Genomic DNA, 69,855 nt, shown 5'->3' with positions numbered 1-69,855 from the left:
AGCCAATATCTACTAACAATGTTTGCATTTCCCGAATGTTCCGGTCACAGTTATGCATCTCGCTAACCACTAAACTTATCAATTCTCCGATTGATAACGCCAAGCCTGACCAGACTCCTAGCCAGTCAATTTTGGAGCAAAGTTTTTGGTGGAATGATGCCTAGGTGCGGCATTGGCTAGCATCATTGTGATGTATGACAGGCATAAACGACCATCAATATAATGGCATGCATTGGTTGGTTAAACATAGATATCAAGCCATCTTTCGAAATTGTATTACAACAATGCTATATATTTCCAGCAGCGTTAGAAACATCGTGTGGCTTATTGCCTTGCTTTCATTTCCTGGTTTCACGCGACGAGGAGAAAACTCCACGCCAAGACGTGCTCCAAAGGCAACAGAAGGGTGCAACAGCGTTCTACACATTTAAATCCAAAATATCAGCTGATCAGCCCCGGGACCTTAGGGAGATGTCAGTAAACTGTAGTCGAGGCCAAAACTTTCGATTATACCGTCATTCAAAACCCGATTCAATAACTCATTTCAAGTTTTAGTCGTGATCCCACGATCTTTTTTGAAATGACAAAGCATTGAAATTTAGAAGCAGTTTATACCTATTCACAGCTATTTTTGCAGCGTCGTACCTAGTGTCGGGACTGCTCGGAGGCTGCTATGATCAGCCGGCGTGCCAGTAGGGTTGAGGCCCTGCTCATGCGGTGGTCGGCTGGCCAGCGGAGGTCATGTGGTCCGAAGGTAAGGTCGGCCGAAGGTTCCAGAACAAAAGATCACGTCGGATCGGGCGACTACCACGCAGTCATGACCTGGGAGCCGAGCGAGGTGGCTGGTGACAGTGCGGCGGACCGTGCGTCTGGAGTCTGTGTAGCGTCATGCTTGCATCGTTTCTAATGGGTACCATTGTTCAGGTGGCTAATATGATGTTAATGCGGGCTGTTTTTTTAGAAGAAGCTGTAGCTGAACTGTGGAAGACGCTACAATTTCGAAACCATTGCACGTGCTGGTTGGTGTTCTCTTCCCATGCATATGCACAGACTGATTGGTGTCTCAGACTAATTTGATGGCCAAGGGTTGTGCATAGGCCATGGCATTGATTGTGTGGTATCAGCCACCTGTTAATGCATCTGGACATGCTGACAGAGCTATTTTTGCGACGTTGTTGAAATACACTTATCATTTGATAAATGCACAGTAGCTAGTGAATCACAATGGCTTTGGTTCGTACCACAGGTCCCGCAACAACTTGAATAAAAATATATAATTCTCGCTTAGTTTTCCATTACAAGATGCTGGAGATGGTTCCTATCCTATCCTCGCTTTCCTTAGCATATTCCACCAGCACATCCAGCGGGATACAAAGGCCTTTAACGCACGCACCATATTAAACCGTTCGGACAGCTTCCGCTAGTTGTACAACTCCTGCGGCCCTGCCGCCACCACGGACAACACTGGAATAAGTGTGGAAAAGTCGTTATTTTCCAAGGCCTCTCATATTACATCGGCTTCCTTCTCAGCCGGTAATGAAGCCCTCAGAGCTGACGTAAGCACATAAAGCTCCTCACCGAACACCCGTCAACTGAGCTCGCCCCCCGCGGTGTTGCACTGATCCGCCGGATGTCCGCTGAGGCGAGCCCCGGCTTCCTTCCCCTCCAGATGTGAAGGCCCGCCGAGCACCCCTGCGCGTACCTCATCTCAAACCACTCCCACACACCCGTGTCCGCGTCAGGGGTGCACCCAAATATACCTGCCGCGCTGCGTGGCCACATGCGGCGGCCAAGGCCACTGAACCGGGCGGCCGGGCGGCGGTCGGCGACGCCCTCGGGGCTAGCCGGCACGTGCCACCCCTCTCTACATGACATCTCCCGTCCCGGCGGTGATGAATGAAACATCCTGCGGCCGCGGCCCCTCCGTGTCCGCCGCCGGTGCGTGGCTGCTCCAGCAGCCCCGCAGACGTATTTTTAGAGCGGGCGCGCTCCGTCGCCGCGAGCCCCTTCCGCCGCGTCAGTTGGTGAGGTCCCGCCGTCGGTGCCGCACTGAGAGGTTCGCCGACCGACGCGTCGGCGCCGCAGCCCGTCGCCTCCGACGCAGCGCGGGCCGGCGCGCGCCGACCACGCCTGCCGCCGCGCGCGCCCGGGGAACCCCGGCCGGGCGCCGATCATGACGCATCAAGTCTACGCGGCCACCGGGCTGACGGCCGCCTGTCCGATGTTCGGAGGTAGGTGGAGATGTTCGCCAGATAACGGCCAGGTGTCAGAGGGGCGTTGGGAGGAGGACAGAGCTGATCCCTCAGGAGGTACTGGACAGGAGTCAAGCTGGTGTTGGGAAGTGGTTGGGGCTGCTTCCTTAGAATGTACTGATCAGGTGATGGGATGGTGTTGGGAAATGGTTAAAGCTGCTCCGCAGGGCAAGAGGTGCTGGTCACGTGACAGGACGATGACTGACGTGAAGTCGCGGATCTTGTCGCCTCCTTAGCTCGACAAACAATCGGTCCTTTGTGCAGAATGTGTTGTCACTTTGATTAGCAGTGTGATGTGTATGTACCACGTGCGATAAGTGACATGTTGCTCCTCTGGATTGCGGACGAAACCGTAGCTAATTGCAAAGCATACGAATTAACTTTGCAAACTGACCGGAATGATAGAAACCACTTCCACGAGCACTCCATATGTCAAGCGCTTTGCATGCTTAAATATTCCTGAAAAACAGGCACAAGGGCGTGTGGACCGAAGCTAGAGCAGATTAAAGCATCGGACAACTGCCATTTTCCACCTCAACTTGCAGAAAACCTAGCGATAGCTCTGTGGCATTGTATGGCATAACATGGATTCAAAACGACCTCCTCCCTTTCCCCACCGCCGATCTCTCTGGAGTTTTCGTGATCGGCACACATAGCCGTACTCCAGGTTGAATAAGTGTATTATGGCTCCTTGCAAACCACTTGCCTGATAAAAACGTGCTGTTTGGACAGGATTGCGGAAAATTTCCGGCTATGTCTATCTGTCTATCAATCATTATATGCATATATATATATATATATATATATATATATATATATATATATATATATATATATATATATATATGTGTGTGTGTGTGTGTGTGTGTGTGTGTGTGTGTGTGCGTGTGTATGTGCTTGTGTGTGTGTGTGCGTGTGTGCTTATGTGTGTGGGTGTGGGTGTGTGTACACTTCATAGACTGAATTCAAAATCAATGAACGTAGAATACCGTCGTTAGAACCAGTAAGACACCCGTCTTTCATGTCTGGTGTTCGATGGAGGTAAGCACCTTATTATTTGGGCCCACACTATAGACGACTTGCCCAAACTACCGGTCGGGGTACGCAGCGTCCGCGGGCTGGTTATTTATCTCGAGGCGCGCCGGAAAACACATTGGAATCCAGCCCACGTCAACAGAGGCAGGTGGTGTCCGTTGCTAGGCCGAGAGGCGCGGCACGTCTCAGAAGACGCTTGGGTGGATCAACTGCCCTAACGAACGCCGGCGCAGCTGGCTCTGAAACGTGATGTCGCAATCGTAGATGATAATGGTGGTGATTTGGAGTTTAGGGTGCGTTGACGGCAAATGGACATGCGGCACCCTGTCGCGGTCAAAGGTTTATCCAAGCATTTCATGCTGACGTATTAAGCCGTTTCGTCCGGCACAAATGTCGACCACCTTCCAGGATGTAAATGCGCTACATTTGTGTTAGTTCCATATCACTAGCCGTAGCTGAAGCATGTGGCGTTTAATTCGTGACTTATTGATTTCTACCTCGGCCATTGCTTTGGTCCGGCTTTGACTCAGTTTTGATCTGCACACGCTCCGCCCCCTGCAGATTCCTTTTAACGACCTCTAACTTACTCTCTTAATACTACCAATTATCACCATTCGCAACAACTAGTTACCAAAAGCAGAACATGAGGACGAACGGCAACCGTACCGTATAGCAATTGTAAGATCAGAACGGGTATTATAAAACCTGCCCTAAAATCAGCCTCGTCGTCCTAAAACGACCTTGGTTTTAAGAGCGATGCGATATGAACTAGTAATACCTGTGGGCAAGAAGGCATTGCAGGTACACTACCGTTTGGCCTTGGCATTTATCAAATCGACCCAGCTCTCTAAATGCTGCTTTTGACGAGTCTCATTTCTCGTAGCCAAACGGCGATATAAGAAAATACCCATCGATCGTGGCAACGATGCCATTTCACCATCCCATGGGATGGTGGCAGTAAGCGCCCCCCCCCCCCCAAGAAAACTACCAGATGGGGTCGAACGAAAGGCTTTAGGGCGTGCGTGGTGATTTGTATATATTTGATGGGGCCTTGAAGTTCACCAGTGTTCGACCGGTCCCTCGATATGAGAATTGAATCGCCCAACGTTAAGTACAAACGGCTAAAAAGGACGGCAATAGAATATATGCATGCTAAGGAAATATTATCTACGTTCCTCTTCCCTTACTCTCCCTCCAAAATAAGCTTGGTGAAGTTTTACTTTTCCTTCGGTGGGTACAAACAGTAAGCATAAAGCTATCCTGGTGCCCAATTTAATGACCACATGTAATCAAGCACTGCTCGTAATTTAGCACCACTCTCAATTAGGCACCTACCGCAAAAACCACCTATAACAAATATAATAAAACACAGTTCTTCACAAATAGCTGCTCCTTCGCACTGCGACTCACAGTTTTGACATGATCAGGATCGGTATCTCAGCGCCACTTGTGGGTGATCAACCCCCAATAGGGTTACCACCATAAGCATCTCATCCTATTCACACAAATAGGCCACTACAGGTAGGCTCATCATTTTCTATAGTGTGAGGGCGAGATACTTGAGTACTGAGAACTCCTCTCGTAGTACTTATGCGTTCAAGAGCGGTTCTCAACCGATTGAGAAGCGTTGGGATGCGATCTGGCCACAGCCTGAACAGGAAACCCTTGGTACTGGACAGTACAAGGCGTGGAGACACAAAAATATTTGTATAATCGTCTTTCCATAAGCTTCGCCCAGTCTTCAGTGTCATTCTCCGCACCTTTCCTCGCACACGCTATCTTCCTGACTAATAGCATGCCGTCTCGGTGTATCTATCAATCTTGACACAAACAATCAGGTCCGGACAGTGAGCGGTCGGAGCTCCGTAGGCGCGCGGCCCAGCGCGGCCGACAGCGGGGAGGGCCCGGGCCGAGGCCACCCGCTCGCTCCGCCCAAATGTGTTTCGTCTACGATGAAGGCGGGGCGCAAAACAGCGCCGCCGGAAAAACCCCGCCCAGGTGGCGGCGCGCGGACAAATAGGCGGCCGCCACAGAGCCCCATTTACGCGCGCGCGCGCTTTTTCCGGCGTGGCCGCGTCACGACAGCTGTGTTTCGACAAAGGGACAGGTAGATCGCCGCGACAAAACGCCGCCGCGCCGAGCCAAAACGCGAGCACAATGGCTGGACGCCGGCGACAGACACCGATGATAAACATTCTTACCTGGCGGCGGCGGCAAAAAGCGGCGCAAGCGCGCACGCGCCAGAGCCGGCCGCGCGGGAAAAACGGCCGCCGGCGGAGGTGCCCCGCCGAAAGGGGCTAATGGTGCCAGCGGCAGTCCCGGCTAATGGCGTCAGTCAGTGTGCGGACGGAGCCACTGAAGGCGCCGTTTTTGCCGACGCCCTGGAGGTGGCTGGAAGCGGAGAAGGCGGCTGGATGTTACACAGGCGGACGGGCTGAGGCGATTGCGGCTGACGCGAACAGCACCCGAGAGGCAAAACAGCCGCCATTATCTGCGGAGCTTTGCCAGTAGGCAGCGCAGGCGGCCGACCTCCGGACGACGCCGCAGAGGCAATGCAGATGCTGTTGTCCGCCTTGCTGCTGTCGGCTTTCATCAGAGGCGCGTCGCCTCCTGCGCGCCGCCCAGTAGGCCGGCGGGGCTGCCTGCTTGGCTCATGGGCGAGAGATTCCGGCGGTTTCGTTCGCGCTCGCGATGCATGAATCAACGGCGGATCAGTTTCAGGGGAGTGGGATGTGTGGAATGCGAGCAGGTGATGGGTATCCTACTGTCTCTTCCCGCATGCACCTGTCCCAAAGGCGTTCTTAGATTTCCCCTGCTTAAACTTGCATACCCTCAAGCCTGCCTACATCTAATGCCTCAAACCAACGGCGTGTTTCATTTTAAACCAATTTCAGTAGACGGCATGGCTTGACTTTGGCAACCATAAACAGCCAAATGCGACCATTTTATCTCCTGACGCGCACCTCTCCGTATCAAAGCCTCGTGGCTCGAGCCGCCCTCATCCGAATCCAGCGTCGTATCTCAGCGTCCCCGGCCGCCGTTTTCCGGCGCTCGCACCTGGCGCTGGTGAGTGACGCCATCGTCCCGCCGCCGGCGAGCGATACCCGCTCTTGACACTGGCCTTGTCGGGCTGGCGGCGTCGGCGGCGGCGGCGGCGGCGGCGCCCCATCTGGCTGGGATCTCCGGTGCCGTCGCCGCCGCCGTCGCTCTGCCACTTGTTTTATGACGGCTTCCGGCGCCACCAGGTGTGGGTAAACAGCCGGCTGGCACCACCACGGTCGCACCGTCCCGGCGCCGCGGCCGTGCGCGTATAAATAGCGGGCCGCTTCCTCCGCCGAACACGGCCGGAAACGAAGCTGAGGCACCCCTGGGGAGAATATCCGCGCTGGTGAGGGGTCTCGACGCACCGAGCCACCCCGGGGGAGATACCTGCGCTGGTGAGGGGTCTCGACGCACCGAGCCGCCCCCGGGGGAGATACCTGCGCTGGTGAGGGGTCTCGAGGCACCGAGCCACCCCCGGGGGAGATACCTGCGCTGGTGAGGGGTCTCGAGGCACCGAGCCACCCCCTGGGGAGAATACCTGCGCTGGTGAGGGGTCTCGAGGCACCGACCTACCCCCGCGGAGAATACCTGCGCTGGTGCGGGGTCTCGAGGCACCGACCTACCCCCGCGGAGAATACCTGCGCTGGTGCGGGGTCTCGAGACACCGACCCACCCCTGGGGAGAATACCTGCGCTGGTGCGGGATCTCGAGGCACCGAGCCACTCCGCAGCGTTTGTACTGTAGCTAACTATTCGACAGGATATTTGGTTGTAGATATTTGGATGCTCTATTCCGTCAAGAGTATTTGCAAACATTGCCGACTTTCTACTGATCTTATGTTGGGGTACCCGTGACATATCAACACAATTGCGCCGCAGATTGGGAAAATGTTATGTCGAAGATAGATGTGAGCGAAATATGAGCAAAGGATATCCCTATTTTTGCGCAACAGATGTAAGTAAGACGGCTTAAATACTCTGGGCCAATCATAACTGGCCACTGATTGTCCAAAAACCGAGAGTGAATGTCTAAATTATGACATGTTTTTCCATCTCACCTTTTTTATTTATGTCTCCGACATTCCAATACTCATTTCAACATCCGCGTGTTTGCAGAATCGAAGCCGCATGGTATCCATGTGGCATTCCCTTGGGTTTACCAATCTGCATGCGCGTACATTTTTCCGTAACGAAGCCCTAAAGCAGCCGTCGTCGCCGCCTTAACTGAGTGCATACCATGCTTTTACTTCTGGGGCTATAAACTTGGGCCATATGCAAGTACTACAAGCGCGTGATATGGGTATGGCCGACCAAACGGTTGTGTTGCTTTATTATTCGGGCAGAACGTTTTAGTACAAATATTATAGGGCAGTAGCACAGGCTCATGCTCTTATGCTCTTCGACTTAGCATTTACAAGCCTTTTTGCCAAGCCAAGTTTGAAGCCAAATGCAACAGACCTCCATGTAGGACTACACGTAGTTCTAGCCCAAGAACGTTTTCCGTGAGTCATTTCGAGTCCTCAGTTCATGACGAACGTGGCGTCAAATCGGAAACACTGATGTCGCTCGCACGCCTCTCCATCTTTTATATCTGCGTTTATTAAGCAATGAATATGAGGCGTGGGATGTATTGCCGTGCGGTTAAAACCAGGACATTCTGGAGTGCGTTGAGAAACCCTCGGCGTAACCCCGTAACACTTCTGACTTAACCTCAAGCACTTTCCGTCCAATAGTACCATTTTCATGGCATTACCTTAAAATGATTCGTAACAACATTAATGCAGTAATGGAAGGGTCAGGTGGACCAGCTGAAGCACGTTAGCATAAGTGTTTAACGCACAAATTTACCGTTTTAACGGCTAATGGTATCTGGTGACGACTCTCCTGCTGACGGGACAGGGCGGGAGAAAGTCAATACGCCACTGGGTGCTGGTGCCAATTATTGATCTCAAAAATCGTCGAGTATGTCACGACTTATTTCATCTACAGTCCACTGCAAACTAACGAATACTTGCACAGGCTTGGAACATTTGGTTTTCGTCATGTATATAGACGGGGAGCATAAGTAGGGCTCACGAAGCCCTTTCGCCAATGCAGGTCAAGGTCAGGCATGCGACCCACCCTCTGCTCAGTTAACTGCTCGGTCCCAGACGGACGATCGGTGTCCCGTGGTACGGCACCAGCATTCCTTGTTAGCTGGACGGCATTCACTATCATCTGCCGACCTGTCATGACATCATGCATCACCCAATATCGCGCTGTTTATCCCGCAAGAACTGTACGGGCCCCAAGCCCATAGGCACACCAAGTCCCTGCGCTGTGATGTCATGTTTAGTCTCAGGATAACGTTGGAATGAGTTTGGCTACACACATGCTCCTCTCTGACTCCAAGTAGAGATAAGGTCGGAACTGTTCAACGGTTAGGTCACCCCGACGCGTGGCAGCTAAATCGTCGAATCGCTGCGAAATGCGGTATGCTGGGTTGGCGTCAGTGTGTCAAAATTCGAGAATTTCGGTGCAAAATGACACTTTTTTGCGAACTATTCCGGGTTTTCGGCTTTGGACGTAACTCTTGTTTCCATTTGTGAGGTGGTGGAACTTCCCGCTGATTTCGATCTCCTTCGGGGTTTCCGCGGAGATAGTTCCGTCTCCATGGCACATTTTGCTGAGACGTTTTTGGCACTGGTTCACATGGCACCCAACATTCATGGCGTTCGCCCGGGTGCCCATACAGTTGACTTTAAACCCAACTGTCGTGCGAACCCTTAGAAAACGACGGCTGATTTAGTTTGTATGCCTGCCTGAACGGCGGCATACTCGCAGTTTGAAGCAAGATGGCGTCGGCTGCCCCGACGTCCTGTTTAACCCGCAGTTCCCCTGCGCGTAAAGCAGCGCTACAAGTCTGCCCACGCACACAGGCGTATACCCTGCGCCAGGTGAGTGTATACGCCAAGAGCCAAAGAGCTGCAGCGGCGGATCCGGCGCACCCCGTCCAGTAGGAGGCTAGAGATCAGAAACGGATACAGGGACGTCTGCTTCTACGCTTATAACTCTGCATCACTTTAGAGAGGCCCTTCCTCCTACCCGGGTCTTTACTGGGCCTATCAATATTTGATCCAAATCACCGAAAGTCTTCACACAAAAACATTAAGAGCGGCGGAATTCGGTCTTTAGCCCCAGCCTATGGCCGGGAAGATCCACTTATGTCTTCTTCGCCTTCCTTCTTGTACGCGGTGGAGCTTGGGAACCAGTTCCTGGGACAACGAATCCAATTGCTGCGTGCGTTGCATGGCTTTCAAAGAAGTCTCGGTGTTCCCTGCTGCATGCTTGAATAATGCCATGATTTGCGCAGCGAGCAGTTTTGTTCACAAGGTTTCACATAATCCAAACTTGGGGTATATTTAAATTTTGGGCTACTTTAACACCCGCCATCATTTTTTCACTCGTGTCCAAAATTTGCCATTTGTAAATTGCATGCCACTGTTTCTATATTGGGAAAAACACCATGAAAAATATGCAATGGCAGGGTCAACTTAATAGCGTGAAAAGATGCCTGAAACGTGTTTTCTGGTAAATCTTCTGGATTCCGTGCGTCCATAAATTGTTACGACTTGGTTCGTTGACACCATTTATGAGTGGATCTGTGAACTGGTCAAACAAATAAACCAAACAATCATGGTCAAACAATGCTGACTACGGTCATAGCAAATCGCTGATGATGACATCATGACCATGAATTTTGTTTTATTGCTTTTGGACCTTTAAACGCAGCAACAAATGTACCCATGTTACAATACCCCTCGCCATGGAAGAAAGCGTCAAAGGTTCCGAAGGTTTTTTGGGGGGGAAACAACTTCTTAACTGAAAACTGGCCCTTAATAGTTCTAATTTGGGTACGGTCCTGAAATTTGGTGTAGCTGAGTCAACATAAGTTCTACACCTATGAATATGTGAGGGCTCTTACCTTGGTGGTTCATGGTATGTGACCTCTTTCTTTGGGTCATGTCGTTGGTATCTAGCCCAGCAGTGACAAAGGACACTAAGTTATCGCAGAGATTGCATTCGAAAGAATTCTTATAGGCTGCTGTTCTTATCCTTATCACTTTGCAATGCGTTAGAATCCTGTGGCTGTCTTTGCAACGTCATGTTAAGCCGAGGTAAACTTGGTCAAAATTTGACCTTTTGACCTTTTTGATTTGTGAACAAATGTGGCCATTTCATCTCTGTGCAGATATTTTACCATTTAAAATGTATGCCATTTAACCCATAATGGCACGCATCTTACAGCGTTGAAAGGTTTTCCTAACGCTGTTTTCCTCCATCGATGTGACCTTTTCTTAAAAAATCCGTATGTGCCAGTGCAACAAGAGCCTTCATTGCTTTGACAGAGAATGACATGTCATGGGTCACACAAGTCGATGTTTTTTGGTTCCCGCATAATTTTTCCAAGATATATTCAAACCCGTCTTCCACTTTGTCATGGTATGCACAGTTCATGCAATAACAATCGGCGACAATTAACTAACTCACGAAATTACTCATTTAACCACTATAACCTGATATGGCGTGCAAAGTTCACATTCAACATTGTTCAGTCACACCTTTCTGATGCAGTCGAGGGCCTTTATTCTACATTGCCCGTGATCATAGCTTGCTTAGTTTTCGATATATTAGGGGGCCTCTGATGTCCCCTTGTAGGGCGAAGGAGAAAAAGAAAACTCACTGAACGTGATAGTCAGCTGGTACCATTGGCGATAACTGAAAGCTAATGCATGATAGATACACGCGTTACATAAGTTCACAAAAACTTGAAATGAACAGTTAAGTTCGCAAATTGAGCCACAGCCGCATGAGCAATTCGCCTTAATTCTGAACGGAGCATCTACCACTGCCATTTCATACACTGTATACGTTTCAGGTGACGGATACAAAATTACGAATGGTATGTCACATCCGAGTAATTGACACCTTTTCTCCGCGTGGTAATTGTTGCCCATTCATCGCATTGATTCATCGCATATCCATCCACATACGCATTTATGCGGAATCATCAAATCCACCATGCCTACAATGCAAGCCCGTAAGATATGCCAATACCCCAGCCTCAGCCGTGTCGGAATCACAGGCTGCCTGTCAGCAGTGCGGTGTAGGTGCCGATGTGAGCTGTCGGCCTGGCATGTCTGCAGCGTGTCCGGTCCGGCCCGAGGGGCGAACACCCTGCGCAGTGGCAGTGCTGATGGACGAGCGCGCTGTGGGATAGGGCTGATGGATGACGTCGCTGCGGGGTAAGGCTGATGTGCCGGGCCAGCCCCGGGCCGCCATCGACCGGCCGGCCTAATGACCGCTTGCTAGTTTATTTTTCTGCAACCTTCGTGAGTGGCAGTTATCTGTCACAGGCGTGCCATGACCACTTCCGGAGGCGCTGGTAGGCCCATACGTCGTCATTATGCCGGCGAACAGTGGGCACGACTGGAGTCTACACACGTGGGCTATGAGGGCTGCTACCGTTGCGTTAGCTCTACAGACGCGATGCGACCTATTTAAGCCGCTGCCAGGAACGTGATATGTGTTGATTACAATGTTTGCTATCTGTCATCAGGGTGATTTGTTTTAGTTTTGTATTTCTGCGGTATAGGTAAGATGGTGGCTTAATTCAGAGGATGAACGTCAAGTGATTTAGTACAGGCTTTGCGAATGCCAGCCAAAAGCTTTACAGGAACGTTGGTGTTTGGGATGTCGTTGCAATCAATTTGGCACAACAAACTCAAACTAGTCAAATATATAGAAATACAATCAAACAATTCAAATTATCACATAGCTATAATATTCAAGCAATTTAGCATCACCCGTCAGCTACAGTTGAAACATACATTACAAAACACCCTTATTGTATGCATGCATCATACACATCGTTATTTATGACAATGCCAATGGACATAAGAACGAAAAGTCAATATTGACAAGAAAACGACTTAATGGTACGTAATGGTTGGATTTGAAAAGGCTTAGCTTTGCCTTCAGGCCTTGCCAGATGGTGCTATTCACAAGAACCTGCGGCCCAAGCTCGTTAAGTGGAAATAGCGGAAATGGTACATCATGACATCAACACCACATGAAACGGAAAGCCGCCCACGGGGCATTCGGTCGAAATCGAGTCATCGTGCGGAAATGCCGTGCGTGATTTATGAACTCCTAAGTTATCATTAGCAAAATACTTACCGACAAGAGGACCACAGATCGGGAGCCAGCAGTGTTGGTCTGCGAACGCATATACTGAGTACTGCTTGCCCCGGCGACAAATAAGCCCCAGGTGCGGCGAGAATATTCGGCGTGTGGAAATGAACACCACATGACTGGTACTGGGACTTGAGCTGATGTTGCGAAGTGCTCTGGAGACGCTAGCGATAATGGACCTGGTTCGCAAGAGGCTGGATTAAGTGCATCGACTGGTTGTTAGCCCACCAAACCGAAGGGCTGTGCTAGAGAGAGAGAGAGAGAGAGAGAGAGAGAGAGAGAGAGAGAGAGAGAGAGAGAGAGAGAGAGAGAGAGAGAGAGAGAGAGAGAGAGAGAGAGAGAGAGAGAGAGAGAGAGAGAGAGAGAGAGAGAGAGAGAGAGAGAGAGAGAGAGAGAGAGAGAGAGAGAGAGAGAGAGCACGTTTTCCCCTGCTCGGCCCATACGCGATCCGTCACTTTCCCAGGACTAGGCCTTTCAGTGTCATGTCCGAAACACAACAGGGAGCAAGAAACCCATCTCAACAGAGGAATCGCTTCACTTGCTCACAGCCACGCCACAGCACCGGAGTCTGGCCAGCTGTCAGTCCCGCCGTTTGCGAACACTCCACAGCATCACCCGCGTAACGCGACGCCGGATGCTCTTAAGTCGTCATCCACCGGCACACACGATCACATGTCTATGCTACTGACATGGTCCACCATCCATCATCCACCAGGTGGTTATGGTGCGCATGTTGGTATGTCATCACGACAGTTATCTTCAGTGTGGCAGTGCTCATCGTGATGTCTGCATCATAGCTCTCGCACGTCGCGGTTGGTGGATGAACATCAACAATGCAGTTGATTACAGTCTAGGTTCAACTGTATGCTGCTCTAATCGTTCCAAGAGTGGTTAATTTTGATCGCAGCGTGCAAAAATTGACACAAGCAGATATGATGCATTCCGGCTCATCCACAACAACGGTGGCTGTGATCACCTATCTCTCTCTAGTGACATCTGTTGCATGTGATCATTGCCCGTTGACACCTCTGCAGGCAGTGTGACGGTGAAGTTGCAGGGTGTTTGCAGCGAGGAGGGCTGGAGCGGTAAAGCAAGTCACTTTCTGACACCGACACATTAACAACAGCCATGCATGTGAACGTCGGAAAAGAGCATGACAACGTGCATGTCACCATGGCGTTCTTGGAAAAAATTAATTGTTCGGAATGCTTGTGTCCCCAGGGCTTACGATCAGCAATGTGTCAGGCTAGGCATAGGCTCAGCCACAAGAATGGGGAGGGGCAGTGACGCAGTGGTCTCCCTGTGAAAGAATTCAGCCCTTGTGCCTGATAATGAATAAGGAGTTTGTTCTAAAGATAAACCCATGAAAAAAGGATCATGTTGACACACTTTCATGGCGCATCATGGCGACCGAGCATACGCGCTTAGTGGCACCGATCCCTCTGCCTTTTTAGCTACAAATACGCCCCTTATGAAACGCTACCAAGCTACGACATAGCTTCAGCAGTTTTATAACTAACTGGACCTTCACCAGGAGCTCCCCCGCTCTCGCGCACCATCTGGCTGTTCGGCCTGGGCGGATGGCCGCCTGCCGGAGGCTGGCGGGCGGCGGCGGCGGCGGCGGCGGCCGGCGGGCGCCACGACTGGCGTCAGAGGCAGATAGGCGAGCGGTCGCGGCGCCGTCGGCCTCACCGGTCCTGAGTCACCGCCGCCCTGGCCGGCCCGCCTCACCCGCTGACGTCAGTGTTTAAGCAGCCCGCCCACGGGGTCCAGCCGGCACCCTGGGGACCCGCCCCGACGCCGGGCCGCGTGCCGCCCACACTGAGCCGCGTCGGCCCGACCCAAACCTCGAGCCGCAGAGGAACACGGCGTCCATCGGGGCCGCACCGCCGACTAGGAGCCATGCCTCGGCTCGGCGCGCGCGCGCACGCCCTCGGATGCGGCGGTGTTCGGCTTCCACGTCTGACTGCGAGGAGGCGAGCGGTGTCCGCTTTTCGTCAGTGTGTTCGGAATAGTCAGTCCGTTTCGTTCCCAGGAGGGACAGGTGGTGGGTTTAATAGGTGGACTCAGTGAGCCTGCGGTCCGAAAATATACGGGACCTTATTTGGCTCAAGCCTTGATCTCCGCGAAGAAAAGAGGAGAGAAACACCAGGTGACTCCGAAACTATCGCTGAAATGTGGGAGTAGAAGACTGCTGAAAGATATTTCGCAATCAGTGGAGGTAGACTTCGAGCTACTTGATATGACTTATTTTCGTCTGTCAAATTTTCTCGAGGGCCGAGGCCCGCTGGAAGTAACTCACAACGAGAAATAGTTGTGCGACAAACAGTGACATGCCAGCAAGTGTATGAAATACGAGCTCGCTTCATTCTTGACACTGAACATATACTTAATCTGAGTACAGTTGGTATAACCTTAGCAACCATGCGAGGTACCTGCTCCATGGAAATGCAGACTGCTTCCCAGATGTCTAGAGTGACCTGGGTAAGGCGAACGCTGGCGGACATGCTAGACCGTGCCGTAAACTTTTCAGCTACGCGGAACCCCTGACCTGCAAACTTGAAACTTCACACTATCATTGGACGCAGCATGCCAAACGCAGCGATCCATGCAGTGTGGCGCCAGGCTGAAACCTGGACGACCAAGACTGGCATAAACAGCTGCAGAACCTGTGTGCTACCGGAAGTCGACACTTTTATGTATATGGCTATGACGTTATATTTATATATGGCATAAGAAATCACGAACAGATGCACTGTGAACAGATAACACCACTTCCGAACATGCCGGCGCCTTGAAGTTCGCTTTGTACACACGCAGAACACTCGCAATGTGTCGCGTGGTACATAGAATGCGAGATAAAGGTCGTTCTTCTATAGCTAATAGTGTCAAAACATTCGACGTCATACACATGCATTGCGAGCTACCAAAATGCATGAATGCCTAACTTCTGCTCATCGATATGTTTGCACGACGTGGCTGAATCAACCAGAGAAAAATGTGATGTTTTGAAGAAGCAAAACTCAAAGCAAGAATGCGTCAACAAAGTTATCAATTATCATTCCGTAAATACCGCGAATTCCTAACTAGAAATGCAAATGTCATCAGAGTAGAATCAGTCTGAAACAACACACCAAGAATGTACGAAACCAGGAGCTACAGCAGAACTAAAAAACGACCTGTGTGTCTTGTTATCTCCCACTGACAGCTGATCGTTTGACCTCAGGATCTCAGCCCATGAACCGTCCTTACAGATGTCCCTTCTGTATCCGATAACCTCAGTAAGAAGTATACAAGTCCTTATAAGAGTCAAGTCAAGCCAAGATAACCTCGGGTAACAAGTATACAAGCCTGTAAAAACAGCGGTAACCATGACAACAGTCTGTCACAAACAATCGAGCAGGTTCATGTCAATCTGCAACATGTGACTCCCGCCGCGAACTGCTGACTATCGGCATGCCCGTGCTTCAGATTCGGCGCGTCTGTGGCGATCGCCGGCTGACCAGACCGAGCCGTTCACGCCCGGCCGGCCCTGGCCGCCCGCCTACACGGCCGCCGAGCAGGCGCTCGACCTGCGCGTGCACCGCCGCCGCCGCCCGTCCAGCCCCGAGCGCACGCCCTCTCCGCCGGCCCGGGTGGCGCGCGGTGCCGGCTCGCCGCCGCCGCCGCCGCGCGCCTGCGTGTCCAGCTCTCCGCTGGCGCTCACCTACGTCTTCACCGCGCCGCCCGTCTGCAGCTCGGTCTGCAGCTCGCCGCCGCAGCTCAGCTCCGTCTGTAGCTCGCCGCCACAGCTCAGCTCCGTCTGCAGCTCGCCGCCACAGCTCAGCTCAGTCTGCAGCTCGCCGGCGTCGCCCGGTTCGCCGGAGCAGACGCCGCTGGCAAGACAGACGTCGGTGATCCGGCGCCTGGTGCTGGAGCCGCGGCCTGAGCCCGAGCCGGCGCAGCACCCGTGCGACGACTGCGGTCGCAAGTACAGCACCGCCTCCAACCTGGCGCGCCACCGCCAGCTTCACTGCCTGCCCGCAGACAAGAAGGTGAGTGGACGAGGCACGAGCATGGCACAGGGCATAGTGTGCCAGTAGAAGTCACGAGAAGCGTAGCGTGGCGAGAAGCGTAAGCGTAGTCTGTAGAGAATAAAATGATGTCACTACTTCTGAGGCTAGCCGTATGGCCGCTCTCTTCTGTCAAGACCTAGTGTCAGGTTCTCTTGCATTCTGTCGTGCGCTCTTGCCTTATTGCGGCGTCGTCTCGAGCTCCTTCCCTGTCACCACGTCACTTTCGCGGCCAGGCAGGAATTACCCCTGCTGCTTTGCCCTTGCTGCCACTTCTCCTCTTCCCCGCAACCCCGCCTGATGTCTACTCGCACTTACTGCTCTCAGAAGCAACGCGCAGAGACGTCACTCGTCCGATGCCAACCTCACACATTAACACCGGCCCCCTTTCACCAGGCACGCAAGTGTCCCGAGTGCGACAAGGTCTACGTCTCGATGCCGGCCTACTCGATGCACGTCCGCACGCACACGCAGGGATGCCGCTGCCCGTACTGCGGCAAGACCTTCTCGCGCCCCTGGCTACTGCAGGGCCACGTGCGCACGCACACGGGCGAGCGGCCGTTCCGCTGCTCCGTCTGCGCCAAGGCGTTCGCCGACAAGTCCAACCTGCGGGCGCACGTGCAGACCCACTCGAACGTCAAGCCGCACGTGTGCCAGCGGTGCGGCAAGGCCTTCGCGCTCAAGAGCTACCTGTACAAACACGAGGAGTCGAGCTGCATGAAGGAGCGGCGGCCGGGCCGCGCCGGCTTCAAGTCGTCGCCGGCCGCCGGTGGCGAGCCGGCCACCGATGCCAAAACCCAGGTTGTGAGTGCGGTGTGAGGACACGTTTGGCCACCATGCGTTTTCTCGAGGTCTTTTGTACATATTTTTATACGTGTTTTGAGCGCGATGACCAGCTGAGCTATGCCAATGTTCATGTGGTTGGCGCACGAGAGCACGAACAATTCGGAAAGGCTCAACAGGAATAGCTGCCCAGCCAAATCATCGAGGCTGTGTTTATTAGCTCATCAAATGAAAACCTCAAGCATCGGGACAAGCTGCGGCATGATCGATACGGCGGCCGACCACCTGAGGATCGGGTGGGCTTCGAGCCGTGATTTGGGCGGGTCGGAAAGCTTCTCACATCTCATGCGGTCACCGCAACTTGAGGCAGCTGATTCAACCGTGACAATCACGGACACTCGCATCGTACGCCAAGTGTTATCGCTAATGTGCTGGTTGGGACCAAATAATTCCTCAACGATCATAACGCACCCCGAGAGAGATCAAAGATGAGACAAAGCGCGTGAGCCGAGTGACTGTATTTTTGTAACGACGCAAATGAAATATTTTCTGACGGGCATTTATTCTCTCGATGTTTGCTGAGTACTCTAGTATCTGTACTGGCTGTGGAATAATTCCTTATATGCTCAGAATGCTCATTTCTAGTGCGTTTGTCTCGACAGACCACAGACCCGGCTCAACTAGCCAATGTATCGTGACAGGATGCAGCCGCGCCGGCTGTCCACTTTTTAGATACTTTTACAGGGCAAGTTTGCATGCATGTGCGTTGACTGTAGTTAGTTCATCGAGTTCCTTGTATTGAATTACGTTTGTATAGAGTGCGTTTGACGTTCATACGTATTTTCTATTTATGTGTTGTCACATTCACCGATGGATGCCAGGTATCAAGATCAAGATGTCCTCTACTAGCCGCATCCCCCTCGCCCTGCGTTTTTATGTTAGCCTCGAAGAGCACAAAGCTTTATTTTTGTTTTACTAGCTTTACGTAACTCTAGTCGAGTTTTGCCTAGTCATATTTCAAAGCCAACAAACGCTGGCATCCGCGCGCATCCACTCTGACGGAGTGCGGCGAGCCCTGTAATCTTTTCAAAGCTGAGGTCGTCGTGTACTTAGACGCTTCTTAAGCACCCTAGCGGAGTTCCTTCCTAGTCTCCACTTGTCCCACCGGACGTGTTTTCCTGCTGGTAAACACGTCAAAGGTTATTGCTATGCGAGCCTAGCGCAACGCGAGCCGCGGCACGCCAGCCTCTTGCGCGGCAGCTTTTCAATATTGCGCGTGGCAGCGTTGTTGCAGTTTTATGTCGGTCAGTACTGAGAGAAGAGGAGGGAATGTTGAACAAAAATAAGTCACCGCGTTTCAGTGCGGATGGTACCGTCTGAACGTTTGAGCGATACAGGTCACAGTTGTTATCGAAACAGCGTGTAGTTCGTTTAATGCAGACGGCGGAGAGATATTGCTTTCACGTCTTTATCGCCCCACCACATTTAACAAAGACGGCGTTCAAGTTTCGTCTTACTGAAATGCTATGCGCTTAACATCTTGCGTCTTGCAAAGACAATCGCCTCTGTTCGTTATTTACGTGCAAGGGCATGCTGTTGCTGACGTTGCGTTGACAGGCTACCGTTATGATGCGGGGATTTTGTACAGATAGCCGTCTTGATGACTATGGCATGATCTTACCTTTCACGAGTGTACCCTGTTCTCTGCATGAGCTTGCGATTTAGGTAGACGCAGTGATAGTTATTTGAGCCCTTGAAAGGCAGCTATGGAAAGAAGCCAAATACGAGGACGGTAATGATACTTGTTCACGCATGGTCGTGTCCCAGCCGAAACCTTCCAAAATCGTGTCACCAGCGCCAGTGGCTTCCACATTCTGATTACCACCACGCTTAGGACATAAATTATGACAGGTAGCGTGCATGTAAACGTTAAAAATACGAAACTTAAGCGGAAACTGGGCCCGGGCATTCGCCAGGTGTGGAGGCTCATCTACCCCAGCCTCCTTGTCAGGACGGAGCGCCTGGTACACGTGTGACGTCATGCGACCTTAACGTTGGTGGCGGTGCCTTGGCAGAGCCTGAAGCGGCGGGATCTTCAGCGCCGAATCTTAGTCAGTCATAGTACTTCTCGTTCGGAACAAGCGAGAAATGTCAATACTGTAGTTGTGGCCCTTCCACCATTTACAGCATTGTTTTGATACCAGTGTGGATTGAGCTACGCGTGCGACACGTGTCTGATCATGGAGTCTTTTGTAAATAAACTCGAAAATAATTACACGCATCGTTTCCAATACTGATCACTCGCGAGTGGCCCTGGTTCGTCGAAGCTGATCATAGCCAGCAACAGCATAAGGCGGTGATCATCTGTTGGCGTGGAGGTACCCCGCAGCAGTACGCTGTCGCCGGTCGGCTCCGGTAAGCTGGGCGGTGATGGCAAATCATAGCGTTATGGGCACCCGTAAGGCGAAAAGACGGGTCTTAGGCGTGGCTAAGTAAGATATCGAGTGGCGTGTTAACTAGTTTTTATATCAGTGAAAATTGTTTCGACATTGTGGGTTTTAGAACCCACAATGGGCGTTAAGACAGGCGTTTTTTCAGAGTGCCGGACACACGTGCATGGGCCCCATGATAGGCAGCATAGGACGTGTATCAGCTAACGTTAAACGTTACCACACCTTACATTACCATACCATAACTAACGCTATCACTGTCACTATCACTGCGACTACCAATGCCATGCCTACCAACACCTGTGTAAACAAACCATTACGGCGAATGCTGAAAGTAACCAGACTTCAATGTACTGGGAGGTACTGCCAACAAGAAGATAACGGGAAAGCAGTGGGATTTACTGTCACAATGCCCCCAGCACTCCATGTTTCAACGTAGTGCTCATGGTAACCATTGAATAAGGCTAAGCAAAATTGAAGCTTCAAAGACCTTAGGCGGTCGATTCAGGAAGCGTTTGAGCCCGTGCAGCACCTGCCAATAAAAGAGATCAGTATAACGCATCTTCCAGGCTCCTACATCCTTCCGCCCAATGCGCATTTCTAGGGTAAGGGTTATGCAAAACAAAGACGGCTATGTCGACAGGCTTCGTAAGGTCGCGCAGTGTTCGACGTTCTAATAATATATTTCAGTGATTGTTTCAGATTGACATTTCGTTTAACCAGTACCCCAGCTTTAACGCAAGTCAACTATTTTGCTCATAAACCTCATATAACCCACCATGCCGAAAAAACAAGAATTTGAGGCTTCTTTTGCTCATGGCAAGGATATGTTAAGAGCAAGCACACAAATCCTTTCTGACAGTTTCCTTAACACCTTTTGCAGACACTTATGAAAGCGCACCACAATTGACAATATTGTCATTCATGATCACCGCAGTAACCTACCTCCCCCACCCGCCTAAACCCCAAATGCTCTGGATGAATAACACGCGACTTCGCAGCGGTGCTAGCCCACCCCGAGCGTACAACACCCCAGACAACACAAGTCCTTCTTGTTGGCTGGCGATGTCTCTTAGGTAAAAGTGGCTCCGTGTTCAGGCACAGCCCGGAGGCTTGTTTAGGCGTCGGGCGCCAGCATCGGCGTGATTCAGCAGCGGAGCGTTGGCGGCAGCCTGACCGCGGAGGGGGGCTGCTCGGGACCGGCGCCTGTCCAGGCGTCCATCCTGCAGTTCCTTATTCGGCACGAAGCGAACCACCAGCCTTTGGCTCTGGCGCGCAGATACACAGACAGCTTCAGGTTACACCAAATCCTGGACGCCGCCGACAGTCTCCCAGTCGGTGGCTGAGAGCGGAGGCCCGCAACAGAGCCGCCCAAAACAAAAACGTCGATGGCTTATGAGCAGCCGTTCTAAAAGATTACCATAGCGCATACCTCAGGCGAGGCAATCGACCATGGCCTCAATACCATACCAGCATTAGTTTCTGCTCGATTTATTGCGCTTATTCATAGCTCCCTGCAAGCATCTGGCCATTTTTTGGTCTGGAAGGCAAAGCAAATCAAGCCAGTGTAAAAACACAATAAATGAACATACAAAACACTTCATATACGCACCACGTACGACAAATTACGTAAGTCATGTTTCATGTTGCTTGCATCTTTCACACCTGTCTACTTAATTGTACTTCCCATCAGCGTGATTCCAGGCATCAGTTCAACCAAGACAAACGAACAAACGTCATAATAACTTCCGCCGGTTTCAACAGGTAAGACACATTTGGCAAATGCAATTTCACATTTTGATTCCCATCTCCAGTACAAAACATTCCTCGGTAGCCTACAAGGGCAGTCGCACACAAGAGACCTCATCACGAATAAGCGCGTACGATGCACACGAGATTTCTTCGCCAAAACGTTCGTAATCGGCACCGACAGCAAGAAGTACCACATTCAAAACGTCTGCAATATTTCGGAACCGACCGACGCTTCAATCGACCAACACACGTCACATCCCTCAACGCCCGTTAAGTAGTTAACTCGCACCAAGTGCGATGCTAACTACGCTGATCCCACGGCTTGCACTATCTACAGCTGCTAGTCTACGCTCCAGCAAAAATAGATGGCCTCATATTTTCATCAAAGTGGAGTGGGAGCAATACCCCGTCGAAACGTGCAGTTTCCTCTCTGGCATGTTAGTCGTTACGAGAAAGCTGGGCTGCTGCACGTCAACAGCGAAGCAGACCGGCACCGGGCCTGCGGGCGGACACAGCGCGTTCGCAGCTCCGAACTTGGCGCCGCTATCCGAAACCGAAACAAGCCCGGCGGGACACACAGCGGCACTCGGGGGACGCGGTCCAGGCGACGCCACCAGGGGCCACGCCGACGCGCGGGGCTGACGGCTCACGCGCCGGCGCAGCGGCACGCACAGAGCGGCCAGACGGACCGCGAGCGTAACAAAGCCGGGCCCGGAGGACATTACGGCGGAACAAACACACATGCAGGGCCAGAGACCGACAGATCGGGTACGGAGGACCGGCAGCAGAGCAAGCCGACCACATCACATTTCAGCGCAACCGAACGGAACGTGCAGACTCCCGCTGGGAGAACGCGGCACGTGGAGCAAGGCGGTGACGTCACCTGTTCAAGGCATGCGATTGGTCTCGTGCGTATCGTGCTCGTGGCACCTACCAACGGTACGTGTACGGTCGCCGACACCTCACAGACAGCGGCTGACGGATCAGAAGCGTGGTTTTGCACTCTTGGTAGCAGTGTGCCTGTCACACGGCAAGAATGCATCGCACCAACGGCATATTCTAATGGTGCATGCGGCTCGACCCACAAAACCATACGCCTGCATACAGCGCTAATAGCAAGGAAGCAAACAAACCACGCGACGTACGCGGCGGCTAATGTCCAGTCTACGACTATAGCGCACAACTAAAACGGCTATCAGGGAGACTTTCACGTATGGCACAATGTGTGAAGCCACAGTGACCAACAAGGCGCCGCGAGAAACGCCATGGATCTCACACCTTCGTACGGCCCGAACATGCAACGTGCCTACGGCACAGTGGCATCGACACATTCGACACGAGACACTAGCAACTACCTGGCTGCTACGGTGGTTTGTAAGGGGTGTAGGCATCAGCGTACAGCGGCAGCCGGCGGCTGGAGATCCAGCGGGATGGGCCCGCCTGGGGCCCGACGCTACGCCGAGAGGACACCGTTTGAGGAGCAGTTCCGGGTCCTGGTGGTCCTCAGAACAGCGCGGTTCGAAGCTCGTTGAGACTCATGGCTGAGGTCGGCGGCTTCAGTGACTGGAGCAGCGTTCATGCGCGGCGGACTCAGATGTGCCGAACCATCTGGCACCTCGCCGCCACAAGGCACCGATTTCTTCGGAGTCGCATGGGAGCGCACTGTCCTGGTCCCGCCACCACAGTGGCGACCGCAGCAACCCCGCCGCCACCTGCGGCGGGCCGCAGCCCGAGGCCGGCGCGCCGTGGCCGGCATCTGACGGCCCCCGCCAGGCACCCGAGCCGCCGCACGAAACCCCGAGCACGCTCAGCGCCCTCCGCACCTCGGCACTGCGACCGACTCCAGCAGAGCGCGGGTGGGGCCACCACACGCCAGCCTCGCGAAGGGACCGGCACCCGCGGCCGGCGCCGTCTCACAAGCGGCACGCTCCAATGGCGCGCATACTTACAAAGCTTCACTTGCGCGCTTGTCCACTTACAAAACCGGCGAAGTCTCACCAACGGCTCGCGCGCGGTAAGGCACATGTACAAAAATCGGCATATTCACACGTTACGTAGACATGCAGCGGACGCACAGCCCGTCCATCGGTAAACGTGCCCACAGCCAGCCCGCCAGAGGAGCAGCGGGCCGACGGCGGCCAGCGAGCCTGCTGGCGCCGTCCGGCACCAGATGGCAGCATCTCCCGGTACCTCTGCGCTGATGACACGGCGACGCGCGCCGTCCGCCGCCAGAGGGCAGCCTCTTCGCTACTTCCGCGCCGGAGCCTCGGCGGCGGCGCGTCGGCGCGGCCGCTACAGGTCCACCTTGTTGTTGGCCGGCTTGATGGCGCCCTCTAGGCGAACGAGGGACTTCTTAAGCCGCAGCGCCGTCAGCCGCACCATGGCGCTGTGGTGCCAGCACTCCTTCATCAGCTTGGCCATGCCGACCAGAGTCTGCCGGCGGGCCGCGGCCAGCGACAGTCAGGTCACGGGCCCAGCACGGCGTCAGGTCAGGCCGACCAGCGGGCGGAGGAGCGGGTCACGGGTCAAGAACACTCGCGGTGTGGGGTCAGGGCCGAGCCGCGGCGAGCAACGGTCAGGGTCACGAGACACGGCCCGCTGAGGTCAAGTCGACGTTCAGGGTAAGAAGATGCCCACGATGTCAGGTCAAGCGGACCACGCCAGACTGCGGTCTAGATCAAGTGACACGCACGCTATCGGGTTGAGAGGACGCAACACACTCGACAGGACCGCAGTACACACTGCAGGGGTCGCACAGCCGTGTCGGGGTATCTCTGTTACCAGCATATATAACTGGCTGCACCCAGTCCTTAGTATCGCAACTGCCTCTGTCAGCTGTGCTGAGGGTTATGATTGATAAATGGCTAGGAATACATACAGCTGCCATGAAGACAATTAATGATTAATGACTAGGAATACATCCAAATGTGATGGGGGTCACGATCGATCAATAGCTGATCATCATTCAGCTGTGATGAGGGTCACGATTGATCAATGGCTAGGAATACATACAGCTGTGATGAGGGTCATGATTGACTAATGGCTAGGAATACATACAGCTGTGATGAGGGTCATGATTGACTAATGGCTAGGAATACATCCAGCTGTGATGAGGGTCATGACTGATCAATGGCTAGGAATACCTACAGCTGTGATGGGCTCATGATTGATCAATGGCTGATCATCATCCAGCTGTGATGAGGGTCATGACTGATCGATGGCTAGGAATACATACAGCTGTGAGGAGGGTCATGATTAATGAATAGCTACGAATATATACAGCTGTGATGAGGGTCATGATTGATCAGTGACTAGGAATACATACAGCTGTGATGGAGTCATGATTGATCAATTGCTGGGAATATACACAGCTGTGATGAGGGTCATGATTGATCAATAGCTAGGAATACATTCAGCTGTGATACGCGTCATGACTAATCAATTGCTGGGAACATGCCTAGCTTTTTAGCAGCCTGGACTCAAGGTTTAGAACCAAAACACTGCTACTCAAGCGCAATGGGCGGATGGATCGAAAGGTTGCCTGCTGATTGCTCATGGCCTTGCACAGTTAACTTCAGTCAGCACAGAACAATGCCCAGGAACACCGGCATCGGTCGGTCGTCCGAACCATTATGGGGAGCGACGCCCTCTCCCTCCCCGGCCCACGTCCTGTGTCGCCTCACCGGCCAGAAGTCCGGATCCCAGCCCGCCCTCCCCACCGCAGGTCCTCCTGCGTCGCCCCACTGACCGGGTGTCCGGACCCCAGCCCGCCCTCCCCACCGCAGGTCCTCCCGCGTCGCCCCACTGACCGGGTGTCCGGACCCCAGCCCGCCCTCCCCACCGCAGGTCCTCCCGCGTCGCCCCACTGACCGGGTGTCCGGACCCCAGCCCGCCCTCCCCACCGCAGGTCCTCCCGCGTCGCCCCCACTGACCGGGTGTCCGGACCCCAGCCCGCCCTCCCCACCGCAGGTCCTCCCGCGTCGCCCCACTGACCGGGTGTCCGGACCCCAGCCCGCCCTCCCCACCGCAGGTCCTCCCGCGTCGCCCCACTGACCGGGTGTCCGGACCCCAGCCCGCCCTCCCCACCGCAGGTCCTCCTGCGTCGCCCCACTGACCGGGTGTCCGGACCCCAGCCCGCCCTCCCCACCGCAGGTCCTCCTGCGCCGCCCCACTGACCGGGTGTCCGGACCCCAGCCCGCCCTCCCCACCGCAGGTCCTCCTGCGCCGCCCCACTGACCGGGTGTCCGGACCAGTGATTTGGGATCACCGGTCGGTGCTGGTCAACGCATACGATCTTGCGCATGTCGTCGAAGCCCGGGTCGGCCGGCACGACGTCGTGGTAGGGCGGTCGGTACGGCTCGGCCCGGCCGCTGGACGAGCAGCGGCGCGTCACCTCCCACATCACCAAGCCGAACGCGTACATGTCCGACTTGAGGAACGACTCGAACGACTCCTTGTTGATGCTGTCGGGCAGAACGACCAGGGATGAGTACAGCGGCGAGGCGTCTGACCCAGGATGGAGACGAGAAAACGAAACACCTGAAAACTAAACCACCAGGTGCCCACGTCTCATCGGTTGTAACTTACCTCTCGTCCAACACCTTGATCTGCATGCAACGTCGAGTGTCCGTGTTCTCACCTCTCGTCCAGCACCTCAATCGACATGCAACGTCGAGTGTCCGTGTTCTCACCTCTCGTCCAGCACCTCGATCGGCGTGTAACGCCGGGTGTCCGTGCTCTCACCCCTCGTCCAGCACCTCGGGTGGCATGTAACGCCGGGTGTCCGTGTTCTCACCTCTCGTCCAACACCTCGATCTGCGTAAGACGCCGGATGTCCGTGTTCTCACCTCTCATCCAGCACCTCGGGCGGCATGTAGCGGCGTGTGCCGACGCGCAGGTTGTTGCCGAGGTCGATGTGGCCCTGGCGGTGCGTGACGGCCAGGCCCAGGTCGGCGATCACGCACTCGCCGTTGTTCTTCACCAGGATGTTCTTGGTCTTGATGTCCCGGTGCGCGATCGCCGGCTTGCCCTGGACACAAACACGCATGTGTCGAACTGACGAACGGACACCACACAAACCATACGAACAAACACTGTTGGGGAGATCCAGGAAAATCAGGGACAGTTTCGATCAGGGATGACAATCAGGGACAGCCTCTATTTTCACCGTGACTTAGTTGCACGAGTCGCACTGCCCAGCGCAGTTAGGATCGTATTTCCCACCCAGTATGGCTGGCGCCTGGACAATGAACGCTTTCTTCGTCACACGTCACCGAAACTGAGATAGTGCTCAAAACCTTGACAGTAAAATTATTTGCAGAGTATTTCTACCATGCCACCAATAGCCATAACGAGGCCGTCCGATGTAAAGATAGTCCTTCACATCATCCTCCGGAGAGTTCATCACAGCCGCCGTCATCCCCCGGGGAGCCATCACAGCCGCCGTCATCCCCCGGAGGGCCATCACAGCCGCCGCCGTCCTCCTGTGAGCCACCACAGTCGCCGTCATCCCCCGGAGAGCCACCACAGTCGCCGTCATCCCCCGGAGAGCCACCACAGTCGCCGTCATCCCCCGGAGAGCCATCACAGCCGCCGCCGTCCTCCTGTGAGCCACCACAGTCGCCGCCGTCCCTCTGGGAGCCATCACAGCCGCCGCCGTCCCCCTGGGAACCATCACAGCCGCCACCGTCCCCCTGGGAGCCACCACAGATGCCGCCGTCCCTCTGGGAGTCACCACAGCCGCCGCCGTCCCTCTGGGAGCCACCACAGCCTCCACCGTCCCCCTGGGAGCCACCACAGCCGCCGCCATCCCCCTGGGAGCCACCACAGCCGCCGCCGTCCCTCTGGGAATCACCACAGCCGCCGCCGTCCCTCGGGCGCGATGCTCCGTCGTGCCCTCGGCTCACCTGCGTGCCGTGCAGCTCCGAGTGCAGGTGATTCAGTCCGTTAACGGCCGAGATGAGCAGCAGCAGGCAGTGGTCGAGCGTGAGCGTCTGGCGGTTCAGGTGGTCGTATAGCGAGCCCAGCGGGTGGTAGTGCGCCACCAGCAGCAGCTGCGTGCACGAGTTGCGCGACGCCATGTCCGAGCCCAGGTAGCCCAGGATGTTGGCGTGGCGCAGCATGGCGGTGCTGCCGGCAGCGGGGCACGGGGGGTAACGGGCGTCAGGCGAGCGGACGCCGCCCGGCCCTGAGAGCAGCGCCGCACAGTGGCGGCCGCCCCACTCAACACTCCCCGCTGGTGTTGTTCAGGTGGCGCCAGCGCTGCGGCCACGGACAACACGGCTGGCAGGCAGAAAGCACAGATCGACCCCAGCCTGGTCAAGAAAACAAGAAAACAAAAAGGATGCCCGGTGTTTGTACTTGCAATGCTTCCTGTCAGTTTGTGGAACATTCAGCGGTTTCGCAGTATATGATGACTATCTCTCTGGTGGAGGAGAAGAGGAGCAAATAACACTGGATTACGGGCAGCTCATTCAAGCTCACCAACAATACAAAGACAATGCAACAGAGGCAAACAAGCGAAACAAGATCAATGGCATGTGCTCGGACGCACATACCGAAGTCAGCGTACTGTTCACTTCTAATACGCGCCATTCCAAACGCAAGTAATATATCATTTATCCAAAATATGTACGCTATATGCACTGCAGCAGTAATGCAATGGTCTATGTCTCATAGCGCCTTGTTTCCATCAGCTGTTTGTTTTCGCCTGGTAGCGTTCATAGAGGAGATCTGGCCGAGTCCACCTGTAGATCTCGGTCTCGCGGGTCCAGGTCCATCTCTGCTCTCAGCTCCCCAGCAGGGGAGACCTGGCCCAGCTCACCTGTAGATTTCGATCTCGCGGGTCCAGGTCCATATCCGCTCTCATCTCCCCAGCAGAGGAGAGCTGACCGAGCTCACCTGTAGATCTCTGTCTCGCGGGTCCAGGACGCCTCGTCGCGCGAGTAGAAGATCTTGACGGCCACGTGATCGCCCTGCCAGACGCCGCGCCACACCTGGCCGTAGCGGCCGTTGCCGACGCACTCCTCCAGCGTGATCTCCTTGGCGAGCGTGCGCTGGATGAGCAGCGGCAGGCCCGAGCCCGAGCCGGACGTCATCGAGTGCTCCAGCACCTCCTGTCGGCGCCCGACCACACGCGTCAGTCGATCCCCAGCCCGGGCCGGCCGCCGCCCGCGCCAGGGGAACGGCGCGGACCGTCCGATCCAGTGCCAGTCGGACCGTATTGTACGGTACGAAGAACGAGTGGAGCCGAAAAGACCACGCATGATAAACTACGATCATATGACACATTTGGTTTAAAGAATACTTTGTTTTTGGGGTCTTTCTTGGTCTTCCATACCGACAAACAGACATAAGGCGAGTTGGCCTGTCCCGGCGTCGTGCCTGCCGTCCCCCCCCCCCCCCCCCCCCCCCTCCACACTACACACACTGGCGCCCAATGACTGCTCCCAGGGGCTGTCCTACGAGTGGAGGCCCCAGCACACACGTCTGCCACACCAGCGGGGTCTGGTGGGTCGAACATCACCGGCCGGGCGGGTTGGCCACTGTCTACCACCCGCTGCCGTACCCGGAGCGTGGAGTCCCCCGTCTGCCGGGCGCGGATCATCTCGTCCTCCAGTAGCTGGGACGAGCCGAGCATCGGCTTCTGTGCCTCGCCGGCGTCGGCGGGGCCGGCGCGCCGGTGACGGTGGCGCCGCCACAGCCAGACCAGCAGCAGCACCCCAAGCGCCAGCAGCAGCAGCGCCACCGGCGCCAGCGCCGACAGCACCAGCCGGCCGTAGTACTGGCTCGACGAGACGCCGGAGCCAGGCTCTGCCGGGCGGGAGAGCACGGGTGGAGAGACGCAGCGGGCGGAGAGGCGCAGCCGGCGGGGAGACGCAGCCGGCGGGGAGACGCAGCCGGCGGGGAGGCGCGGCCGGCGGGGAGGCGCAGCCGGCGGGGAGGCGCAGCCGGCGGGGAGACGCAGCCGGCGGGGAAACACTGCCGGCGGAGAGGGCCGACACCGCCCAGCGTCATACCACGCACGGCTGTGCCAGGATTGAGCACAGCGAGCGGCGCCAGAGGGGCTCCGCGTCCCCCGGGCGTCGGTGACAGCACCGGACGGGTCAGCAGAAGAGAGCGGATGAGCGGCAGTTCGCCACCGACAGATGAGCGACAGCGACAGCTCGCCACCGCTGCCCGGCGGCCAAAACCTACCGCGGCAAATGTACGGGACATTCAACGGCAAATCCCATCACGGAAAGACATCATCTTTGGCAACATGCAAACATATTCGTCAAATGTAAAGCCATAGAGAAGTCCACATGCGCAACTCGCACTATTCAACATGTCATTTAAATATCGTGACACACCCAGCTCAAACAACAGCTGGAAAGGAAAAAAGAACACAGCCTGAGCAGCACGAGACACCAGAAAAATATCTCCAGCACTCCACTTCGCACACAGGGCCTTACCCTCGAGCTCGGGAAGTACGGGCAGGGCGGGGAACTCGCCGTCGTTGCAGTTGTTGCCCTCGCAGCAGTGGAACGCGTACTGGTACTCCTTCCGCTTGAACTTCTTGGTGCGGCAGAAGAAGAGCACCTTGTTCACTTCCGTGATGCAGCCGCGCGCGCGGTGCGGCTGTCCGCCGAAGTCTTCACTCTGGTCCAGCGCCGAGAAACACTGGAGGCCCGACACCGAAGCGCGTCATCTGTCCGCCCCACGTTCCAGCACCCCAGCCGGTCTCGCCGCCGGCTGGACGGCCAGGGAACGTCCGGCGACGAGCCCGCCGCCGCCTACAACACCAACAAACCAAACATCCCGGTCCCGACGGTAGGGTGACCGACGACGCGGCCCTCCTCGCCAGCGGCAGGGCATCGGACAGCGAATCGGGCCGGCTCCGGACGCCGGGCAGCGGGCCGAGCCGGCTCCGGGCGCCGGGCAGCGGGCCGAGCCGGCCCCGGGCGCCGGGCAGCGGGCCGAGCCGGCCCCGGGCGCCGGGCAGCGGACCGAGCCGGCCCCGGGCGCCGGGCAGCGGGCCGAGCCGGCCCCGGGGGCCATGCCGCAGCGTCGGCCGTCTCCGGCGTACGGCGTCAGCCTCCGGGCGGCCGCCTTGGCCCGGCGGTGCATACTCGGAGAACACAACGTCTACGCACGGTCACATGAAAAATGTCACCCATCCCATCCCCACCCCCGCGGTAGACGAGGCACATGCGAACATGCGGTGGAGCCACACACGGTGAACGCTGACCACAGCGGGAGACACGCACCGTGTCGGTCCGGTGACCTGGCGCCTTATGTCAGGGAAGACCGACTCATATGTTCGGAGTTCACTCCCGCCACATTTTCGGACTACACACCATCCCTTCGGCAGTCTGCACAGAGCATATAAAAGTATCACATGTTAACCTAATTCTAAGACCAAACGCAGGAGCTGCTCCACATCCGTCATTAACTGTTTACCCCCCAGGTGGCCCACAACACACAAAAGCGGCGACATAGTCCCCTACCCTGAGTGCTCCGACGCATTCGGTGATTTCGTCGCAGGGGTGGTTGCACTGCCAGCAGCTGTACTTGTCCAGCGCCAGGTCGGCCAGCAGCGTGCTCTCGGAGAGCCGGTCCAGCAGCGAGCCGCCCGCCTCGGCCGAGTCGTTGAGCGCGGCCAGCGGCGGCGCCGTGCCGCGCTCCATCGCGGCAGCCCCGCGCCCTGCCGGCGGCGCCTCCCGTCAGTGACGGCGACACGGGCTGTGCCGCCGGGACAGGTGAGCCGGCACCGGCTGACAGCGCGGACGTCGCGTGCAGTGCCGCCCCGCTGATGGCCGAATGTGACGGCATGGGGATGGAGACGCGAGACTGCCGCTCACCACAAGCTATGGGCCTGCTTTCCTAGATATATTCCGGCTGACCCTGAAGAAGGAAGAACCCAGGCACTGGCCAGAGTCGAGCTCAAGGATCCAGTAGTGACCAGGACACAGCATTTGACTGTACTGGGAACAACAGCAGGAGGCATGCTCCGCCAGAAGATAATCCGAGGTTCGGCCTGATGTTAGGTCATGACCCAGCAAGGTCGAGAGTCAGTCTGCACTAATGCCGGGTGATCCAGCGAGAACCAAGACTCAGGTTGCAACTGCATCACTGATACCACCAAGAACCATGTCCCAGTCGGGAATCATATCAATGAAGCAAAAAGGCAGAGCTCTTAGCTCAAATTCTCACCAGGCACCAGTATTCATACCTTATGCTTTTTTATGGGATGACAAGCCATCGTCAATAGTTTTAAATGGGATGATAAGCCAGATTCAATAGGCAGAATGCACAATCTCTCAGGCCAGCCTCTGGGGTCCTGGCTTGTGAAAATAAGCCTAGACTGACCAGCCGTGTTCTGCCATGCAAGTTTAAAGCATTAATAAATGAGACAAAACCTTAAAAATTCAAACAACAAGCCAAAGCTGCACATACATCATGTCATATGACTACGAACTTGGTTCGCAAAGGGCATCACAGATCACACCACAAACTAAGCCTGTAGTGGTCACAGAAGCAAAACTTAACTGGATCTTTACTGAAATTGCTGGATAAGGAGGGCTCAGACAATGCTCCACTGGCACACAAAGCCTTATTGCAGATCCTAACAATCCTACTTGAACAGCTGTCTGTCTCTGGTGAACAAGCTACACTGGTATATATGACAGGATCATGGCATTAATTTTGTAAAAGTTATAAGGAAAACCCATTGTATGGCATTGCCATCAGGTGTGCCACATCCAACCTCACCGACTGAGATAAAATGCTGTTGTTTTTACAAGCTGATATATTCATTATACATTCATTTTCCCTGGCCTGCAGCCTATGTCTCACCCGGCGCTAGCCGCCGTACGGCACCGCACACCCGCAGGTCAGGCCAGGGTCACGTGACATAACCTGATCCCGTGTCCTTGCGAAACGCCGAAGATACAGTCACCACCACTGCTACCACCTCTGGCAGACCACCAGCTCATGCGGCAACAGTGAGCACATCCAAGGCGACCATCCATTTAGTCCAGATCTTGTTCCGTTTTCTTTTTATTATTTGCTGCTCTTTTAGGATGAAAGAGTTCAGTTTGGCAATGGCGTTTCTGGTAGCCATTTCGCATTCTGCTCCATTTTGGTGACATATGAAAAGACGTGTCCCACCTTTGGGGCATATTTTAGAAACGCATTCCAGTGAAACCTTGATACCGTAAAAATGGCCCTATTCCTCATAGAAAACCACGAGAATAGAGAGATACATGCGCCGATATTTCCGCAAAATACATTTATCAAAACAAATATCAGTAACAAATGTTGAAAAAAAATGAAAAATCAAAATAGGGTCGGTGGCCACTTTTGAACTTGCCACTAATAGTCATTTTGATAAAGGCATGTCACTGAAATATCAACACATCTATCTCTCCATTCTCCTGGATTTTCTTAGAGGAATATTGTAACTACCATCTTATTTATATGCACAACATTCCTTTCAAATGCACTTATCAACAAATCTCAGGACCACTTACATCTAATAATAGCACTGGGTAGTGCCACTGCAGCATCATCAAGAGATAATAAAGGCATCAACTTTCACTATCTTTTAGTCCAAATTAAGCTGGCAATGCTTAGTTGCCTCACTACTTCTTCCTTTCTTAGTAGCCCCAGAGTGCATCCTGAGCCCACAACCGCGCTGTCGCGAATGCCATTGTCATGGCGACGGCACAACCTGCTGAGGACTGTCATCTCCTGTTACGGGTCAGATGTACCACTTTTGAGCTGTTTTAATCCACACATTGTGGACCTGCAGAGTTTGACATTCTAACTCCACTGGTATGAATGACTTAAGTACAAGAGAGTGCTTGTGAATGGCTCAGTTACCAAGAAGCACACAGGTAGAAGTTTAACCCAGAGTGTCATTACAGAACATGTGATACTATGGTTCCCAAAGCCAAAGTGTGCTCCAAAAAAGGCTCTGTGGTTAATGCAATAGGGGAAAAATCAAAGCCTTAGAAGCAAAGTCAACCATTTGTTGAATTCATGGGATAATAGGCTCATCTTTGCATATTTTTTCATGAGTGTTCATGTGTTTAAGGCCTTTATGGCATTAATTACTCAAGTATTTAGACAACTTTGTGTGTTGCAAACATCACACACATGCTTGCACACATACATGCATGCACACATTCAGAGAAATCAAGAAAATTGAAATGTATGACTGTCACAGTGGTGAGCTGGGAGTTCAATGAGGTTCCTACCACGACAGCACCATTGGAAATAAAATTCTGAGCTAGTCAGAAGGACTTCAAGAAAACTGGCATCACCAACCAGACATGTCTGATCTGATAAGTAAAATGTATGAAAAGGTGACATACTCCTTTTATTGCCTGGTCTGTCTCATAATGTTCCAAGGCACAAAATGTAAGTTTGCAGGCCTGCACATCTAAACAGCGAAGCACACTGAGAGGGGGATGGAGAGAACCCCCCCATGTTCCAAAGATGGACCTGATCCAACATGCTGACATCCTGATCCAACACATATATACTAATTTTAGGAAGGAATTATATATATATATATATATATATATATAAATCCTCACACAAGGAATCTAGGTATCTAGGTATCAAGGTATCAAGGTAACAAGGTCAGAATTAAGTTCTGATGTTTTGCGAACAAACCCATGAAAGCTACAATCCAGGGTCTGGTATTTACACCAGCAATATAAGTAGGAGCCAGGTTAGGTTCTTTGAAATTATAATTTTTCACACTTATTACCACTCATATTTAAGTTGCCATGCCAACCAAACATGAATAACACAGAGCCCATATTATCCTTCATCAGCTAATACCAAGATATCAAGCTCTCAAACTGGGGTAAGGAGATCAGGCTGAATAAATGCATACCTATGCAAGCATTTAGCCAAATACAAATGAATCTCAAGTGCAAACTGCAACAAAGTGGTAAGCACCCTCCAGCACAGATGCACATATTATTTGTCTTGTCAAATAAACCAAGTGAGATAAATAACTTGAATGGACAAATAGCTAACAAAGTTGGCAGCATCAGCAGATAACTTCAATGAGTTCTTTGATCTGGGAATGAGAAATGATTGTGCAAACTTATAAAACCAAGGTGTACATGGGTAAAAAACACATTCATGCCATGCAACCATGCATGCATGTGTGCAATATGATTCTAGATACACTAAAAACAAGTATCATGCTCATCTGCCTGGCAAGTATTTCAGTTTTCACTCTTCAAGCTAAGAGACACAGACCAGCATTTCCTTCAAATGTTGATCAACAGTGTAAAAAGTGATGGTGATGAAGATGGTCCTTTAAATAGTAGACAGATTGCTAGCTTAAACATTGAAACTGAAGATGTCACACCCATCCAGATAACCTTTCCAATCTTTAGGCCTAACCTTCCCAATCTTTAACCTTAACCTTAACCTTTCCAATCTTTAACCTTGACCTTAACCTTTCCAATCTTTAATCCAGATACCTTTCCCATAACATGGAGGCAACATGTGGAAGAAGAGCTTTAATCAAAACAAGTAAGTGACAGAAAACATATTAATATTACTGAGCTTTTGGTTTTGCTCAATGCACTATGCTGCTGGGGTTTCAAGGGGGCCATTCTCCAAATAGGAATGTTATACAGGTAAGGTGTATACCCATAGTCAATAACTAAGCAAAACACTCATTTGACAGAAAGCAGAAAAGCCATGTGCCCACCAAATGAACCGCAAAATCATCCATCAACTTTTAGTAGTGCACTGCAGATACGTTTTTCGAGAGCCCTATCACTTTCGCATGCCTCTCAAATCATCACAGGCAAAATATTTTTCTTCGACAACAGATGAGAAAATAGCAACCCAGTCCTTACCTTCTTCTTGTATATAAGCTTTCCACCTAACTGGCACCAAAAAAACGGCCCGCTCACAATTAAGGATGCTAGGACCAGAGCCACGAGATGCCTGAAATGCCCGTGCAAAATAACCCTACGATTAACACGAATAATACCACGACCACAAATAACACGAATTATTTCTTGACAATAATGACGCATTTCGAGCTGACTGCTAAATTCAACGCTTTGTGCAAATTCGTCAACTTTTCTTTACGCTGGGCCTGTTCAAACCATGAATCTGGCGTTTCTGGCGTAATAAGGGAGCCAGCAGACTACCCCTTTCAAAGCGAATTGGCTAAAGTCACTACCATTCCAGAAAATAGCTATATTTCGTCAGGATTGCAGCTTACAGTGTGCAATTCGGAAAGTGCCTTTGCTATTGCTGTCAACTCCATGATCCTGTTCGAAGGAAATGAATGCAAGGTTTTGAGGGAACTGCAGTCAACGTCAGTGAATTTTTTTGTAAAATCCTTTTCACGCATGATGCCATCGTATGAAATGCCAATTTTACAAATTTTGTTTAAATAAGTGTTTAATGAATAATTTGTGCCGTATTTTAGTGGATTGTCCTAGTTGAGAACTTGCGCGCCTTGCGCCTTCAGCGCATCGGTATTGCCAAAATCGCAGCGGAGGGTCTTTATAACACAGGATATATTGTTGAGCGCCGTCATCATATGTGGGGGGAGGAGTTGTTGACGTGAATAAAGAAAATGGCACTTTTGGGAGGCCGGTTGGTCCGACAGATTACTGTCCTGCAGAGAGTATTGCCTTCGGTGGTTAGGTCGTGCTCTACTGCATCCACATCGGACAGAGTGACCCATACTGGTCAGGTAATAATTCTTTCATTTTCAGTTTTTATCGTGAAAGATGTGCATCAGACAAATACGTGTCAAATGAACGTCACATCGATAGCGGTGAAAAGATTGGAAACCTTTGTAGTTAACACATTTAAAATAACATGGTTTTGATCATAGTAAGGTCAGGCAAAAGTTTTTTTGACATGGCTTCAAGTGTTTTATAACAAACATTATATCCAAATGTTTCTTACCTCCAGCTGACATAAGTATGGATAAAAATTGTATCAAGTCAAGTGTGCAGTGAGTGCATTTTTGGCATCTGCACTGTTATGCTTGATCAGTGCCTCAGCTATTCTTTATTTATTGTTGAATCTGATCGGGCTTTATGGCCATTATTTTGCTTATAGCAAGACCAGCCTGAGGTCAGGGTATGCATTCCTACCCCATGTTAAGAAAGAGCATTGTACATCAGTCATTATTTTTAAGGCAGAACATATTGTAATTAATCTTAAAACAGGCCATCTAAGCTCTTACCTTGGAACTTAAATAACTATTATAGGGAACATCTGAGCACAACCACATAGCAACCATGACCCAGCCCCATTTCTATGTCAACATTACTGTGTGATCACAACATTACTGTGCATAAGAACTATAAAAAATGTATGAGGCCAAGGCAACACAAATTCAATAAAATGTGTTTCTTGCATATCCAAGCAGTCTTCTGTATTGTTTGTAGATTGGTCAACATGGTGGGTAAATATGACGCTTTTGCATGGGAACAAAAAGCAAAATGAGAATATGGTGGCTAAACAAAACTTCTTAATACAGTACATATATATGGCATGGAATATGGATGCCAATGGGACACTGGGTTGAAGGGGATAGGGTGGGGGTTAGGTTAGGTTAGGTTAGGTTAGGTTAGGTTAGGTTAGGTTAGGTTAGGTTAGGTTAGGTTAGGTTAGGTTAGGTTAGGTTAGGTTAGGTTAGGTTAGGTTAGGTTAGGTTAGGTTAGGTTAGGCTGTTAGGTTAGGTTAGGTTAGGTTAGGTTAGGTTAGGTTAGGCTAGGCTAGTTTAGTTTAAGCTATATTATTGTTACCTTGGTCCCATACATTTTTATGGTTCTTGATAGGCAGAAATATTGTAATTACGCAACGGCAACACAGAAACGGGGCTGGGGAGTCGAGGAGGTTGGATGTGTTCAGCGCTCGGGGGCTCGCTACCATAAATATTAAAATTTGAAGGCAGGAGCATGAATCTACCTGTTTTAAGATTATTTATGATATGTTCTGCCTTAAGCACAATGAACGGCATACAATCATTTTTTCTAACATTAGGTAGGAATGTATACCTACATCGAGCCTGATAAGATGTATCTGAATGTTCCTCATTGGAAAGTGATCTATTGCAATGTGCATCTGGGTGTTCCTCATTGGAAATTGATCTATAAGAATATGTGTTTGGATGTTTCTCATTGGAAACGGATCTATGTATCATGCTGAACTCATCTGATTGAAACCAGTTGTGGAATCATGTGTCATCTTATTTCTATTGTGATGGTGTTACCCAGCCACCAAACATGGCACAGTCAAACCTCTGTTGCATGCATTGGACAATGCTTTGCTACAGGCATGACCACAATGGCATAGCCCTGACAGGGTAGTGTCCACCAAAAGTCCACTATCACACCCTGCTTCATCTTTTGCATTAATGACAGATCAGCTGGCTGGAAGCATGTCAGTGGAGGCTAGACCTTTAGGGTATTAGGACATGGTAGTGTGTCTGTACCATATTAGTATGATTATCACACTATTGGATTCAAGCATCTGTTTCTTAAAGCTTTCACTCTTCCATTAAAGGGATGTATTATTCAATATGATTTATGAAAGCTAGTTTTGACCAAGTATGCCCTCAGTTTTGCATCCTTGCCCTTGAACCAATTGATAAGCAGTTTTTTAAGACTTTGCTCATTGCCATTGCGAACAAAGCTTTATAAGTGTTTGTACAAATGTAATCTGTTCAGGCTCTGAGAATGAAAGATGTATACAGTGAATCAATAATTTTATGTGTTCTAGGTCTGAAGATATAGTATTGAAGAGGTGTATAATTTATTGAAATGTTATGATTTGTTGATAATAATGAAATATTGAAAAATATGGGAGAATATACATTGAACATGCTTAACAACATCAGCTGAGACTAGAAAATAAATGCTATCAACACTTTCAAAATGTTTGGTCTTTAGCGAATGCAATAATTTTAAGGTGTTCCACATCTCTTAAGGTTGCACACATTGGAAATGTCTCCAAGCTTACAGAAAACATGCCTCTGCTGTTGACAGGCATTTGAGGAGGATGACTACCGACTGGTGCGGTTCACTGAGCGCTCCAAGCAGGTGAACCCACACCCAGCTATTGATCTGATCGCTCAGGCGCCGCCCAAGGTGTGCACCCAGTCGGTGGTGTCGTGTGATGGCGGCGGCGGCGCACTCGGCCATCCCAAGGTCTACATCAACCTGGTCAGTCAGTGTGCACTGAATGGTAAATGGAGTAGTGATTGTAGTCATGGACAGTGTGATGTTACATGTGGTGCGGCCCACCAAGCAGATCCACTCAGGTGTGCGGGCAGTAAACAGAAATTTCTGCTACCAGAAATCTGGCTCTCCGGCAGCCTCCTCTCGCCCATTTGCTGTCTCCAAAGCCGTTGTCCTCCGGCGTTTTTAAGCCCGGATCCTGACATCCATCGTGCCGGGCCGACGTGCCAACTCCGAGGTGCATATGTGCTGGGTTGACCGTTGCCTTGATTTATGCTAATTGGCTGATCCTGGGCATTGGGAGGATAAACAGGCAATTGATTTCGAGTTCGGAGCACGATAGTGTGAAAGCTACCAACACCCCTGCCACGCAATGAGTCAAATACGAAAACACTGGTGAACTGAGAACAACCCTTGATCTGGCAAGATAAAACAAATCGAACGTAAGCACAGCTTAGCTATAACACTTTAACTTTGAAGTCAATTCGTGTTTACCTCCCTCATGACAATGTCTTCCACAGCACCTTGCAGTGTCCCTCTGGCCGTGGTATTTTATCTTCATTTGCGCAACGTTGTACCACGGCGTAGTTGCCACACCACGCATAGCCACAGACCCAGATGCGTGTTCCCGTGTTCCCGCCGAGCCTTCCCATCGGAGGGAACGCCGGGCGGCTGTCAGGTGGTGCTGTTTCACCCAGTCGCCGCCGTCGTCTGCTGACCATCTGCTCACCCGTCGGTCACGTGACCTGACACGCCCCTCGCCACGTGACCTGACCGGCGACCGTGTTGCGCAGGACCAGCCTGGCAACCACTCGTGCGGCTACTGCGGCCTCCGGTTCGTGAAGCCCGACCACCACTGATGTCGCCGACCCGGCCCGGCCGCTCGGACTGTGGCGTGCGAAGACGTAGCTGTTGCTGCTGTGTGTGCCTGCGATGCTGTAAATATATGACGGATAGGTGGGGTTCTGTTGCCTAAGGACATCGGTGGCCTGGTGGTCTGATCGGGTGGCTGTTTGGCTTGCTCTGCTGTGGTCTGCAGCGACCAACCAAGGGCGACGCAGGTGTACCGAGGAGTGCAGTGCATGCAAAGAATGCAGTGCACGGATGAATTGCTGCGAGGGGTGGTACGGTCGCGGGAAAGCCAACGCAGTCCGTTAATGGAAAGCAGGCGATGATGTCCCCGGGCATCAATATGCATGCAGCGTCATGCGGTTGCGAGACGCGCCAACTGAAACGCTTGCAGCAGAATCAGCCGATGGGGAGCACTCCCGGCCAAGTGTCCGGGTGGCGTCATCCTCACTCTGCACTATCTTTCGGAGGCATGACGCATGCTCGATCCCACGCGTCCGGCTCATGTCCCTCGTACGGCGACTGCGAAGCATTCGGCCGCCGAGTCACGGGCGCTGCGCGCCTGGCGTGCGCCGTGGGGTAGGCAGCGAGGGATGAGTGGGCGAGCATGATGCAACTCTGGGAGAACCTGCCGCCGGCGTACGCTGTTGGGCATCGCCGGCGTTTTGGTGCGAGCGTGGGAGGTAGCGACGAAAGCGGCAGCTCTGTGTGAGGACGGCGGCCGGGTTCCGGGCGGACGAGTACGCGTTGATAACACCCACTGGCTGCCGGAGTTACGCCGGCATCCCCGCTGTCTGCGGTCTCCTCCTCCAGATATAGCCTGGATGGAAGCAGTTATTCGGTTGCACGCAGAACACGGTGTCAACACAACTGATAGGATACACGCGACGTGTGAGCCCGCTGGGCAGAATTGCAACTCTTCATTACACCTATCCACCTTTCGTGGCGGGCGGTCTCGCCGCGTCCAACGCCACGCAGATGGCGGGAGAACACCCCCAGCAATCCCGTCTGATCTGTAGCGTGGAGAGCTCGCTCCGCTGAAGTGTCACCAGTGCATCGCGTCAGTTTCAGCTCACGACGCCATCGGTAGAGCCGTCCGGTAGTCTGCCCTAATCCTGTGGCCGGACGCGAGTCGGCGGGAGCTCCCCGCTGACTCAGCCGACTCCGCCGCGGCGCGGTGCACCATGCGTGGGCGCGGCCTAACGCCTTCTACCGCAAGGTGCTGGGTCCGCCTCCCGCCCCCTTTTAAAACCGCGAGTGAACACCGCGCTCCGCTCGTTGCAGGAGTGCCGCGTTTCCGCCGCTGGTTGATGAGTCGGTGAGAAACCCGCGGCGCATCTCGCTCCAGCCCTTTCGCAACGCCATGCGAAACCAACAAGCCAGCCACCACTGATCTATGTATTTCTGACACTCACCCGGCCGCGACGAAGAGTGACGGGCCACCTGGCCGCCACAGGCGGCCGGGGCCGCTGGCACGTGGTGGCTGACCCGCCAGCAGATCAGCGCCGGCCACGCAGAGCTGTGATTGAGTGAGGCTGCCCTGCGACAGCCAGCGTGCTGGGACGGTCGCCCCGTGTGTGTACTCGTACGCGCCGCGCCTAAACAAGTCACCAGTGATTGTCTGAACGTGAAACGGATGTAGTCCAGTGTGTACCTGAATGTCGCTAAACTATACAAGCAGCACGCTGCGCTCGGTGGATGATGAGCGCGGTGTGGTGAATGTGCTCCACCGGGAATATGATCCCGGAGGATCACATTCCACCGCAAATGTGTGGTGAATGTGATCGGCCGGGAAGGTGACTCAACTGCGCGACAATCATGTCGAGGAGCCATTTCTACCAACCAAGGTTTGTACCATGCCATGTCGCTGGAGAAGTGACAAAACAATATCACCTCGAGCCCGTAGTTGTATCTAGACTCCGAAGTACTGTGCACGAACTAACAGCTTACGATTAGCATGCCCTCTGCTATATCTATAATATATAGAAACACCACGCTCCCAATGCCAACACATGCGTGAACCAAACCTGGAGCGGAACGCAAGAGGGGAGGAACACTATGCTCAAGGCTAATGAAAGGTTAGGGAAGAGCACTCAGCTAGGGGATGGGCTCTGTCTACAGCCAAACTGCATATGTACACGATGCCGTGCGGTATGAGTCTGATGTAAACCCACCGGTGCCCCTCCCAGGAGGCGCTCAAAGAGCGGGGGGTCCCCATCCTCAGCCACAGCGCTTCAGACGGGGCCGCTGCGGTGCGGCGTCAGCAGCGGGTGGAGGCCTTCCCGCCCGAGCTGACCCCGCGGCGGGGCGGGGCGGGCGCGGCCTGCCACGCCGGCCCTGAAGACCTGACGGTCCCGCGGCGGCGGTGGCGAGACACCGAACCGCGCACGGCCGCCGGCGCGGGCGCGAGCTGCTGGCGCGGCGGCCCGGCGGGACAACACGGACAAAACACGAGCCGATACAGCGGCTCAAGCACGGCCAAAACACACGCTCAGTCTGAATACACGGCGGCGCGGCGACCGCCGACCGCGCGGGCTCCCAGCGGCGCCGCCGGCAGCGGCGCCGCGGAACCCGGGCGGCGGCGACCTCCGGCCCACAACAGCGGTATGGTTTGTCATTAGACGTTGCGCAGCGGCTGCTGCTACGGCGATGTGACGCCGCGTAGCCAGAGCGTCTCGCCGTCCTGCAGCCGGCTGGCGCGCAGCTGGTCTTCGTCGGCGGGCTCGAGCCGCGTCAGCGGGTCAGGCAGCTCCGGACCCGGCAGGTCGTCCGACATGATCCGGTCCAGGTCGGCCTGGCTGATGGCCGACTCCTTCTTGCCGCCTGCCGGACGGAGAGCGGGACCGCGGCGTGAGGCCGGCTGGCGGGCTGACTGTGGCACGAGGGCAGCGCGGGCGAACCACACACACTCCACCCATGAGGCGCGTGTTTCGCCCAGCCTGACTCGCGTCAAACCGACCGGACTGCATGAAGAGCGGGCAATGTGCAGTAGTCTCCGATCATAGCCACTCAGGTGATCAGTATAGAAAGCGCAAAGCCAACAGCGCTGCTGACCATGCGGCCAACGACACCGCATTCGATAAATACTAGAGCGGACGGTAAAGAGACCGCATCGATTTGGACTAACGACCAACAGTTCCGCTGTAAAGCCGGCTGGGCTGCCTTACATAACCACCCCAGTCTGGAGCACAGTGTGGCTTTGCTACCGCGAATAAATGATCCCATCACAAGCCGGAAAGCCCAGATTTGGCCCGAAGACTTCAACCGCAACGGTTGGGTCAGTACCTCACGAAACATGGCAACCACGTGGGTGCGCCCCATGTCAGTAAATAACGCGATTCTTCTCACGATCCTCATCACGAAACACAGCCGGTCCGCGCCACTTACTGGCATGAGTGAGGAACATCTCCTTGAGGAACGACAGCTCTTTCATCAGGGCATCCGCCTTCAGCTCCAGCAGGGTGTTCTCCTTCCTGAGCTTGCCGCACCTGGCCGGTCAGGGTCAGTGCAGGTCAAGGTCACGCCGTGCGGCGGCACGGACAATGCAGCAGAGATGTAGGCGGGGACTCATGCCCCGGCTCGAGCCGCGCCATGAACAATGACGTCGACAGGCCACAGTCGAGTCCATGTCCCCCAAGGCTGACGAGGAAGCAGCTGCCGACCAAAATTGCTCAGCTCTCTGCTCGGTCCCTGGTCTGCCACCCGTTTGAGCACCCACACTGGGAGTGGCCGAGGTCGGAACGATGTCCAACGGACCCATTTGCCGATGGTGGAAAAAGAAAGCTATTATGTCGTGCTTTCACGGAAGACCTACATACGATGTAGGTCTACTTGATCTACTTCACCTACATCGACTTGCTTCTTGCGGCCGATGCTTGGTAAAGCTGGCAACAGTGGGGAATGATGCGCAGTACCTGGTGGCGTTGCAGTGAGCCTCTGCACCTGCTGGGCGTCACCAGCACGGCCCCGATCGGAGGCAGCCGCGGGAAGGGGAGGACGGCACACACGGGGAGGACGGTGGTGAGGAACAGACAGCGCGGGGGGGGGGGAGAAGACAGCGACTCACACCCACCTGTCCACCATCTGGCTCATCTTCTGACGGCTCTTGAGTCGGCTGCGCTTGACGGCCAGGTTGTTCTTGATGCGCTGGTCCTCCAGCTCCTCGACCGAGTCGCGGCCGTCGCCGGGCGTGGCGACGCCGCCCAGCTCAGGAACCATGTCTGCCGGACGACGGGCGGGCGAGGTGAGCTCCGCGCTCCGCCGCCAGCCGGCCGGCCGCTGACACCGGCCTCGCGTCTCTCGCCCGGCGACCGGCGTGTGCCGGGGCCGGCACAAACAGCTCAGCGGTTCACAAATCGGGCGCCGCCGCCGGCCGCGCTCGCGGCGCGTGGAGCCGTGACCATGGCCGAGATTTGACGGCGCCCGGTTCGGTACCCGACATGTTTGAGAGTCACGCGATCTAAATCCCACCTGAACCCGTCTCAATCTGCTATCTCCAGGCGCAGCTGACGCAAACAAGACAAAAGGTCAGAGCAAATTATTCTGGCTGAAGTTTTGTCGGTTTTGCAGTGTTGCAGTCATGCCGTGACCGAGGCCCGGGAACGCCCGCACTTCTCAATGCCAACAAAAAATAATCTGCATGCCACAAGGACGAAGGACGAAGGTGCGTGTGAATTGAAGCTCAACCCCTGCACTTGTAGATTTATCTTATACGCACAAAGTTCCCTTTCCACTGCCACGGCGGGGCAACAGCGTCGATTATACATGACACCATAGCACAGGCATCCAAGTCAGCGCCCACTTACGTAACCAAGCCAAGGGCAACATAACAAGGCAGATCAGCCGTAGGGGCGCGGCGCACTTCCTGCTTGCACGGTGGAGCACACAAATAAACAAACGATTGTCCAACAAAACAAACAAAAATGGCACAAGCCTCACGACGTCGCTCTCGGCGCCTCTCGTACCCAGCCGCCCACTCACCGAACAAGCAAAGCCCCATGGCCAGACGCTAAGACACGCTAACGCAGCGGCGAGAAAGGGCGGGGACCGGGAGCGGTCTGGACGTGGCGGCGCCGGCAGCCAGCAGTCGCAGTCTGGCCGCCGGCCGCCACATGACCCCGAGCAGCGCGCGCCGGCCGCACAGGCCCCCCGTTGCGTCAGCGGGCGCGCAAGTGCCATCGGCTGGCGCTGCTTTCTGACGCAACGCGGCGCCCGCGCCGGCAGAAGTGGTGTGTCCCGCCCGCTGGTGACGCCGCGGACGCGCGCGCTGACGCACGCGCCGCCGGCAGCCCGGCGCCGGGGCAGCTGACTTCCGACTGGCGGCATTGTCGGAGGGTCCACCGGTCCGGCCGCCCGCATCGGCACAGGCCACCTGGTCCAGCCACAAACGTCGACGCGGGTCGAAAGGTCGACCGCCGACTTGGCCGGCTGAACAGCTGGCCTAGCCCTTTGGCCTCGGGTCCTCATTCGCGCTTCATCTCACATCCTGCTTGCGCCCCGTTTACCCGGGCCACGCTGCATGCACCGGCCATGATTGGGCCTAACTCCATCCCCTCCATCCCCGTTCAAACGCCAGCACGTAGCTCGGATAGGGGCCCTGTGAGGGCTTCGCGGAGGACGCCCAGGTGCAGTAAGTCTCGCCTCACCACTTTCCCCTCTCCCCCAACCCAAAGCCCTGAAATGGTGACCACTGGACGACGAGGCTGAATTCCAAACCAAACTGATCCAGCCGCCGACACTCGCTGTGCCAGTGCGGCCGGCCGCCAGAGCCGCAACACTAACATGCCCAGTCACCAGTGTCGGCTGCGCCGCTATTCCAGTCATCCGCGTAAGCAGTCTTCAGCTGGCTCGCGCGCCGGGTTCAGCTCAGACCAGCGGCGGGCCGCCGGCAGCTTCAGAGCAGGACTGGGCGATCGATGTGCGCGACAGACAGTGGTATATCCTGCAGATGCGTCGCCGCCGGCGGCCGCCTCGTGCCGGCCCCGCCCGGAGGCCTGCCATTGACCCGGCACCAGCGCCGTCGGCTGACTCAGCGGCGAAGGGACCCGACCAGAGGCTTGCCACTGACACGGCACCAGCGCCACCGGCTGACTCAGCGACGGAGGGACCCTGCCAGAGGCTTGCCACTGACCCGGCACCAGCGCCGCCGGCTGACTCAGCGACGGAGGGACCCTGCCAGAGGCTTGCCACTGACCCGGCACCAGCGCCGCCGGCTGACTGAACTGACAGCGGGACCCGGTCAGAGGCCCGCCGCTGACCCGGCACCAGCGCCGCCGGCTGACTCAGCGACGGAGGGAGCCGGCCAGAGACCTGCCACTGACCCGGCACCAGCGCCGCCGGCTGACTGAACTGACAGCGGGACCCGGGTGCAGGCCTGTCACTGACCCGGCACCAGCGTCGCCGGCTGACGGAACTGACAGCGGGACCCGGCCAGAGGCCTGCCGCTGACCCGGCACCAGCGCCGCCGGCTGACGGAACTGACAGCGGGACCCGGCCAGAGGCCTGCCGCTGACCCGGCACCAGCGCCGTCGGCTGACTGAACTGACAGCGGGACCCGGCCAGAGGCCTGCCGCTGACCCGGCACCAGCGTCGTCGGCTGACTGAACTGACAGCGGGACCCGGCCAGAGGCCTGCCGCTGACCCGGCACCAGCGCCGTCGGCTGACTGAACTGACAGCGGGACCCGGCCAGAGGCCTGCCGCTGACCCGGCACCAGCGTCGCCGGCTGACTCAGCGGCGGAGGGACCCGGTCAGAGGCCCGCCGCTGACCCGGCACCAGCGCCGCCGGCTGACTCAGCAGCGGAGGGACCCGTCCGCCCCCGCGCCCGGTCCAGTGGAGCAGGCCGGGCTCGCTGACCTTGAGACTGGCGGCCGCCGGCGAGCGCCTGACCTTGGTCTCGCCACCCGAGCCCCTCCACACTCCGCCGTGCTGCGCACGTCTGACCTCGCCGCTACGCCAGGAAATGATGATGCAAAGCATGCCGATGGGGCGATACAGCTGGTCCGTTTGGCTGAGAAATGTGCATTCTATCTTTTTTCCCTGACAAAAATAGAGAAAAAGTTGAAAACTGCTGAGGCTTAGACATATTTCCCTTGAATATTTGAGATAACTATACAAGCTTGGAAACAAGCGCTGTACCGGTGGGAGAGGAGGGGGGGGGGGGGGGGCACATGGTGTATGCATGCACGGCCACACCCATAAGGTGCCTCCAGACATATGAAGCAGAGGCAGTGCTCCAACTGCAGGCTAAGGAGATCAATATTACAGAACCAGACCTAATCAGCAGCTGGGCCCAAAACTGTGAGCTGGGCTGACCCAAGCTGCTTAGCATTGAAGGTTGAGTAGTGGGGTGGGGGTAGGGTAGAACTCCGTTCTAGGGCCTTGGGTAGAATGAGGGAGGCTATGGGCTCTTGACTGACATGATATGAAGATGGCAGGGGTGTAGCCAAGGGGAGGACCAAGCAGGCTGTGCCCCATCCTCTTTCCCTGAGCCAGGAGGTTTTTACACTATGCTGGTTGATTTCACAAGAATTTTGTCCAATTTCATGAGATGTTGGAGCAAATTTGACATTTGTTCTCCACTCCTGAAGGAAGCTTTGTGTCATGTGCTTAGATAATAAAGATGAGTGCAATGTTTATAAGGGACAGAAGGTGAATATGTCACAAATGTCTGCTAATGCCTCCAATCCTCCCAATGATAGGGCTAGTGGATGGCATGCTATGACATGACTTGACAGACAACTTAACATGTTTCTCCTCCGTTGGTCAAACGGAGGCACTTGTAAAGGTGCATGGGCATATGTGGGGTACATGCCCCCCCTGCTCAAAAAGTAATCAGGATAACACCTGTTACCACACAGCTAAGACCTTTCAGGAATGCACACAAGACTAAGACCCATAGCCAACTAGTCACACATTAGACAACCAATAGGTCAGTTAAGCACATGGCACCAGGTAACAAGGAGGTAACACCATACATATTCATTCCTAGATGCACCAGTTTCTTTAAATGGTTGAGGCTAAGTAAAAAAATGTTGACCTATCCAGCCCTTAAAATCCGATCTCTCGCCCAGATTTGTCCACTTGAATTTCCTCCTCCATGGTGAAATGTTTTGTTTTTAATTCCTTAAAGTTCTGTAGATTCCAACCTATTTTCCTGTGGAGGAATGACTTCCCATTTCAAGCTAATGTATGCTGCCTTTTGTGAAAAGCTTATAATTGGGTGTAATTCAAAGAAAAACACCCCAGCGAATTTTAGGAACTGATCACTGGTAACTACAGCTGTGGCTGATCCATGTTGTATAATCACAACAGCCAAAACTACGTGAAAAACACACTGGCCACTGTCAGGGAAAATTCCCAGATGTCAATAGAGTGATGCCCTGTATACCAACATTTCATAGCAAGATGATTTAGTTCTATCAGAATCTGCATGAGTCTTGACAAACTGATCTTTCCACTTCTGATAAGCAAATCATAAAATGAACATATTTCAAAACATCAAAATGTTGATCCAACATCAAATAATAATAATCTTGTCAGTCATAATGTGCTTAGCATGCATGTCAACAAGGACTGAACCACTCTTCCAGACCCTCTTGTGTCATCGACCACAGCTGAAGAGTTACATACATGTGTATGTGTAAGTTCACGCTTGATATGCACCGGGCTGAGATCATGCATGACATCTCACACTGAATCTTCCCATAATTTGACCACCTGGTAACTGGAAAGCAAGCCTGGTTGCACACACTTGACCTCACACACCACCATGTGAAGTAATTCCTATCTAGATGCCTGCACCAGTTAGCACTCCCAAACAAGATCCGATTTTGGGGTACATTTCAAGGTTTTAGGAACTCAGGAAACTTGTGCCCAAACAAATTAAAAGAGATTGTGAAAGAAGCTTGGGTAAGCACAATGAAACCCAAAGAACACAATAGGTACACCCACATTAACAATCTGTTATCCTGCCCCATATGTCCAAAGCACAGGTGTTAATTTGTATTCTTTTGTGATGGCCCCCACCCTCCAAATGCTGAGTTGCACCCCCCCCCCCTCCCAATTTTGCTTGCCCCCCCCCCCCAATGTTTTTGGCTGGAATACTACAAACAATGCAGGTGAAAGAGGACTAACAACACACAATAACACAAAGACTACCTTCTTTGATCTTTCTGCATAGTGACATCTCATACCACTTTCATAACAAAGTCATGGCTGCTCTGGACCAAGATACAAATTGCAATAGCTGAGCAGATAAACAATGCAATAAATTTCACATACCTAGTGCCATAAGAAACACAATGATTTGTGAGGCTAACATGAAAAGCCCTGGAATATGGGGATGACTTAAGTCTTTCATGGCTAACCTAGTCCCCATCCCCATAACCAAAATGTGTGCCACCTCCTATGACTGCCATAGAAGAGGATCATAGGTGCCCTAAGGTGGCCTCCAAAGGGGCACCTTCACATACTGATCAGGAGGATCAGAAGAGACCAGGCATTCCAGTGCCTGCTTCCTGGATCCAACCCTGCATGTGCTCTATACCTCTTGAATAAAAGCTATACATTATACAGATTAAAAACATATATTGTGTTCAATCAACATAATGCAGGCTAAATCTGGTGAGAAGAGATGGGGGGGGGGAAGGTTGCTGAGCCTTTGATTTGGCTCCCCCCTAAAAACTAACAAAAGTTGACAACCCTGGTTCAAAGTGAGCAGCCAGCATTTAAATCCATCTGCTCACTGTTCCTGCAAATAACTCTGTTCTTTCAAAGTATGACTTTGAGCTGATAACCACACCTGTCTGTATGCACATCACAAAATTCCCTACTTTGTGGGAAGACATCTGGACCGTGCACGACCTGCGGAGATGTGGAAAATGCTAGCTGGACAATGCATTAGTGATCAGCTGAATCTGGCTATTCATTGCTCTGGATGATCCAAATGCTCTCTCAAAATCTGTGTTTAGCTTATTCATACCCCATGGCCTGCACAGAGGTGGTTTGCATGCATCTGGCTGATTGACACCCAGTTCATATGGCATATTAAGTATGGGTGTGCTTGTACATGGCTTGGTGGGTAGTATGGTAAATGGTAATATAGCCCCACCCTCACAGTACAGACTATGTACTACCACATCTATAGAAGGGCATTTTCTAAGTGTTCACGTTTTTATATGCCTCACACTATCAGTCCCAGATCTTGAAGCCGAAGATTATGACCTTGACCTGCAACTGATACACATATGCTTGAGTGCCAAAGTCCTGGTTCATAACTTACACAGGTGATGAGCAATGAGGTATTCAATACATATAACAACAAACACAATGCCTGCAAAAAAACTTTTTTGAAAACCCACCTGCTTCCGAGCGGATGAGACGAAACCCAGAACTTCCAAAGTAGGGCAGAGCTGAAAGGCGGATCAGTAGATGGGCAATGTTCTGCTGCTGGCTCGGAAGTTTGGTTGCTGCTATCCAATCAACGCAACAGCTCGAATTCGTCCGCCCCCGCGCCAGTCACACCACTGCAAACCGTGCGGAATAGCCACCTCCATCTGCCAGGGCGACGGACTCAAGAGCTGCTCATTGCGCGTATTTCGTCATGTACCCGTGTGATGCAGGGTGCTGATGTAACATAGTACGTCAGAACTGGCCAACCAATCAAGGGAGAGCGCAGGGCACTAGGGCGGACCCCGCAGTGCAGCGGTGCTCTGGCGAGCATCCCGTGAACTAGTGGGCCCACCCGACACACGCTCGCGTTTACGTAGCGCGTGGTGTGCTGTGCACTTGCCGATGCAGATCCGGGTTGTCCCTGTCGCCAACGTGCGCCGTTCTACACACATGTGTGAGATATCAGAGAACACCTTTGTGCTAGCCAGTGAATGTGGGCGTAGTTTGACGAGCGCCGATTAGAGGCGCTCGCGTTCCCTTCCCCCTGCCCCAGGCGCCCCATTCCAGGGACGCGGCCACGGGGGCCAGGAGAGGAGGCGGTAACAAAGAGAAGACTTTGAGAGGTGCCGGTGCGAGGGCGGGCGTGCCAGTGGGACGGACTGTGAAGAGTGAGTGCCTGTGACGAGTGTCAAATACATAAGTGACTTTGGATGTATCGTGTACACCAGTGAGCCGGATGCGAGACACTGGAACAGCAGAATTACACGTGGACGTTCCAGGAAACTAGACTACCCAGCTATCGGTGTAATAACTCAGGGAGGAGACTGGGAAAACAAGTCTCAATTAGCGAAAAGGGTTTTTTGTCCATTCCTATCTTGCCGCAGGACGTACTTCGGCCATACTATGCTACCGCCGCCGAAGCATTCACATTCTCGCACATCCATCCCATCTCACATTCATTCCCAATGCTGTTCCGATTCGTTTTGTGTCTCAAGATTCCAGTCTGACCCAAGGCTATCTAACGGTCCGACATCTCAAACCGGAGTTGTCTCCCTGAATAGCAGGGCCGCGTTTACACCCGGGGGATAGTTTCCACGGGTGTCGATCTACTGTCAAAATTCACTAGTGAAACAAATCACACAAATGTTTTTGAGCCTGCGCGTTTGCAGTCTTAGGAGCAAGAACACCAATTATCTACTAATCGAGCGGCATTGGCCACTACAGATGGCACGAGGCGTTGGCCACCGCGGGCGCACTAGGACAACCGCTGCGAAATAATCCTTTCAGACGTCTTTCCAAATAAAGCATCATTTAAAAATTGACTGGGCCGTGTTTGCAACCTGTTGATTTTGAGGCTGGGCTCTGAAGAGCTTAACGGATACAACAACAAGGTAGGTTTTACCTTTACTTTTCCAGTTCCACCACCAGATTTCAGCACTATTTCGCGGTGCTGGAAATGCTAATTCGTTCCTGTTGTCATTCTTAATATCGTACGCTGAAACCCATGGGCGTAGGAACAGGGGGGTGGGGGAGGCAGGTGGGTCATGGCCCCCCACTTTTCAAGGTGGGGGGGGCAGCAGTGTTAACTGCCGCCCCCCCCCCCCACACACACACACTTCAGATTAATGCTGTTTTTAACTTACTTTTGCACCACATTTAAACATACACGCCGATTTAACTACTTCACCAGCCATCTTCCTCAAGATGCGTCACCTTTTTCGTTTGCTTATTGGTCATCACCTAGTGTCGCAGCGGGCCGACGCCACACGGCCTATGGAGACTGCAACGCTGGGTGTTCAGGCCGTTGCTGCTATGGGTTGCGAGCGCATATGTTCAAAACCATATTGCATAGTTTTTTTATCAGTAATCAATTCTGACTGAATCTTTAACATTTTAAGCCGAACATGAGTTAGCTATGTTAAGACGAAGTTGGGACCCCATTTCATCCACAATCTATGTTCACGGATTCCTCAATATCTCAGAAGAAAACAGAAAAGCACGGAACTGGAGCCTGTGTGACAGTTATTGGACCACCTTTCGCGATCAGGGATATTGTTACGTCAATGAGGGTTCCTGTGCTGATCCGGGGCCACCTGCGCGGGTCAGAAGGCTTCCCGTGTCAGGGAGGGGAACAATGTGATATGAAATATCCTTCCAATGGCTTCCGAATCGACCAGGAGATCCCGCCTCGTGTCGCCAGAATGACAGCCAGAAGACGCTTTGCGATGGGACAGAGTGGCCCTTCAGCTCTTGACCGGAACCGGTAATGTGTCCCTGGTGTTCTACTCAAGGGGCCTCTTGCCCGGAAGGAAATAAGGGGCCTCATTGTTGTTGAGTGGAGGTCTCATTGTTGAATACAGTAGGCCGAAATATAGCTTAAAAAACGAGCAAGGCCATCCCGTGTTTGCCTAAGAACGTTCATTGTTCACGATGGATTAGTGAAAAGTGCATCAAAAGGTTTGAACATGCCCGCCCGCAACCTCGAGAGCAAGGACAGCGATGGTCTGGGTTGCAGACCCCGTAAAACCGAACGGCGTCGGCCACTGCAAGTGCTACCAAACGGCATGTGCCGTGTTAATCAATCTTCTGGACAGATGATAGTTACAGAAACACGAAAAATAGAAAATCTACCTTTACTCTTCCGGTTCCAGCACCACTTCGCGGTGCTTTAAGGGCCAATCTGTTCCTATCATCAGTCTAAAAGTCGCGCACGTGAAACATGCGCCCGGACTGCCTTGTAAATGTATGTTTTGTTGTCCTGAAGCATTCAGAAATACTTCTTTCAGAAGCGTTATCATTTTCTTCCACCCGCTGGCCACAACTCAGTATTAGCTGTTGAACCGACGCTGCGCGGCCTACGGAGGCTGCAACGCCTGGCGTCGAGTTTTTCCAACCAAGATTTGCGAGTAGGCATGCTCAAAATTATGCCACTGAACTTTTATCACTAACTGATTCAAATGTTTACCGGTAATTATTTCAGAACCGTTGTCATTTTCGACCACCAATGGCCCATGACGAAAAGTTAACCACTAAGCTAGCGCTCCGCGGACTAAGGAGATTGCGGCGTCCGGTGTCGAGGTTTTTGTTGTCAAGATTTGCATGCGCGCATGTTAAAAAACCACGTTATATAAATTACATTACTTATTGATTCTGACTGAATGTTAAACATTTCCAGACAAACATGGCTTGGCGATGTTGATACACATTGTTAACCACTCGATCTACAATCAAAATTTCACCCTCAAATTTCGATCAAACATATTGACCTACAATCAACCTTCGCGATGTCCTTACTGTTTGTGGGACGCAGATAAAACATTGTGAAAAAGATTCTGAGTTTTGTCGGTTTAGAAAGGGTCCACTAAGCCATCGCAAATTAAGGACATCGGTTATTTATTCCATGCGGTTGTTAAACACCTGATTTCTGCAGTTTATTGACCTTAACACGCGCGCGGATGGGAGGGGGGCCAAATTGACTCCCCCCCGAAGGGTTTTCCAGGATGGTTCCCGAACGGCGAGGCACATTCGCGCCATATTTCGCAAAACTAGAAAACTGAATAGCGGATCGTTTAGCGTGACACAATTTAGATGTACTTTGTAAGGTCCCTGGCCGGAGGTTGATCTAGCCTGGAGTTGTTGTTTTTTTTGGGGGGGGGGGGCAACCGCTCATCGCCATCTGGCTGGTGTGGGATCCCAGGTCCAGTGCACTTATCGAACACGATGTTTGCGCCGAATATGACTAAGCCGCGTCAATATGCGTTTTGTTTTGATATTCAAATCTCTGCCATCTTTTCTTCCTGAAGTTTTTTTCCAAAACGGATAGAAATGTTTGCTATCGCACCATCAAAGTTAAAACGGACGTTAAGTAGGACGAAACTTTTATGAAGTTCTGGGAATGTTTTTTTGGGGGAGGGCAAAACATGCTCTCAGAGCTTTGGGAGGCCATGGCCCGTGCCCCCCCCCCCCCCCAGGATCCGCCTATTTCGCTGGCCTGGTTGGCAGGTCGAAGTCGGGCCATGGTTTCAGCGGAGTCAACTTCTAGGGAATCGTTCAATCTGATGCAACGATGGAGTGTTAGACGAAGCCATACATTTTTGAGATGCTTTCTTAGGCAACACAAATATTGCATGAGTAAATTACGTTGACCTAAGATCAGCTATAGAGGCCAGGCCAAGGTCAAAACCAGCCTGTTTTATTACTGCAGGGCTTATTCCATGAGATAGTTTCGGGTGCTCATTTCGAATTTATTGACAGAAAAAACGCATTCTACATCTTACATGGACTTCTTAGAGGTCAGAGTAGGTCATTGACCTAAAATGACCTAGGTTAATATTTTGTTTTTAGAAATATACTGACTAGCATAATTTTTGTCGCTTATTCAAATGCAAGACTCAGGGCAGTCTTGTATGACTTTGGTCACCATGACCTTTAAAATGTCAAACAAGTTCACTGACCTTAAATGAACATGTGACCTTTTGCTCACAAGCAGTTATCTAGGTTCTGGGTGCACTTTAGAGACCAACCTGGAATTCGACCTTGTTTGACTTTATTTGACCCGAAAATCAAAACCTAGGAACCTCAAACTTTTACCTAAGTGAGTTCACGTACAGGTCAAGCACGCTCTGTGCATTTGGTGTCTCTAGCTCTTTAAGTCCCGAGATCTCAGTGGATCAAATTCACCCCCACCCGAGCAAAGGATATCTAGCCGGCCACCCGGGCGCGTGTTAAAAATGTCAATAGAATTAATTTCACGGTAGCTGCTGGTTTCTGTTCTGGTTACAACGTAAAAGTAACAATGAAACGAACAAAATCGTATCCCCTGTAAGCAAGCAAGCTATATCCGGGGATAGCTTTTTGTTGGGGGGATCACCATAAAGGGGGCTTTTGTCAACCCTATGTTCCTCTTAGCAAGGCTCTGGCTACCCCCTGCCTACACACAAAAACAGATCACGTCATCTACGTCGAATGATGGGCAATTCATTGTCCGCCGGGCCAATTCATACCTAAAGTAGGCAGTTTGCCGGGGGCATTTTTCTGGACTGGTGTGGTGTTAGGGACGATTATTTGGAAAAGGCAACGTTCGCGGTCAGCCATTCGGAGACAGCCGGGCCAGGACAGCGGCCACCGACGGCGGACGGGAGCAGAGCTCAGACAAGGAATATATGACAGAATGGTTTTCATTCTGTGGCTTGGTTTTCAAAGTAGAATCTCCAGTTATATGGCTTTTCTCACGTGGTTTTTGGCAGTTTCAAGCTTCCGAATTTGTTTCCTCCTTAAATCCCGCGACAAGTCTTATTTATTGAAAAGCAGTCAGCGAAATGAAGGCGCATGCAAAACCTGTTGTACTGTGAGCCATCGGTTCACTTTCAAAATTCTCACTAGCCTATGTTCAGGCCATATTTTGGCATCCACCATGCAGAGACAGACAGACGCCTCCTCAATGACCCAAAATGCTTACCCGCTCGTGGAATTTCGGCTCCCAGGACAGACAACGTTGAAATGGACGAATGACCTTGGGAAGCTGGAAAGCCTTATTTCTCGAATGACATAGATGAGTCGGATAAGTAAGAGTGTGCACCAGTGAGAAACAGGTCTAGATGCATGTCTAGAATAGCAGTCATTACAATAAAGAATGATTACCTCCATCTCTACCTCCCCCTCCCCGGTCGTCGGGCTTGTTTTCCAGAAAAAGTTTCTGGGGTACGCCCCGAGGTTTCACCCCCCCCCCCCCACTTTTTGAAACGTTTCTACTGCCTATGCTGAAACCTTGGCCCCGGGTACCTTCTTAACGCACTGTTTGATGACGTAAGGCGTTCAAAGTTACTTTTTCAGACGCGTTGTTGTTTTCGTCCGCCCGATGGCCACCGCACAATGTGAGCCGGGGGCCCGGGCCTTGGGTATTTATCGCAACAGAACGCCGTGTGGCGCTCGGAAACTGCAACGCCGGGGTCGGGATTTTTTACTGAAACTTGCAAGCACGCGTGCTCATAACCCATCTGACCAATTTGGTCATTTTTCAATTCTGAACGAGGGTTAAACATCCCCAGATGAATGTGCTTTGGCAATGTCAATAAACAACTTTCGTCCGATTTTGATATACATTATATGTTCACTGAGTCCTCTTTGCTTGTCTTTGTCCGTCACTCACCCTGTAAAAAAATCTGGCCAAGCCTCTCAGTGCTATCGGTTCACACAGAGTTCAATAAACCATTACAAATTAATGGCGCGATGGCTTATTCCGTGAAGTCATTAACGCTTGGCAAAGACCTCGGCGTTTTTGTTTTTTGTTGTTGTTGTGAAACCCTGTCTTGGACATCACAACTTAATGGAACTGTGCAGAAGTGCACAGGGGATACAGTTGTGCTCTTACATCATCGTCATGTGATCTCAAAGAACCTCATGCATCAAACACCGCAATATCCGGCGCCACCGGACGTGTTCTACCGCATCACCGTTCTAGGGACAGCGGGCGCTGCACGTGTGCTGTTTGAAAACTTTTTTTGCCAGATAGCGAGGCTCCGAAGGCACAATCATCGTCAGTGCCCTCTGGATTTCAGAAATAGTCAGACTGGCTGGGCGTGGGCGAGCTCATTGAGCAGCGAGCATGCGTACCGAGGTATAATCGCATGAATCTCACGGTCACCGAGGAGCCAGCTCAAAAAGTAGCGCTGATGCAATGAACCTGCATTGCACGCTACTCCGCCATGGCGAGCGCTTCCTCTGCCACACGTCTGAACCGAATCGGGGGAGGGTCGCTTTCCGTCCAGAGGCGCAGTAGTTAGGAACGGTGTACCCCAGTAGTACAGCGAGCTCGCGATGCGTGCTCACTGAACGAGCGAAAAATACCAACAGAAGGGCATTTGCCTGAGCGCATTTGAAAAAAGTTGAGTTCAGTCGTCTTTTATGGTGTGCAGAGGGGTACTTATGCTTAGTTTTACATTAGCTAAAACGAATCTGTTTTCCGCATTAAATTTTGGTGCGTCAAAAACGTGCATGCCAACAGGTTACGAGTAACATGCATCATTTAGAAGTTCATATATATATATATATATATATATATATATATATATATATATATATATAGGGAGATGGCTTCCCATCCGCTCTCCAACTCGGGGTGCATCCCCGACTCTGAGGAAAGTGGGTCGGATGACCCCGTTTGTCGGCGAATTTTTTGGTAGATTTATTGTTTTCATGGTAACGCCCCTCTCTTCGCGAAACTACGCCCCTGCTCAACCTGATGCAACGCGCACACGCGAAGAGTGCGGGCCGACACGGAATGTTACATCAGGAAACTAGCAAAGTTGGAGAGACGTGACACGCAAAAGGGCGGCACAGGCCTGTTGTACTCCTACCTGAAGAACGTGCGGGGGCGCCGAGCGTGGTGGAAACGATCAATAAAAAACAAGCCCTGGGGCACGCATTCCATATTGCTCCCGGTATGACGAGGGGACATTTATGGGCAAGGAGTGGAGGGGCGCGCAAAACGAGGGCGCACTGTGAAGGGGCCACCCCCCGGGCTGCACGGCCCGGAGCCAGTCAGGAGACCGCACGCCATCGCGATTGTGATTATGATGTGAACGTGTTGTGAGCAGACATGCGCCTGGACTCCCACAAAATGATCCCAGGATTCCATTAGCATGATTCCCTACGCGATCCAGCCACGTGTTTGATTGTGAACATAAACACAGCCAAGACGGAGGCCCGGACACGCTCGGGGATACCCCGTCGCGGTAGTTCCCCGCGAAAATACCGTGCGCGCGCCAACATCAGTATCTCATCATTCGGCCACAAGCCGCGCAACAAAGGGGCGCTCCAGGCCAACCTTCGGTTCTCGGCGACAAATTACTGAACGGCTGACGATGTGTGATATCAGTGCCTGCCGAGCCGACGACGCTGCTGCTCGCGTCCATCTCAGAGCCGGCGCCGCACTATGTGGTGTCCGGGTCGGCGGGTGCTGGTTGTGCTGCTGCGGTTCTCCTCTCGGGGATAGCCACAAGATTTGGTTTTAATAATGTTACTGGCAGACTTTTCGGAGGTGTCGACACGCGTGATGAATTTAATCACAACCCAGCGTCAAACATGTCCTGTCCCGTGCCGACGGCAGAAGCGCACGCGCGCTCTCGTGTTCACCGTATTTGGACTGCTCCGACACCAGCGTGGGCGTTTCACGTGAAGCACTGTGAACGGGTTGCCTGGGTGGCTGCTCTTCGCCCGCCGCCTCAGCCTGTTCCAACCGAGCCGCCCTTCCGCCCGTGCCTGGCCCAGAAAAACACAGCCGCATTGTAAATAGGTTTGTAAATGTCCTCACATTCACATAGCTTCGTGAACAGAACCCACAGTGTGAGTACAGCTACCGATATCAGAATAGGTAGACAACATCCAGACAGCAGCCGCGAGCCCCGGCGGACGCGCAGGCGCGGTGGCGGCGACGGCGGCGGCGGCGGCCCCGTCGCGCACTGTGCAAACTAAGAAGCGAGTCCCCCACCGCCTCAGCAGCCGTCACATCAATGACTAGCATATTTACTAAAAATCGAAAGGAATGAACGCTGCCCTCGCATTAAAAGCACAATTTGGCGCTGAATTTGGTTCGATTCGTGTGTGCACAAACATGTAGAAAACTGGGTCGGCCATCGCAGTATTACCAACAGCGGAGCAGGGCACCCGTACCGTAACTAACATTCGGTAAAACCGGCGACAAAATTAAAACAGCACGTTGCTGGAGTTGTTAGTACGCTGTCCGCACCTCGTACAGGAATAAATAAGTGGTGTAAAAGATGGCAATGGCGACAAGGGCGAAATTAAAAATAAAATACAGTGTATGTAGAGCGTTACAGACAGTTACCAAACAGAACGCAAATCAGAACAATGGATGACGTGAAGGATTTTGCACATCATTCTCATGACATCGTATTGGCACACTCATTACATTCAATAACAAATGCACAACCACCCACCCACTACAGAAAGAACAACATCTCTCTCCATGTATGTGTTACACAGAAATCACCCACGGTTATACAACATAGGGGGGGGGGGGGGGCAAGGGGCAGCGGTAAGCCGTGCTGGTGGGCCCGGGCGAGGCGCGCGGCCGGGCGGCGGCGGCGGCGCGGGCGGCGGCGGCGGCCCGGCGGCCGGACCCCGCCTGCGGGCAGACGGGCTGCGCGCCCCGCCACAGAAGCAGCGTGCCGGGGCGCGCGCTCCGACCGCCGAGCGCGCCGGCGCGCGCGCGCACGGGCGCCGCCGCCGCCGGTGGCTCCCTCCTCAGTGCCGGCCGCGCTCACCAGGCGGCAGCTCCATCGGCGCGCCGGCGCCGGCGGGCAGCGCGATAAAGATTTTACAAAACATCAACGAGAGCATTTACAATGTTTACTCACTAATCTTGACTGGAATTCAACGTGCCTACTAAGAGCGGTGGTGGCGGCGGCAGGCCTGGCTGCCGCGACGCCGGGCAGTTCGCACCAAACGCGTCGTCACACTCGCGCCCACGCACCCCCACGCGCGCACGCAGGCCGTCTACCGTTTTGATTCACACCCAGTCGCTGCCGGTGTGTAGCGGCTATCACGGATGGCCGGGGCGGGCGGGCCGCCGGCAGCACGGCGTCGGACCCAGGTCACAACAGCTCGTACTGGCGCAGGTGCATGCGCTGGATAATGTCCCTGCAGTCGTTGAACACCCGCCGGATGTTCTCCGTGTCGACGGCGCAGGTGAAGTGCGGGTAACAGTAGTGCTTGCCGTCGCCGCTCGCCGTGCTGATGCGCTGCAACGGCAGACGCTGGCCGCGTGAGTGACGGGCGGCGGACACACGGGCAGACGCTGGCCGCGTGCGAGACGGCTGCCAGGACCCTGCCGCGTGAGTGACGGGCGGCGGACACACGGGACAGCGGCAGACGCTGGCCGCGTGAGTGACAGGCGGAGGACACACGGGACAGCGGCAGACGCTGGCCGCGTGAGTGACGGGCGGCGGACACACGGGACAGCGGCAGACGCTGGCCGCGTGCGTGACGGGCGGCGGACACACGGGACAGCGGCAGACGCCGGCCGCGTGAGTAATGGGCGACGGACACGTGGGGCACTCGAGTGGCGAACACACTAGGACAAAAACGGGAGCGACTGACACTGGGGTCGCCCAAGACCATCCGGCGGAAGGCAACCAGCCAGGGCAAGAGGACATCGCGGAGAGTGGCACCGTCCATGGCGTCGTGGAGTTCGCATCCATCTCCATAAACCATATGGTGCTTATGGGCACCATAAGCCAGGTCAGGCTCGCACTTCCTCACTCAGCACTCCTCACAGCATGCCCACCACAGACTCGTCACTCCTCACAGCACACACACCACAGACTCGCCACTCCTCACAGCACGCCCACCACAGACTCGCAACTCCTTACGACACGCACACCACAGACTCGCCACACCTTACAACACGCCCACCGCAAACTCGCCACTGCTCACAGCATGCCCACCAGACTCATCACTCCTCACAGCACGCCCATCACAGACTCGCCGCTCCTCACAAAACGCCCACCACAAACTCGCCACTCCTCACAGCACGCCCCCCAGACCCGAAACGCCTCACAGCATGCCCACCAGACTCGACACGCCTCACAGCATGCCCATCACAGACTAACCACTCCTCACAGCACGCCCACCACAGACTCGACACTCCTCACAGCACGCCTACCGCAGCAGACAGGTCACGCAACTTACTTCTATATTCACCACTCTTGGTGGAGATAATTAAATTCCACGACGTGCTCTAATACCACCGATACCATTCTCACCAACCTCCCCACGATTACATGCTTCGTATGCTAGATGATTTCAGAAAACACCCGTAGCGAGTCACGTCACGGAGGCACGGCTGGCGGCGCTGCGACACGTACCAGGAACTCGTCTCGGATGAAGTACTTGGCGCGGACAACGTTGGCCTCCTCGCCATCCTCGACGTGCGCGTCCAGCGGCGTGGTGTAGCGGGCAAAGTCGGCGAAGTAGTCCTCCAGCTTCGACTTACCGGCGCGCACCTTCTCTTCCAGCAGGTCCTGCTTGTTCAGGAAGAGGATCACCGAGATGGTCCTCAACCACCTGCCGGCGAGAGACGGGACAGCGTGACGCACGGGACGCATCAACCTCTGCCGGGACGCGAAACAGGGCCCGAGTGGACGGAGGCAACAGTAGAGGGAAGCACGTACCGTCGGAAGCAGTGAGAATAGGGGAGCGTTCCTCCTGTCCTCTGCAGTTGAAAAAACGAACTGGCAGGGCTGGCAGTAGATTATTTATTCGCGTCCTCCGCACAGAGACGCCGCAGCGCTGCTAGCTTTGACTACGCATGCGCCTAGGCGTAATGCAACAGCCAACTGACATGAGTATGTTCTTTATCGAATGATGCATCTGAGTCAAACTTCAACAAAGGGGGGGGGGGGGGGAGTTTCCACGACATCGATGCGTTACTGCGCACAGTCACACTTGACAAGGTGACCAAGTCATTCCTGTGCCAACAGGCCTACCAGACACGCTTCCGGGGGGTTCGCCGCAAAGCGCACAACACACGCCCTCACTAAGTCGTCGCTTCGTTATTTCATAGTAGTTCGAACCCATTGCCCATCGCTGGAATTCATCGTCGGAACACAGCGAGATCCCGGGATGCACAGAGGCCCGTCCAGTGCAGTGACCCAGCCACACACACGGAGGCCCGTCCAGTGCAGTGACCCAGTCACACACACACAGAGGCCCGTCCAGTACAGTGACCCAGACACACATTCAGGGGTCCGTCCAGTCAGTGACCCAGCCACACGCACGGGGGCCAGTCCAGTGCAGTGACCCAGACACGCATTCAGGGGCCCGTCCAGTGCAGTGACCCAGCCACACACACGGAGCCCGTCCAGTGCAGTGACCCAGCCACACACACGGGGGCCCGTCCAGTGCAGCGACCCAGCCACACACACGGGGGCCCGTCCAGTGCAGTGACCCAGCCACACACACGGCGCCAGTCCAGTCAGCGACCCAGCCACACGCACGGAGGCCAGTCCAGTGCAGTGACACAGACACACATTCAGGGGCCAGTCCAGTGCAGTGACCCAGCCACACACACGGAGGCCCGTCCAGAGCATTTACCCAGCCACACACAAGGGGCCCGTCCAGTGCAGTGACCCAGCCACACACACGGGGGCCCGTCCAGTGCAGCGACCCAGCCACACACACGGGGGCCCGTCCAATGCAGTGACCCAGCCACACAAAAGGAGGTTCGTCCAATGCAGTGGCCCAGCCACGCAAACGCATAGTCGGCGGCGGGGGACTCCTCCCCCCCCCCCCCCCCCCTCCATTCGGGAAGCGCCCGCGGTGCCACCTGCGTCGCTCGGGCCACCGCAGGGTCGACCAGACGCGGGTCAGCGGGGGTGGGCCAGGTCAAACACGTCACAGTACGCCAACGGGCAGCCCGCGACAGCAGCGTCGGAGGCCGCCAGCAGCGCTACTGCGCGCGACGGGGCACAGCCAGCGGAGAAGCAGCAAGTGAAACATTTCAGACGAGTGAAAAGGCAAGACAGACTGCCGACAGGGAGCGCTCCAGCTGAGTTGACCGGCAGTGCCGGAGAGCGATGCACACCAGCGGCACCAGGCGGCTGGGCAGGGGCGGCCTCGTGCCTCCCAGGCCCGCAGGCAGGCCACGCCCTCATCCTGTGCCCTGCTGGCCAGCGTCTGACAGCTGCCACAGAGCGCACACGGAGCCACAGGCCCTGGGCGGAGCCAGCCACATACCTATTATTCCATATGCTTCTGAAGAGATCAAGCGATTCCTTCAGCCGGTTCTGGCTGGGGTCTTCACGCAGGACCATGTTGTAGCTGCTGCAGGCCGTGACGAAGATGATGGCCGTGACGTCGTTGAAGCACTGGATCCACTTCCGTCGCTCGTCGCGCTGGCCTCCGACGTCGAACATGCTGGACGAGGAGGAGTCGATGTCAGTGGGTCACAGCCCCTCCCACAGACGCAGCGGCTGCCCACAGTGCACGGCGCGAGCCGGCAGCCCCGAAGGACCTTTCCACGCGGACGGGACAGCTGCCGATCACCGGTGCCGCTGTCAGTTGACGCCCCTCCCCCTCTCCCTTCCGAGATAGTACAGAACATCTCACCGGCCAGCCACTGCGGCCACGAGCCGTGGCCGTGGCCGACCAAAAGACCGTCCCGCACACTGTGTGTGTGTGTGGGGGGGGGGGGGGGAGTCCAGTGCACTGCGACATTCTCCTCGCACACACAGGCCAGCTGGTCGCGGGCGGCGGCGTCCGCAGGTACGCGCCGCTCAGACAGACCGCCGGCGATAGCATCACCCAGGTCATCAGGACTGCCGTCGTGCGTGGCGCACGGTTGACAACAGCAGCCACGGTCCACCTCTCCGTAGCGCTTAGATCATTATATCAGCGAATACGGCATCAACGCCTGGCTTAACGGCATCAACTAGCAATTCACGGACTGAAATCAGTTAGTTCGACCATGCGCACGACCTCGCGCTAGTGCTGTGCGGGACGTCACAGCCGCGACAGAAGCCTGCTCCCGCCGGTTGCCGACCGGCCGCGGCCGCGGCCGCACGCCGAGCCGTGCCTTGCTGGGGGGAGTCCCGGCCGGCCGGCAGCTGGACGCCCCGCCAGTTGTGAACAGGACGGTGACGCCGCAGACCGGCGGCCCACGCGTGGCGCGCCCCCGCCGAAACGCGGCTGGCGAATGGGCGGGTCGGGCGGCTGCGAGAAGCCGTGCGGACGGTTCAGGCTTCCGACCCCAGGAGCGATGAACGCGCACGCCTACTGTTGCCCAGCCAGGTCACGAGCAATGACACAGTCTCCAACCACGCACAGCCTTCGTCTGTTCAAACATGTCGCACACCGGAGTCTTGCAACAATCCAGAGAGACATCAACTCACTGGAAGTTTACTTTGTCCACTTGGAACTTGGTTTCAAAGATGCCGGAGGTGAGCACTCGACACCGCAGAATGTCCTGGGGGCAGGCGACGGGTCAAAGGCCTGCGGGAGACGTTCCACGATCGGCTGTCCGGTGTTGTGCCCAGACGGCACCCGATAATGGCGCGGGGTCCCGCTTCCCACCCTCCTCCCGGTGGTCCCGTGTTCTGCTAACGCGGAATAGTGAATAGCATCAACAGCGCCTAAGCACGCACCGCACTGTCGCACTGCTCCTTTCGATGAACACGGAAGTCCAATACATGTTCAATGTGATGTGCGTAAGTCTAATGAGTTCAACAGACAGAGGTGAGAACATTTCTGCCCACCCCCCTCTTCACGTATCTCCCACGATCACGGGGGTAGCCGGGGAGTGCAACCCTTGCGTCCCGCTGCTCAGCCAGAGCCACACTTCCTGGGCATCCCACCAATGCGTGCACGCGAGCCGCTGACGCGAGGCCGGGCGTCCCGCTGGAGGGCGCCATAGTGCAGGCTGGGCGAGCAACACCGCACCTGCCTCGGCGGCATATTTATGACAAGGCGACTAGTCTTTTGTCTCCAAAGGCACAGCACATCTCGGTTCCCTCGACGGCAACCAGACACCGCGTAAGCCGCAATGCCACAGGGCATCACGCCGTCGGAAAATGCACACCGACACCCGCCATAAGCGGCAGAACAAAAGTGTGCACCACGCGACGCCTGGGACCAAAATAGAACGCCGCCGCGGGCCCGCCGAGCAGCGCCCGGCCGCGTCCTGCCACCGACGGCGTACCTGCTCGGTGGGCGAGTAGTTATCCTGCCGGATCGTGCTGGTTTTATCCAGGAAGCTGAAACAGACGGACCGTGGTCAGTGCGGTGCGCGGCGTGCGGCACAGATGCGCCTACAGGCCAGCATGTAGCGCTGTTGCTCGTGATACTGACACACTATAAAGCCCCGGGGAGGTCAACACCTGGAACATTCACGCATTACTGACCTCTCACAGAAACCCGTCACAACAACTCCCGTGCCCCCCCCCCCTCGTAATACTGTTCTCACATGGCCGAGGGAGGGGTTTCCCCATCACCTCCCGGTATTGGCGACACAGCCTCTGGGGGGGGGGGGGGAAGGGGGTGATGACTTTCCTGTGATACTAATCCAACCGCATCTCGAGGAGCAGGCCAGTCTCTCGTGTAAGCGACCCCACGCCAGGCTCGCTGGGTCACCAGCTGTCAGTGCGCATTTCTGCACAGTCGATTTTCGAGCGGCCGGGTAGCAACAGCGTCGCCCCCCGCCGCGGTCGTCGACCGAACGGGAAGCGCAGGCGCGACACCTGGTAGCCAGTAGTCAATGCAGTATCGCCGCGCAAGCCGCTAGGTGGCCCTGCTAACCTTCCAAACCCAAAGCTACGGACGCAGACCGCAGTGGTCGCCGGGGCAACCGCAAATGTTACCAGTCCGGCAGCAAATGCACCGCCAATCCTGGTACACTGCGACAATTAAACAAGTGAAAGGTGCAAAAAGTTCCAGCAATGCGACAATGCGCAGTCGGTCCTAGGCAACAAACTGTAGCACCAAGGCAACCAAGGCGTGCAAAACAACGGCGCTCTGCAACGACGACGCGAAATGGCTGATTGAGGGGGCGGGCCGTTTTTAAAGATGAAGATCACGGTATCTTTTAAGCCCCTGGGGGTTAAACTATGCTGAATAAAGACAGCGTACGACCGAAATAACAAACTTTTATGATGAAACCCGATGAAAGCTTCCACAACTGCGTCAGCAGCAACGGAGCACAGGTCTCGGTTTCGTCACCTGTCTTTAAGAATGCCTAAGCAGTGGTCGTCCAGACCCATTCGTCACAAACATTTGAGGCTGCTCGTTAACAGTGCGCTGGAAGCGTGGTTCGACGCGGCAGTCCACAAGATGTCACGCAGATCAAGGTGCTGAATCTCCTCCAAAAATGACAACCTCTAACAATGGAGACGGCGCCAGCACACGGTCCACACCCAGCGCCACCCCTAGCACACGAGACGAGACGAGACGAACGAGACGAGACCGAGACGAGACGCCGAAGCCGACGCCGGCTTCGCTCGCTCAGCGAGCCCGGTATTGACGATATCGGATAAGGTTGGGGGCCGAACCTTTCGGAGCGAGATATACACATGCTTGAGAAGCGGGTGCAGCCGACGGGCGGTCGTCCTCGCTCCGTCCCTCGAGGGTAACGGACACGTCCTAATCGGATGCGCTGATTATGAGTCCGGAGTTGTTATCCTGGCAGTTATCGACTTTCGGTATACAAGGAAACACTGGCTAAACAGCGTTATCAAGCACAGATTGGTTACGTTGCAAATGCTCGACGTTTCAAGCTGGGCTAATGGTCACGAGTTAATCCAGATAAGCGAGCACCAGACTGAAAAAAAACAACACGCGTGAATATTAAAAATGCTACGGATCTGTGTGAACACAAACTGGGAAGTAGTTTAACATATGCATAATTTGTTTACTTTACCCCTATACAACTTCCTCGCAAATTTGACTTAGCGATAACTGGAACATGTTTTGATGGAGCGTAACCGAAGCACGAGAGAGAGAGAGAGAGAGAGAGAGAGAGAGAGAGAGAGAGAGAGAGAGAGAGAGAGAGAGAGAGAGAGAGAGATAGAGAGAGAGAGAGAGAGAGAGAGAGAGAGAGAGAGAGAGAGAGAGTATGAGAGAGAGAGAGAGAGAGAGAGAGAGAGAGGAGAGAGAGAGAGAGAGAGGAGAGAGAGAGAGAGAGAGAGAGAGAGAGAGAGAGAGATAGAGAGAGAGAGAGAGAGGGGGGCGATTTTGGACATTGTTGCTTTACCCTACGATTGCAAACCAAGCTAAAATTTGTAAGAACAAGCTAAAACCTTTCAGCCCCGCGCCACTGGGTTCCTCTAATGACAAGGAATACGCCCGTTATCTATTTCGCATATCCAGCTCAATTCGAAGTGCATGACGTTATTTATGGACGACCTCTTCTGCTAATGTGGGTCAGCGGTATACGTGGTCGTGGAGAGCCTAAGCGACTAGCGGAAGTTCGAACTAAATACCCCAGGGCTAAATATGAGCTAAGTACCCCGAATGGGCGCTTTCAGTAGAAGAAACAGAGCGCAGGACTTGTGAACGGTTTAATAAACACCTTGGAGAGCTCTGATCCAGAGAAAGCCCATTTTCAGAGCGGCTCGTACCCTTCGCATAGTTCCAGGGGGCTTTCCTAACTATTCGGTAGCCTTTATGAGACTCCCATCATGAGCCCATACCAGTCACAATCCCCGACTGGCTCAAATGCCAGTGTGCGGATCTACTTCTTTCCTACGCTTCAGAAGCGTACACCGAGGCATCTAAGACCAGTTGTGTCCCGCAACATCACGTCAATTGTACCAATTCGAATCTCTTTTCGGACAGCGTAGGGTGTCTGTCCCCTGGGACACAACATATGCACATGCATAATTTGTTTGCTTTACTCCTATACAACTTCCTCGCAAATCTGATGTGCGCATAATGTGTTTGTTATGACAAACACGATACAGCTCAACCCAGGTAAATTTTTCGAACACCGACTAATACGACACAAATACTGGCAGGCAGAATTACACTCAACGACGCTATTCGATCCAGCGTCCGTCCTGCCGCCTAACAGCTGTCCCACTGCCCGCCGGCAGACCTGGTTTGCCTGCCTGGGCGGTCGCCGGGCGCCCTCCAAGCGACTCCAAGCCGACCGGCGGCGGCGGCGGCGGCGGCGGCCGGTCAGCGCAGTCGGGCTGGGTACGCCCGGTCGATGGCGTCGGGGTGGCCGGGGGCGCGGTCGGGTCAGTCGGGGTCGGCCAGCGGCGGGGACTCCCGGCCGCACCCCGCCGACGCTGCGCCCGCCGCAGCACTCGGGCCGCCAGTCCGCACTGGCCCGATGGGGCCCGCGGCGCCGGTGACAAGACGGTCGATCGACGAGTATCGGCGTCGACCGCAAATGAGGTAATGCCGTACTCAATGCGCCCATGGACGTTGCCCTGCGTTTCGAATACCAAGCAGGCTAACGTAACGCCCCACGTGCGTTCTGTTCATGTCATGCGCGGATGCTGACATCACGCACAGGATTCAAAGATCACGAGCGTCGCCTGTGGCCAGAAAAAGGGCTTTAAACCAAAGCCCCGGTGCGAAACGACATTTTGGAATGGCAGTGACAGTGACCAATTTCCTCTTTACACATAGCACATGCCCCAAAGCTGCAGGACCAAAGCTCGGACTTTGGAAGATTGTGGTGATACTACAAAGGAGCGCACATATACAGGAATCTCGAACGACACAAGGCGTGCAAAGCCGGTTATGCGCAGTTGCACGCCACTTATCGTCGTGCCCACACATGCGTAACACTTGCCGCCGCGTAGAAACTTCCTACATGCTATCTAAAATCGGAAGCATCTTCGAGAGATAATCAAGCCAAAACCTTCAGATAGTATCATGTACAGCCGAGATGCCCGTCGTCTGACAATTGTCCCCGTATTCAACAAATAATTTTTTTCAGACGGTGCACTGTCTGAACCAAGGGTTATGAGGAAAGCCTTGCTAAGCTTCCTATACGTAAACACGAGACACCACAATTGTCTAGCCAGAGAATCATCCTCGATAAGGTGCAGCATGACTGAAGACGGTCACCATGTCTTGATATGCATAACGGGGCTTTAGCCGACTTCCTATACGCCAATAGACACCACAATTTTCTAGCCAGCTAATTGTCCTCGATATAAGTGCAACCTAGCTGGAGACGGTTACCATGTCTTCTACCCTTAACGGGCTTTAACAAGCTTCCTATACTTTAACACGGACGCCACGTTTTTCTAGGCAGTAAATGCGTCCTCGATGTACGCGCAAACCGGCTGGAAACGGTTACCACGAATTAAAACAAATAACGGACTTTGAAGATGCCAGAACAAAATCCAATCTGACGAACACTTACACAACCGTTGTAATTTGCAACCACAAAATCCACTAGCAATAACGCATTCCGGTACGTCTGGGGCGAAACCGCAAATCGACGTGCATGACGTGAGCAGCAGTGGTCAGCGTCATGGTGCTTGGAAGACTCTTCTGTCTCCACTGCGTCCATCCCGGCAAGGTCCCCGTGCGCACGCCCCATAAGGCTGAGCTCACACAAAAGGGCTTACGACAGTGCCTGAGTCTCGTAATATTTATGCCACAACTGACCCACGCAGAATCACAGGAGCACGCCGCCAGCCTCATTCGGGCCAAAGACACGACGCGAAGCGTCTTAGAACGGAAGGAGCGTGTGGGAAATCATTTAGTTTTTTCCATGCAATGCCACAAGGAGTATCACATTTTGATAACATTCCGAGACGTGCTTGGCAGATTCTTCGACAAGCTTCTCAAACATTGAAAAAAAATAGCAGACAGATAATAAAAGGTCCAGAATTCTTCTCGCCGCGGGGATGATGCTGATCGGCATAGTTAGGTAGGTGTTCGGATAACAGCATGAGGCGATAGCATCAGGTCCATGGCGTCGTGGCATTACCATAAACTTAAGGTGGTACAAATAATACTAAGGCATTCCCGTACCACAAAAGCTAGCAACCTGTTCTACGCGACAGATACGGGGCGGTAGGGGGTGGGGGGGGGGGGGGGGGGGGGGGAGGGGGGGAGCAGTAACCGCCCAGGTGCTTTATAAACACAACCATGATAAGCCTATTCATTCTCTAACCTGCGACGATAGAATGTCTGTCCCTCTTCATCATCTTTCTGGGCTGATAGAATGCTTGTCCTGTCCATTTATTACCTCCCTGGATGAATGGGCAGGCAGGCTCCTAAAGGTTCCCACGCTATTGTTAGAGTACCTC

The 69,855-nt window shown here is 53.8% G+C and overlaps 5 protein-coding genes across 6 annotated transcripts; 2 read left to right on the top strand and 3 right to left on the bottom strand.

Annotated features, from left to right (window-relative positions):
- The first annotated feature begins 16,018 nt into the window (after positions 1 to 16,018).
- Positions 16,019 to 19,656, top strand: LOC119106171 (zinc finger protein SNAI2). Its single transcript, XM_037229780.1, has 3 exons — positions 16,019 to 16,038; positions 16,251 to 16,596; positions 17,011 to 19,656. The coding sequence occupies exons 1-3, from the start codon at positions 16,019 to 16,021 to the stop codon at positions 17,431 to 17,433; spliced, it is 789 nt and encodes a 262-aa protein (XP_037085675.1). The 3' UTR covers positions 17,434 to 19,656.
- A 1,665-nt stretch (positions 19,657 to 21,321) lies between these two features.
- On the bottom strand, positions 21,322 to 35,618 carry LOC119105872 (activin receptor type-1). The gene is made up of 9 exons (XM_037229425.1): positions 35,474 to 35,618; positions 31,088 to 31,284; positions 30,053 to 30,260; positions 29,167 to 29,411; positions 28,500 to 28,714; positions 27,506 to 27,728; positions 26,447 to 26,628; positions 25,837 to 26,062; positions 21,322 to 24,032 (listed from the first exon to the last, which is right to left on the bottom strand). The coding sequence occupies exons 2-9, from the start codon at positions 31,265 to 31,267 to the stop codon at positions 23,892 to 23,894; spliced, it is 1,620 nt and encodes a 539-aa protein (XP_037085320.1). The 5' UTR covers positions 31,268 to 31,284; positions 35,474 to 35,618; the 3' UTR covers positions 21,322 to 23,891.
- A 474-nt stretch (positions 35,619 to 36,092) lies between these two features.
- Positions 36,093 to 39,786, top strand: ND-13A (NADH dehydrogenase (ubiquinone) 13 kDa A subunit). The gene is made up of 3 exons (XM_037229503.1): positions 36,093 to 36,327; positions 38,636 to 38,812; positions 39,622 to 39,786. Exons 1-3 carry the CDS (start codon positions 36,208 to 36,210, stop codon positions 39,685 to 39,687), a joined length of 363 nt encoding a protein of 120 aa, XP_037085398.1. The 5' UTR covers positions 36,093 to 36,207; the 3' UTR covers positions 39,688 to 39,786.
- Positions 39,787 to 42,215: 2,429 nt separating this feature from the next.
- On the bottom strand, positions 42,216 to 50,313 carry LOC119105817 (CCAAT/enhancer-binding protein gamma). 2 transcript variants are annotated; one of them, XM_037229335.1, is made up of 4 exons: positions 44,657 to 44,724; positions 43,749 to 43,896; positions 43,064 to 43,164; positions 42,216 to 42,499 (listed from the first exon to the last, which is right to left on the bottom strand). In XM_037229335.1, the coding sequence occupies exons 1-4, from the start codon at positions 44,673 to 44,675 to the stop codon at positions 42,318 to 42,320; spliced, it is 450 nt and encodes a 149-aa protein (XP_037085230.1). In that variant the 5' UTR covers positions 44,676 to 44,724; the 3' UTR covers positions 42,216 to 42,317. The 2 variants fall into 2 exon arrangements, with proteins under 2 accessions (XP_037085230.1, XP_037085231.1); XM_037229336.1 differs by lacking the exon at positions 44,657 to 44,724 and adding an exon at positions 50,038 to 50,313 and having other exon boundaries at positions 42,227 to 42,499.
- Positions 50,314 to 59,321: 9,008 nt separating this feature from the next.
- Positions 59,322 to 64,833, bottom strand: LOC119105290 (guanine nucleotide-binding protein G(s) subunit alpha). Its single transcript, XM_037228758.1, has 5 exons — positions 64,785 to 64,833; positions 63,979 to 64,052; positions 62,825 to 63,004; positions 60,955 to 61,153; positions 59,322 to 59,829 (listed from the first exon to the last, which is right to left on the bottom strand). Exons 3-5 carry the CDS (start codon positions 63,001 to 63,003, stop codon positions 59,683 to 59,685), a joined length of 525 nt encoding a protein of 174 aa, XP_037084653.1. The 5' UTR covers position 63,004; positions 63,979 to 64,052; positions 64,785 to 64,833; the 3' UTR covers positions 59,322 to 59,682.
- Between the last annotated feature and the right edge of the window lie 5,022 nt (positions 64,834 to 69,855).

Source organism: Pollicipes pollicipes, unplaced genomic scaffold (genome assembly GCF_011947565.3).
Source record: "Pollicipes pollicipes isolate AB1234 unplaced genomic scaffold, Ppol_2.1 Scaffold_6138;HRSCAF=7277_pilon_pilon_pilon, whole genome shotgun sequence".
NCBI classification, from domain to species: domain Eukaryota; kingdom Metazoa; phylum Arthropoda; class Thecostraca; order Pollicipedomorpha; family Pollicipedidae; genus Pollicipes; species Pollicipes pollicipes.
This window is presented reverse-complemented; position numbering and strand designations above follow the sequence as displayed.

Bases quoted from the DNA above. Each gene is read 5' to 3' on its own strand.
- LOC119106171 (XM_037229780.1), top strand. From the start codon at position 16,019: ATGCCCGTGCTTCAGATTCG. The intron at 16,039-16,250 runs GCGCGTCTGTGG...CTGCGTGTCCAG, and splicing joins ATGCCCGTGCTTCAGATTCG to CTCTCCGCTGGCGCTCACCT. The intron at 16,597-17,010 runs GTGAGTGGACGA...CCCTTTCACCAG, and splicing joins GCCTGCCCGCAGACAAGAAG to GCACGCAAGTGTCCCGAGTG.
- LOC119105872 (XM_037229425.1), bottom strand. From the start codon at position 31,267: ATGGAGCGCGGCACGGCGCCGCCGCTGGCCGCGCTCAACGACTCGGCC. The intron at 30,261-31,087 runs GTAGGGGACTAT...TCGGGCCTCCAG, and splicing joins AATGCGTCGGAGCACTCAGG to TGTTTCTCGGCGCTGGACCA. The intron at 24,033-25,836 runs GTCAGTGGGGCG...GCCCGCCGGCAG, and splicing joins ATCACTGGTCCGGACACCCG to ACTCTGGTCGGCATGGCCAA.
- ND-13A (XM_037229503.1), top strand. From the start codon at position 36,208: ATGGCACTTTTGGGAGGCCGGTTGGTCCGACAGATTACTGTCCTGCAG. The intron at 36,328-38,635 runs GTAATAATTCTT...TGCTGTTGACAG, and splicing joins GAGTGACCCATACTGGTCAG to GCATTTGAGGAGGATGACTA. The intron at 38,813-39,621 runs GTCAGTCAGTGT...CGTGTTGCGCAG, and splicing joins CCAAGGTCTACATCAACCTG to GACCAGCCTGGCAACCACTC.
- LOC119105817 (XM_037229335.1), bottom strand. The intron at 43,165-43,748 runs GTGGGTGTGAGT...CTGACCGGCCAG, and splicing joins ATGAGCCAGATGGTGGACAG to GTGCGGCAAGCTCAGGAAGG. The intron at 42,500-43,063 runs GTAAGTGGCGCG...TCCGTCCGGCAG, and splicing joins GATGTTCCTCACTCATGCCA to GCGGCAAGAAGGAGTCGGCC.
- LOC119105290 (XM_037228758.1), bottom strand. From the start codon at position 63,003: ATGTTCGACGTCGGAGGCCAGCGCGACGAGCGACGGAAGTGGATCCAG. The intron at 61,154-62,824 runs GTATGTGGCTGG...TCTCGCCGGCAG, and splicing joins AGAAGCATATGGAATAATAG to GTGGTTGAGGACCATCTCGG. The intron at 59,830-60,954 runs GTACGTGTCGCA...CTGCCGTTGCAG, and splicing joins TCATCCGAGACGAGTTCCTG to CGCATCAGCACGGCGAGCGG.